The sequence below is a fragment of the Brassica napus genome, chromosome C5, assembly GCF_020379485.1.
Source record: "Brassica napus cultivar Da-Ae chromosome C5, Da-Ae, whole genome shotgun sequence".
Lineage (NCBI taxonomy): Eukaryota > Viridiplantae > Streptophyta > Magnoliopsida > Brassicales > Brassicaceae > Brassica > Brassica napus.
The window spans coordinates 35109428-35181516 of record NC_063448.1 but is presented as its reverse complement, the minus strand read 5'-3'; the positions used below and the strand labels follow the sequence as shown (position 1 = coordinate 35181516).

The 72089-nt window shown below is 39.7% G+C and overlaps 5 protein-coding genes and 1 non-coding gene across 8 annotated transcripts; 3 read left to right on the top strand and 3 right to left on the bottom strand.

Moving 5' to 3' along the window:
• Positions 1–15619: 15619 nt before the first annotated feature.
• On the bottom strand, positions 15620–16966 carry LOC106363624. The gene has a single exon (XM_013803339.1). The coding sequence runs from the start codon at positions 16964–16966 to the stop codon at positions 15620–15622; it is 1347 nt and encodes a 448-aa protein (XP_013658793.1).
• Positions 16967–28518: 11552 nt separating this feature from the next.
• LOC106363623 lies at positions 28519–29787 on the top strand. The gene has a single exon (XM_013803338.2). The coding sequence runs from the start codon at positions 28519–28521 to the stop codon at positions 29785–29787; it is 1269 nt and encodes a 422-aa protein (XP_013658792.2).
• An 8697-nt stretch (positions 29788–38484) lies between these two features.
• LOC125587223 lies at positions 38485–40325 on the bottom strand. The gene has a single exon (XM_048757428.1). It carries the CDS (start codon positions 39115–39117, stop codon positions 38485–38487), a length of 633 nt encoding a protein of 210 aa, XP_048613385.1. The 5' UTR covers positions 39118–40325.
• Positions 40326–45807: 5482 nt separating this feature from the next.
• LOC125588139 lies at positions 45808–45914 on the top strand. The gene has a single exon (XR_007324533.1). It is a non-coding gene; the product is annotated as a small nucleolar RNA R71 (small nucleolar RNA).
• Positions 45915–56981: 11067 nt separating this feature from the next.
• LOC125587752 (GDSL esterase/lipase At1g33811-like) lies at positions 56982–58824 on the top strand. The gene is made up of 6 exons (XM_048758832.1): positions 56982–57237; positions 57330–57433; positions 57535–57659; positions 57726–57974; positions 58061–58328; positions 58423–58824. Exons 1-6 carry the CDS (start codon positions 57089–57091, stop codon positions 58638–58640), a joined length of 1113 nt encoding a protein of 370 aa, XP_048614789.1. The 5' UTR covers positions 56982–57088; the 3' UTR covers positions 58641–58824.
• Positions 58825–59136: 312 nt separating this feature from the next.
• Positions 59137–61308, bottom strand: LOC106368363 (immune-associated nucleotide-binding protein 9). 3 transcript variants are annotated; one of them, XM_013808310.3, is made up of 6 exons: positions 61177–61308; positions 60689–60946; positions 60343–60614; positions 60097–60261; positions 59887–60021; positions 59137–59511 (listed from the first exon to the last, which is right to left on the bottom strand). In XM_013808310.3, the coding sequence occupies exons 2-6, from the start codon at positions 60933–60935 to the stop codon at positions 59305–59307; spliced, it is 1026 nt and encodes a 341-aa protein (XP_013663764.1). In that variant the 5' UTR covers positions 60936–60946; positions 61177–61308; the 3' UTR covers positions 59137–59304. The 3 variants fall into 3 exon arrangements, with proteins under 3 accessions (XP_013663764.1, XP_013663762.1, XP_013663763.1); XM_013808308.3 differs by having other exon boundaries at positions 61045–61268; XM_013808309.3 differs by having other exon boundaries at positions 61076–61258.
• Between the last annotated feature and the right edge of the window lie 10781 nt (positions 61309–72089).

Below are 72089 nucleotides of genomic sequence, written 5' to 3'. Positions count from 1 at the left end.
ACCGAGCACTCTCCAGAGACCGTCTGGAGTGCTGACCAAAATTTTGGATTTCTTGTATAGCGCGCTATGGTATCCTCGTCGGATGTAAGAGAACCTTTACTTTTACGAAAGGTTAAACTACGAGTTCTTTTTTTAGAACGTTTTGGGTTTGTCCGTCGGGGCCAATCGACGGGCAATTTTTCGAGTCGCGGACGGACCGTGTGTTTGGATAATATCTCTCGAAAGTATTTACGACGTCTCGCTTTTTCCGAAAGGTATATCCTCTGTAGTGAGAAAGTTACGATCTTCGTTTTTAGAAAAGATGTAGTTGGTCTTGCTTGACCATTGATACGCAGTGATTGTTGTTTAAGTTAGTTCCCATCCAAGGACTGCTTGAAAGGTATGCGTGTTTGGAGACCCTTGTCTTGGGTGTTTCTCAGGTTAATCTCCGATTGTTGTGGCTTATTGCAAGTGAATCGGGAGACCGTAATAAAATGAGTTTTATTGGAAAAGTTTCAAAAATATCGAGTACATGTGTGGATATTCCGAACTTTGTGGGAGTATACGAGTATAGGTACTCACTCCCCCCCCCCTCCTTTTTGGAGAGGGGGATAGCTGAACTTGTCAATAGGACAAGCTGCCTACGTACCTCTTTCGAGGATCAAACCATCTCGTAGTTCTGCTTTGTTGCGGGCGTTCCTACTCGTTGGATAGGGCCGTTTCTGTTACTTCGGCCGTTGAGGCCTTAGTTAAATCGGCGGCTGTTTCGTGAGTCGGGTTTTCCGCTGGTAGGGCGATGGACTCCGGGATCGCGTCGCTGCCCGGAGCCGTTGCCTGGGCGAGTGATTCCGAATCGCTCTTTGTGGAACCTTCGGGAGTACTCTGAGTTTTCTTTACTCGCTTCGGGCTAACCGCAAGGGTGTTCCGAGTTTGTCGTAGCTTATGCTCGGCCAAAAAGCAGAGCCTAGATTGTTTCTGGCATCCCCAGATTACTGCTGTTCCGTTTGGTGTTGGGAACTTGATGCTAAGGTGGTAAGTCGACGGTACCGCCTCCATTGCGTTTATCCATGGGGTTCCCATATTAACATTATAGATGGCCGGGTTATCAACTACCGTGAAGTCAACGATTTTCGTGACTTCCCTTGCCATGACCGGAAGTTTGATCGATCCGAGGTTCATTGATGTTGTGCCCGAAAAACCGGTCAGTGGTTTTGGTTCCGGGACGATTTTCCCGAGTTCGATGTTCATTCTCTGGAGAGTGTCGATGAGGATTCTTCCCACTTTGAGGTCTCGAATCACCAAGTCGATGACCAGCGGGTCGCAGTGAGGTTTATCGAGTTCGACGGTTTCCTCCTCCTCGAAAACAATCGTATCGTTCGGAGCGTTGTCGATCAGGGACCAAGTCGTCCAGTTAGAACTTATTTCCGCCTTTCTTCCGTAGGCCTTGATGGATGAAACAGAGTGGCGGTAAAATTGCGATTCTCCGATGATCATGTTTATCCTCCGGCGGGTACTCTTGTCTCCAAGGTCATCCAGTCTTCTTCCGCGTTTCTCGCCAGATTGATTTGCGCGTGCGTCCCTCTCGGGAGACTCTTTATCAGTCCTGGGAGGGCGGTCGGAATCCAGGATGAGGTCTTTTATGCTAGTGACCTTCGAGAGGTCGCCAGCGAGGAGTTTTGCAGCTAGCCTTGCGCCGAGAACTTTGCAGTTCGTAGTGGAATGACCTTTGGTCTGGTGGAACTCGCAGTAGGAGTTATCCTTATACTGGTTCCTGGACCAGTTGTTTCCGGAGGTCTTCCCTTGTTCGGAATTGATAGTGTAGTTGTGCTCGCCCTGGACGTCTTCTCCCTCGTGGTGGACATACTTGTCGTTTCTAGAGCTTTTCTTTTTTTGTGGGCGTCTTCTGCGGGTTGTACTTCTGGGAGAGGATTTTCATCTCCTCTTCCATTACGATGAAGTTCGTTGACTTATGAAGAGCATCCTGAATCGTTCTCGGTTTTTTGAGGGATACCCATTGTCGGAATTTCGACCGGTACCAGAGAGTTTTCTTCAGAGCATCGATCGCCACTTTGTCGCTGATCCCAGTGACTTCTCTTTGAGACAGGCTCCAGAGATCGACGTCTGAGGTTTCTCTGTCCATGAACATGGAATACTGCTTGAGAAACTCTGAAGCAAGTTGGCGGAAACTTCCGATGGAATTTCGTTTTAAGCGAGAAAACCATTCGAGCGCGGCTCCTTTGAGGTTTTCGACGAAGATGAGGCAGTAGCCAGCGTCTCGTTCGCGTTCCTTGAGTTTGCACCTCCCTATCACGATCTTGAAAGACTGCAGGTGCGTTTTTGGGTCGGTGGTGCCATCGTAGATGGGAATTTTGATCTTCCCCGGGTCCGAGACGTTGGTCTTAGTAATCCGGGCAGTGAACGGGGTTTTGTGTGCTTCCTCGAGAAGTCTGTGGATCTCGGGCGCAGCGCTTGTCGTGTGGTGGATTTGTGATTTCACCGCTTTCACCTCCGCTGCGGTTTTCGCGATGCACTCGCGGAGATCGTGGATCTCATCAGGATTTCTGGCAGCCTTGCGAGCTTGTCTGTGTTGGCCGCGGTGGATCCTGGCTTGCTTTTCGGCCAGCTCCTCCTGTTCTACCCAATATAGGTTTTCTTCTTCCTCGGTCATGGGTTTTTTGAAGGACGCGTCCTGCCGAGCGGACTGGCTTCGCGTTCTTCTTGGGTGGATGTCAGCACCGTTGTCCGAGTGATCGGACTGGTCGCTTATATCTAGGTCGATGCGCTCGATTTCTTCTCCTTCGTTGCTCTCGGTAGGAGGTGGAAGGTTCTCCGCAGTTGGCTGTGCACCTGGCTGGAGCGTTTCATCAGGTTTTTGGCCTGAGGAAGCCTTGTCCGCGTGTGCAGCTCGATTGCCCGGAATCTCGAAATAAAGTCTTCTACCGTTGCGGGATCTTGTGGTTCCGCGCGGGGCTTTGCTCCTGGCCTTCGCCGTTAAGGTTTCCACCTGTTTTGCGAGAAAGGCCACGAGTTTTCCTTGTTTGTCCGTCTTTTTCTGAGCGGAGGCGAACATTTCCTTCATCTGGTCTAGTATCGCGGTGTCGGCAGTGACCGTTGATACGTTTCCAGCTGGAGTTTTATCAGCGTTGGCATCGACGGGAGTCCCGTCGTGCGTTTGCTGGTCTTTGTCAGCATTGGTCGTCATATCGGACTGAGCGTGTGTGGTTGCGAGAGAGATAGATCAGTACCCCCCTCCTTCTAGCGCCAAACTGTGGGAACTGAAATTCACACCGTCGAGTTTTGTTAATCGGAGGAAAGCCAAGTTAACCTAGCCTTCCCTGAAGGTCTCGGTTATCTGCTGGGCCACGCACAACACAATCAATATGAAAGATCCAAAAGTAATAAATCGTAAAAGAGCGAAATGAGAACAAAGAGGTCTTATTTCCGAATTCACGTTTGAGCGTGAACAACAGGTAAGATCCTAGGCCACGAGAGCTGTCGGTATGTTCGCTAGTCTAGCCACCTAAGTTCTAACCTAGTCGAGTCGCAGCTCGATAGTAAAAGCGGAAAAAAGCCTAAATTTCTCTAAGTATTAAGTTTGCTTTTTGAATGCTCTCCCTTTCTCTTCGTCCTAGGTCCTCATTATATACTCCTCCTTAGGTCGGTTTACCTCTTCTCGGGCCGGATTTGTCGTGAAGCGGGCTTTTCCATATTTCCTTCTTCTTTGTGACTATCTTCGGAAATTTGACATTTATCTCTCCCCGCGGATGAGATAAACCGTCGTACCAGTCTTTGGGTTCAAGTCTTTTGGGACCAAAGATGGGCCGTTGTCCGCAATTCGGACCCTCTTTGGGCCGTATCGAGACTTAAGCATTTTTACAATTTTACTCGCGAAGTAGCCGTTGGTATAGGCATGGTTCTTCCAGTGGAACCATGTTTCTTCGCATAGCCGAGGCAGTTGGTGTTAAGTTAACCGTAACCTGCTCAACTACGAAGAATAGAAAACTGTTCGAGAGACATAACCTTCCCAACTTTCCGAATACTTTCGACGATGTTTTTTAGACGGAACATTGATGTCGTATCCACGGACCCGAAGACTGCGTTAGGGAAACTTGGGACGAAGATGCATGGTTATGGGATGGGACCGGGTTCGGAATGGTCCATGGAGAATTGGCCGTGCTCGCCGGGCGAGCTGATCCGTGGCACGATCGAGCTCGCCGGCGAGCCGACCGGCAACACGATCGTGCTCGCCGGGCGAGCTGGCCTGTGTCACGGCCGAGCCCGCCGGTGAGTCGACCGGAAATACGGCCGTGCTCGCCGGGCGAGCTGGCTCGTGTCGTGGCTGAGCTCGCCAGCGAGTCGACCGGCAACACGGCCGTGCTCGCCCGACCGAGCCCACCGGCGAGTCGACCGGCAACACGGCCGTGCTCGCCGGGCGAGCTGGCCCGTGTCACGGCCGAGCTCGCCGGCGACTCGACCGGCAACACGGCCGTGCTCGCCGGGCGAGCTGGCCCGTGTCACGGCCGAGCTCGCCGGCGACTCGACCGGCAACACAGCCGTGCTCGCCGGGCGAGCTGGCCCGTGTCACGGCCGAGCTCGCCGGCGACTCGACCGGCAACACGGCCGTGCTCGCCGGGCGAGCTGGCCTGTGTCCCGGCCGAGCTCGCCGGCGACTCGACCGGCAACACGGCCGTGCTCGCCGGGCGAGCTGGCCTGTGTCCCGGCCGAGCTCGCCGGCGACTCGACCGGCAACACGGCCGTGCTCGCCAGGCGAGCTGGCTCGTGTCGCGGCCGAGCTCGCCGGGCGATCCGTTTCGGCTGTTCGTTTTCTCGGCTTTTGAAGTTTTGACCGAGATTCGCTTTTTCTGAGGACTTTCGGACATCGATTCCGTCGTGACCAATTTTGACCCTAACATGCCTCTGATATCTATCCGAGAATCATCACCAAAACGTACTTTTCCCGTAACTGTATCGTCTAACTCAGAGAAATACCTCTTATCTCCCGTCATATGATTACTAGCACCATTATCGAGATACCATAAGTCTTCTTCGCCTGTGTTTGTCTCATATTTCTCTGGCATTATGTTCTTCTCGTTTAAAAACACAACTTCATGCATCATGAGCTCATCAGCTTCTTGTGTTGATGTATTATCAGTCTCTTGCGCTTCTTGTAGTTTCAACAAGCGGTCCGGGCAATGCAACGCGAAGTGACCTATTTTGTCGCAACGAAAGCAAGTGATGCGTGATGCATCTCTTTATCCATCGCCTCTACCTCCATTATAGTCACCTCTTCCTCCATTATAACTTCTGCGACCCCTTCCTCTGTTGAAACGACCTCCTCTGCCTCTACCTCTGTATTGGTCGGTATTATAATCATGGTTAGTTTGCTCGTGCTGATATTGGTTTGTTTGATCTTGTTGAAATAGATTTTCTTGTCCGTCCACATACATCAACTTGCTTAGATCCTCATTAACCTCTTCATCCTCGGCGATGCGCTCCTCATATGGTTTTAAACGTCCTAGAATATCTTCAAAGCTAGTTATGTTAAGATCAAGGACTTGCTCGAGAGAAGCGACAATATGTATGTATTTCTTCCGTGGAAGACTCATGATAAACTTCTTAACCAACTTAGCTTCTTCGATTGTTACACCCAATGCAGCTGACTTCGAAGCTAGCTCGGACAATTTGCCTCAAAAATCATCAATACTCTCGGAGTCTTTCATCTTTAACCGATCAAACTCGGTCATAAGCGTTTGTAGTCGAGCCTCTTTTACTCTTTCAGCCCCTACATGTCTCGTCTTGATTGCTTCCCACACCTTTTTCGCCGTCTCAAGTTCTCCAACTTGTAAGATAAGACTCTCGGGAATTGATTGAAACAACAGTCCTAGCGCCATGTCGTTCTTCTCACCATTCTTTGAATCAGCTTCAACAACTTCCCAAACTTTATGTATTCACAGCGTAATCTTCATCCTCATAGACCATACTGTATAGTTTGTTGGGGTGAGCATAGGACACTTGATTGTTGAAAGTCCTCCACCATCTTTATCGCATCCTATCGCAGCAACAATATCACCCATGGTTTTGTATGGCTCTGATACCAAATATTGAAATCAGGTCTCAAGAACACACGAACACAAACTCTTAATAAGTATTCTCTCTTATTAATCTCTTAAGAAAACTATCACAAAACCTTAAGCTCTCAATCACAAACTCTAAAACTCACAAGTTATGCAACACTCTTGCATCTCCTTATATACAACTTAATTTATCCTAAACTCATTAGGATTAACTCAACTATATATTTCCTATTCTCTTTAGATAAACACAACTCATTAGAAATAGGAAACTTGTATCTCAAGTATCTTTCAAGCTTATCCAACAGAGGTGACGAGGCGGAATTCGGGGCCGGCGTCGCAGGTTACGGCATTGTGGGGGGGGGGGGGGGGGGGTTGGAGGAGAGACGGTGGTCGCTTGGGTTTTTGACGGTGCGGAAGAGAGATTTGAGAGCTTTGGGCTGTTGTAGGTCTAATGGAAAAGAGGAGGTGCAAGGAGTGAGAGAGGTGCGTCGAACTGGAGAGATGGTGGAGAAAGAGTTGGAGAGAGGGAATATTGATTCTCACTGTCCCATGCTTGATCTCTTTTCATGGGATTCTTAATCCCTTGGTAAGTATTTTTCTTTCGATCTAAGAATCGAGTTCTTCCATAATAGCTTCTATCATGAAACCTGAGTCCTTGAGAGAATTACCTTCTCCAGAATTCTATCCAGTTCCGAGTGACAATCACTTCTATCTATACGTGCAGATTACTCCCAGTGAATCTACATACCCTACTAAAAAAAAAAATTTTATAGCTTGATAGTTCAAGCTGTTTGTAAATGTTAATGATAGTTCGTGATGTTTGTAATTGTTAATGATTTGAGTTATGGCTTCTTCAATCATTAATATATCAAAAGTATTAACTTTTATAGCTAGAGAACTGGTTTCATCAAGATGATTTTTCAATCATTAAAATAATCAGAAGATAGTACTACAGCAACATAGTTATCGAATTAACATATTGACTTGAATATTTTTTCCTCTATGGATGATTATACTATTATAGGTACTGTTACCATTGACCAGAAGAAAAAATTATCTCCAAGATATATATTAACCATGGAAAAATTGTCTAGGTAATTGGGTGTTTGATTATTTTCATATGTTCAGTGTTTGATTGGGAAACGGTACTAAACGGTGAAACGTTTGGTTTTAGATGTGGGTTAAGCAAAGACGTCTTATTGATGGTCGGGAAAACGGTATGTCGGTTACAAGGAAAGGAGATGCGTAAAAAAAAGGAAGCTGGAGCTCAAAGAGCTTGCCGGAAAGGTACAATACGGCGAGAGAATAAAGGTAAAACCCTAATCTAGCCGTCGAGTATGTGTAAGTGATTTCGGATCCTTTTTACGTCGCACCCTCCTCTCCTTATATAGCTGACCTAGTGCTCTCTTGACCTAGCTCGCGTCGTCTTCGTGGGCCTTTAACTCGTTGGGTCGAAGAGTCCACGTTGCTTCGAGGAGCCGCCGAGCCGGAAGCGTTTAGTCGATGTGCGATCGACCAAAAGCACTCTCGCATCGCGCCGAGGGATCGGCGCTTCGAGCCGTCAAGCCGAGCTGTTGCTGTGCCTTATACGGGCCGGGCCGTCTATTCTTCGGGCCTTGAGGGATGGTCGAATCCAGCCCCTACAGTAAGTCCCCCCAGTTCATCAGTGGGAGACGTTCTGTCGAGCTCGATGAATTTGGAAGGTAATGGTTTGGAAGGATAGACGGTCCATCGTGAAGACGCGAGGCTCAATTGGTATTTTGCGAGACGTTATCTCGGCTTCTTAGGTTTCAGGTTAAACCGGTCTTCTTTTGGCTAAACCGATTTTGACCTCGACCGTTGCTTCGATCTGGGTCGAACCAGATTAAAGCGGGAAGTCGAAGCGACGCGTCGGTTTCGTGGGCAACTGTGTCCTCCTTCGAGGCCCAAATAGGCCCACGTAGGCCTAATGATGACACCGCAGGGAATGCCCTGAACCTCTCCCTATAAATATCCGTTCACTTCTCGCTTCCTCTATTCTTCCTCGCGTGTTCAGGTACTTTCTCTCTCTTCCTCTCCACTTCTCTCTCTAGGTTGTTGTTGTACTATATATAGTGTTATGTCGTCTGGCGGGAGATTATCTCGTAAGCAGAAAGGGAAGGCAACCGTGACCTCGTCCAGTCCCACGAGAGATATGAACGGGGATCCACTCGAGGAGTTTGAGTCGGTTCATCGCGAGGCGATGATGGATGCCGGAAGCTTGGACGTCCCTCAGAGACTGTTGGTTTCCGAGTCGGCACGCCTTCACCGAGAAGAAGTTAGAGGAGCTCCGACTGAAGCGCAGGTTTGCGTGAGAGATGGTGGGGGCAGCGCGGGAGACGAGGTTCCTCCCATTAACTACGTTCTGACGTGCCATTATCCCTGGGGGAATCTTCGAGGAGCTTCCTGCTGTGGCACCCGAGCTTCTGCGCTCGTCGGAAGTAAGCGGTCAATCTTGGGAGAACGTTCTCAAGACGCGCTCGACTCCTGGCAGCGTAAAGAGGCTTCTGAGGGAGCGTCGAGGAATCGGGGTGACTTTCCTAATTCCTTCGGAAAGTCAGAGACCTTGGTCGCCGCCTGTCGGGTTCCAGTGCATTTATGAGTCTTATTTTCAAGACGACACAAAGCTCTGGTTCCCGATTCCTCAGTTAGTTACGTCGTATGTGAGGCGTCGAGGTGCGGCGATAAGTCAGTTTCTGAATGGCTCATGGCGTATTGCGGTCGCCTTGATGGTCATGGCTGCTGAGATTTACGTCACTCTCAGTGTTCGGGCATTCAAGGAGCTGGCGTCTATCAACCCGTTAGATGAAGGCCTTCTGTCGATTAAGATGCAGCCGAACTACAACGTGATTGGGGGACATCCTAGCAAGACGTTGGATTGGCAGAGGTCCTATATTTACGTCAAGTCTGACGACTCTGCCTTCGAAGACCCTCCAGACGAAGATTATCGAGTGTTATGGAACACTTTGCTTGGTAGAACACTTCTATTAGCTCACGTCAATTCCTCGGGTACTGATCACCTTTTTATTTTGTGCATCCGTCATCCGACTTCGCGCGAGTATCCGGAGGAATTTTTATCGAGTGCGCGTGCAGTAGCGAGACTCGATCAAGAGCGTTGGAGAAATATCTCTTGGGAAAGGATTCGTCGGTGCATCGATCGGATTTCCAGAAGTAAGTCCGTTTCTCGTTTCGGGTTTCCACGACTCTTTGTCTTCCCTTTTGATCATGAGACTTATGTTTCTAATTTTTCGCAGGAGATTGAAATTTGAGTTATCTTCCTGCAGCGAATACCGTTAAGCGACGAATCTCGTTGTTCACCAGAGAAGAGCAGAAGAAGATCGCCGAGGCAAGGAGGATGAGAGGGCTCCCAGATCTAAGTGCCATGATGGCCTCCCTGCTAGGCCTCCCGAGAGTCGGACCGTCAGACCCTCCTAAAGAGACGATGGTCGTCGAGACAAGCGATACGACTCTCCAGCGTCGGGCCCCTTCTCCCGATGCCACTGCCTCTGCTCCCAAGAAAATGAAGGGTCATAAGAGATCTCGCGATGATCCTTCTGTTCGTGAGGACTGTAGGAACCGAAATTCGCACTGTCGATTTCCATTTAAATTAGGAAAGTTAGGAAAACCCTAATTTCCCAGAGGTCCCGAATATCTGTTAAACCACATGCCAAGCAATCAGAACACGCAATTAAAGACGAAAAGAAATAAGAAATCGTAAAAGAGAGCAAAAGGAGTTTTATTCCAAATCCGCGTATGAGCGTTACAACAAGGTAGAAGCCTTGGCTATGAGAGCTGTCGGCGAGATTCCTAGTTCTAACAACCTAAGACTGCAAAACGTAGTTGAGTCACAGCTCGAAATAACAAAAATGGAAAGTTGCCTAATTGCTCTAAGTGCTAAGTTTGCTCTGAAAAAGTCTTTTTCCATGCCTCTCGCCTAGGACTCCTTATATACTGGCTCCTAGGTCGGTTTACGCTTTTCCTCTTCTGTCCTTAAGCCATCATAGCATAAAAATGGAGATATTCCATTTTTTCTGATCTTCGTAATTATCTTCAAAATTTCGTATTAATCCGCGGAGACTGGACATTTATCTTTCCTTGCGAACCAAGCGTAAACCGTCATGCGGCTTACGGGCTGTTGGTTAAGAAATCGTAAGTTGGGCCTCGAGTCATGTTTTAGGTCCCTTTGGGCCGTCTTCTGATTCGAAGCGTTTATTACGGCTTCTTTCGATAAAGAACGAAATTTTCGCGGTTTTTACCGTAAAGTTTGATGGATGACTTAGAATGGCGGGAAACATGAAATGGGTTCGCTACGGTCTTCGGGAGATAGCATCGAAGGGTAGACGAGAATGCATGGACTAATGTCGTATCGACGTTTCGAAAGAGCTCGGTCGCTACGCTTGGCTCGAGCTCGGTCGTTACGAAGCGACCGAGAGGAATGGACGCTCGGTTGCTACGTAGCGACCGAGCTTGAGCTTGGTCGCTACGTAGCTATCGAGCGGAACACGCGTTCGGTCGCTGCGTAGCGATCTTTTTCGAGCTCTTGTCCGATGTCTCGTGTTTCCTCCGCAAAGCTTTTCGTAAGGAAGAATCTTTTCCGAAGATTTATTTTTCGTAAAAACGTTCATGCCGATTTTTACGGACTTTCAGACATTGATTCCGTCGTGACCGATTTTGACCCCAACAAGGACCGTGAGATGGTTCCTGATGAGGCAGGTGCTGTCGAGTGGACAGAGACGGTTGAACCGTCAAAAAAGAAAAGGAAGAAGAAGTAGTCGGGGGATCAACAGTCTCTCGCCGGGGGAAGTGCTGAGGCTCGAGAGACCAAAACTGCTGATCCCGTGGGTCAGGAAAAATCGACTGACGAGCCGGTTCCTAACTTGGCTTTAGGGGATGATCCGGGCGATGCTTCCCCCGAAGTTCCGCTTCGGCTGAAGAAGAAATGGAAGAAGACGAGCGAGCGAGGAGCGACCCGTCATCAAGCTCCTTCTGTTGATGCTGCAAACATGGCTGGGGCTTCCTCTTCGTTGGCTCCCATTACACCGTCTGGTGGTGCTCCGGTCGTAAGGAAGACTCCGAGGGTCGAGTTTTCAGACCGCGTCTCGTTCGAGTACGACGGACCGAATCCCCTCATATATGCTCCGAATAGACGCGCAGAACTGGTCAGCCAGATCAAGTGCGGACCGAAGCCTCTCCCGCCCGTTGCAGACTTGATCTTTAAGGACGAGTATGTTGATGGCGCTCGTACTAAATTGCTGGTGAGTTTCTCCTTGCGACTCCTGCATCCTCGTCTTGTTTATTTCTCAAGCTTAAGCATTTTGTTTCTGTGTCTCGTAGGGCGATGGAAGCATGAACTTCGTTGTTGAAAAGTACGACACGGCGCTGAATGAAGCGTGCGAGAGCTTGAAGAAATCGGAGAAGGCAATGGCGGCCAAGAGCAGGCTTTACCGCCGAAAGAGGGCAGAATGGCAGGGTGAGTACGAGAAGATGGCTGAAAAGAGAGAGCGAGCAATTGCTCGGAGAAAGATTCAACGAGAGCGAGCTAATGCAGCCGAGGCTGAGCTTTCCATTGCTCGCTCCACTATCGCGGCTCTAGAACTTCGAAAGGCCAATCTCGTGGAGGAGATGGGAGTCAAGGCCGCAGAGCACAAGAGGGAGTTGGATCGACTCAGGGACTCGCGTGTCTACGAGTTCACAAAGGAGAGGGTGAGGGTTGAGACTTAGATGGTCGCGAAGTGCATCAAGCACTTTGGGAATCTGCGCGATTGGTGGGCTAGTTACGAGCCGTTCGACGCGATGCGTCTGCTGCAGAGTCAGGCATTCGGAACTAAGAAATGCCTCGAAGCTTTGAAGGCTGGTGAACATTCCTCAAGAGACCATCGATATGTTCCCTGCTCAAGAGAAGCATTTTGAGCAGGAAGCTTCGAAGCTCAACCCTGGCGAGATTCCTGAAGGTGATTTGGCCTTATTTCCGCTTAAGCTTGATTCGCAGTTCGTCGATGAGCGGGTTTTCGTTGGCCTTAACCCGTACGGAACAAACGCGGGTATGATCGACCCGAGGACCGCCTCTACTTTCCAAAGTCCGACTGATCGTCTTGAGGTTCCGGTCGTTCCCTCTCGCACTACGGGAGACGGTATCCCAGAAAGCGATGCACCGATTCTCAATATTCTAGCTGCCGACGAGGGAGTGGTCTCTACGCAAGACAAGGCTCAGACCACCGTTCTGGAGATCTCCGATTCTACTGCCGACCGGGAGGGTGAGCAGGATGGGGAATCAGGTTAGGATGACGACGGAGAGGCCTTGAAGGATTAAGACGAAGAGAATCCATCTGAAGCCCGCGAGAACGAGGCAACTCCCCGTATTGAGAACGAGGGCGTGGAGCAACCGGTGAATGCGGATCCTCCAAGATTATCTGCCGATGGCGACAATGTTCCGCGGGAGCAGGTCGAAGATACCGAGGAGTAGCTCTGTTGTCTTTTTTGAATTTGAACTCTTCTCTTTTGCTGTTTTTTTTTTTACTTGGCCCGGAGAGGTCTTTGTTGTTTGCTTTTGGACTCTATCTATCTCTTTTTCTTTTTAAGAAGCCTTTTCTTTAGTAATTCCGGTTAGTCTTTTGATTTCTTTAGATCTCGAATACTCAATAAGTCGTAGAATTGTTATCAGACTTACAGTTCTTGAAGAATCATAAGAAAGTTTAGACTTTGAATTCTTAAGAGCTTCGTAAATATTGGTCGCGACAGCGAATATTTGTTGAAGCACGCGATTCACGCTGTACCGAGACAATGATATCGTCGTTTTTGACGTTGTCTCGTGTAGGTCACAGATTCAATGGACTTGCAATCGTATGTCGCCAAGCCGTCAGTTGTTAAGTTCTTTCCCTCGTTGGTGCCGCTATCTGTGCGTCGACTGGACGTGGGCCAAAGGCGGGCAACTTAAGACCAAGAAGTTTTAAATGGCGACGGTTCCAAATCTGATTTCAAAGTAATTCCTATGCATTCGGTCGGCACCTTACTTAGTAAATTATGAAATGGATTGGAGTCGTCATTTTGGACATATCAGCTAATGTTGTGATATGACCAAGTCCCCGCGAGCACGTGTCTGATCAGGACATACTCGATGGTGGGGTGCGAGTACCGGTACGTTTGATCGAGAGGCCGAGGCGAGCTTGTGTGGGCATCGCATGAACGGTGTGACTTCTCGAGGGAGGAGCTTTTTTTGTAACAGCTGGACCCGTTAGGGATGCCTACGTACCCCTTTTTGGAGGATCAAGCCATTCGTAGTTCTTTGTTTTTTGATTAAAAGTAGCTGGGGAAGCGCATTTACTCGGTTTATTTTTTTTAGACGAGGGAACATGACTGGAAGTCATTCGCTCGCTTTGGTGTTTGTTTAGTTGTGGAAACTTCGAAGGTACTTCGAGTTCCAAGCTCGTGGCACTGCTTCATCGGTTGAGGTTTCGAGATGGTAGACTCCCGGTTTGACTATCTCGGTGATCCTGTATGGTCCTTCCCAATTGGCTCCGAGTTTACCAGCCTTCCATTCCTTAGTGTTTTCGAACACCTTCCGGAGAACGAGGTTACCTAGTTTGAGAGGACGAGACTTAACTTTCTTGTTATAGTAACTCTCGATCTGATGTTGATAGTTCTGAATGCGAAGTAGCGCTTGGTCTTGTTTCTCTTCGATGTCGTCTAGAGCGTCGAGGAGCATATCATGGTTAAGTTCGACATTCTGCAGCATCTTGGAACGGCGTAAGCTCGTTACGTTTACTTCGGCGGGTGCCATTGTTTCGATTCCATAGGGCATCGAGAAAGGGGTAGCCTCATTGCTCCACGCGGAGTTGTTCTATGGGACCACATGACGCCATCTAGTTCATCGGCCCAGCAACCCTTCTTCAAGTCGAGTCGCTTCTTAAGGCTGTCGATGATTGTTTTGATAGTAGACTCAGCTTGACCGTTACTCTGTCGGTGTTAACATGTTGAGACGGATTCTCCACCTGTCGCAGAACTCTCTGAAGTTATGCGAGATAAACTGAGATCCGTTTTCAGTGATTATCTCGTAGGGGAGTCCGTGCCTGCAGATGATGTTTTTCCAGACGAACTTCTGTACTTCCTTATTGGTGATGTTAGCGTAGGCTTCTGCTTCTACCCACTTAGTGAAGTAATCCGTCAAGACCAAAATGAATCTCTTCTGTCGAGAGCTCGGCATTGGCCCTATAATGTCCATTCCCCATCGCATGAAAGGGTATGACGCGACCAAGGTATGGAGTAATTCCGTTGGACTATGGATGGTTGAAGCGTGTCGCTGGCACTTATCACATTTCTGGACGTAGGATTTGCAGTCCGCGTTCATGGTTGGCCAATCGTTGGGCTGACTTTCCGTTGCGCGAGCTTCATCGATATGCATTGCTTCGGTGATGGATGTTGTGATGGCTAGCTGCTCAGTCGTTGGGCTGATACTTGGTTTCTCGATCTTGTGTATTGGGATCGTTCACTTTACCTGGTCGTGCAGTTTGCTTCCGAGGGCTGCGAGGGCGTCTGCGCATATGTTCTCTCCGCGGGGAACCTTCGTGAGTTCAAAGAACTCGAAATCTCGTGTGAGGTCCTTGACGAGCTTTAGGTAAGCGTCCATTCTATCATTCCTGACGTCGTAGTCGCCGAGATATTGGCTTACCACGAGTTGGGAATTGGCTTACCACGAGTTGGGAATCACAATATGCGCTGACTCGCTTGGCTTTAACTGCTTTGGCGAGACGGAGGCCCGCAATGAGAGACTCATATTCGGCTTCATTATTTGACGCGGCGAAGCCAAAGCTGAACGACTGTCAAATTAGCTCGCCTGTAGGTGACTGTAGTTGCACGCCTGCCCCTGAACCTTTGTTCGTAGATGATCCATCTACGTGCAGTATCCAATTTTGGCTTGGTAGGATTAGATCTTGTTCGAGTTCTAGCGTTAACTCGATCAGGAAATAAGCGAGGACCTGTGACTTGGCTGCAGTGCGATTCTTGTACACGATGTTGTGCTCGCTGAGTTCCATTGCCCACTTGGTTAATCTTCCTGATTGGTTGGTGTTTTGCATCACCGTCCTGAGGGGCTGGTTGGAGAGTATCTCGATCGTATGCGATTGGAAATAAGGTCTGAGTTTTCTTGCTGAGGTAACGACGGCGAGAGCCATCTTCTCCAGGGTTGGGTATCGCGTTTCCGACTCGGTCATGCGTTTGCTGATGTAGAAAATAGGCTTCTGCTCGCCTCGGTCTTCTCGGATGAGAACGCTACTGACCGTTGAGGATGTGACGGCGATATATAAGGACAGGGTGTCGCCAGGTTCGGGCTTTGACAGAACCGGAGGCGTTGTGAGATAGTGCTTAAGCTGATTGAACGCTTCTTCACATTTTTCATCCCAGAAGAACATTTTATTCACCCGCGGGAGTTCATAGAAAGGGAAGCATTTATCAGTAGATCGTGAGATGAACCTGTTGAGGGCCGCAATCCTCCCTGTTAGACGCTGGACTTCTCGATTGTTCCTCGGGCTTGGAAGGTCAAGGATCGCCGTTATTTACTTGGGGTTTGCTTCGATGCTTCGCTGGGTGACGATGTAACCCAAGAATTCTCTTGAGGTGACGCCGAAGGTGCATTTCGCCGGGTTGAGCTTCATTCCGTACTCGTTCAGCATCTTGAAGCAGTCTCGCAAGTGGTGGAGGTGGTCTTCGGCATGAAGTGACTTGACCAGCATGTCGTCGATGTAAACTTCCATGGTGTCGCTAAGTTTATAAGTGAACATTCGATTGACCAGACGCTGGTAGGTCGCTCCTGCGTTTTTCAGGCCGAAAGGCATGACTTTGTAGCAATATGTCCCCATATCCGTTATGAAGGCCGTCTTCTCGTGATTTTCCGTGTGCATCAGAATTTGATTGTACCCCGAGAAGGCGTCCATGAAGGTTAAGAGTTCATTACCGGCTGTCGACTCTACCAAGCGATTGATGTGAGGGAGAGGGTAGCTGTCTTTTGGACATGCTTTGTTTATATCGGTGAAGTCGACACAGATGCGCCACTTTCCGTTCTTTTTCTTCACTACCACAGGATTGGCAAGCCACTCAGGGTACCATACCTCAGCGATGAAACCTGCGTCGAGCAGCCTGTCGACATCCTCATTCACAGCTTTAGACCGTTCGGGTCCGAGCTTCCGTCTTTTTTGTCGGATAGGCTTGAATGTCGAATCAACGTTCAGCTCGTGAGAAGTTACTGCGGGGTCTATTCCCTTCATATCAGAAGTTGTCCATGTGAAAGTCGAAGCGTTCACTTTGAGAAAGGAGATGATATGTGATTGCATCTCGTCGGAGAGAAAAGATCCGACGCGCAAGACCTTTGACGGGTCGGCTTCATCAATGGGGACTTCACGGATTTCCTCCTTTTGAGGATAGATCTTATGGATTGGTTTGGAAACTGAGTTGACGAGAGAAATTGACGGTTGTAGCTTGACTGCGGCGATAAGCAGCTCTCTCGCGGCGCGTTGGTCTCCACGGATCGTATGTGTTGTGCCGTCCTTTCCAGGGAATTTAATACACTGGTGATAAGTCGAGGGAATGGCTTTCATGGAGTGCAACGAAGGGGTGCCGAGGATAGCATTGTAAGGCGCTTTTGCCCGAATGATAGAGAACTTAACGGTTCGGGTTACATCCCCTGCGTAAACTGGGAGACGTATTGTCCCAATCATCTGTTCCGAGGAACCGTTGAACCCAGTGAGGGTGCGTGAAGAGGGCTTCATGTCGCGTAAGTCGTTTCCCATCGTGTCGAGCGTATCCCTAAAGATAAGGTCGACTGAGCTGCCAGTGTCGATGAGAAGCTTCGTCACCTGGCATTCGCCAATCCCAATATTAATGAGGAGTGGATCATTATGCGGCATGCTGATGCCGCGAGTATCGGCCGCTGAGAAAGAAATCTGATGGTCGGCCTCAACTTGTGAGGGCCATTTCTGCGCGGTGACGGCTTATCGTCGGTAATCTTTTACGGCCCGTACTGAGTCTCCGCAGGGAGGTGAACCGCCCATTATCACGTTGAGATGCAGGGTATGCGTCGCCTTCATCAATTCCAGTTATGTTCGCAGGTCGCCGGTAATATTTCCTGCTTGAGGAACCGTGCCGGGGAGTCGTTTTGCCTCCTCGAGACATCGTCGTAAGTCACGTCTCTTGGACTGACTGAGTTTGATTCGTAGGTCTTCGGCTCTAGAATTGATTTGCTCGCGGAGGTCCGTGATTTGAGGTTGGAGGCTCGGAGCAACTACGGTCTGGGCGACCTTTCTCACTTTGGACTTATTGATGGTCGTCCTAAGATCCGTCTTGCTCGCTGATACTATTGCGGCCTTTCGCTTTAGCAAGGCGCGTAGATCCTGAGAGTTTGTTGCGGGAAGGTGAAGTTGATCCGTTTTTCTCCCCAATTTATCATGTAAATCAAGTGTTATTGGTGGGATTTCGTCATCCGATGAGTCGTCTGGACGAGAGAGAATCACTTCCACTCGACGTCGGTTCTTCGGTCGTTCCTCATCGGTTGACTCATCCTCGAGGTTAAGGTTGTTCACGAGAGCTTTCTCGGGGCTAGCTCGTTCTTCGTTTTGAGGAGCTCTGGCTTGAAACTTCTGAGTTTTCTTCTCTTTGTTTTTGCTCTAGCTTTTACTGTTCTTCGGCTTCTACGGGGGAGATTATATCTCGATTTTGCCACTTTCGACTGACACGAGGAAATGTCCATAAAGAACTTTGCAATCCTTCGTGTCGTGTGACTTGACCCTGTGATACGAGCACCACTTGTTAGGCTCGGCAGCGTTTGAGCTCATTGGTTCGGGGGAGCTGGATGTCTTCTGTGCGGAGTCTCGATCCCAGTGATTCCATCCCTTCTCTCGCACAACAACTGCGGAGCCTGAGGGTTCTTCTTCGTCCACGACATTCATGTAACCTCTTTTCTGGTTGGGTTTTCCGCCCCCAGAATGCTGGCGAGGTTCCTGACGAGTATCGTTCGTTCGGGCGGGTGTTTGTTTCCCCGCTGCCTCATTTGCCGCCTTCGCCCTGGTGTCTTCTTCCATATGGATGAAGTTGTTGGATCGGGCGATAGCGTCTGGCACGGATCTCGTAGGGTGCCGGTAGAGGTCGGCTCGAAACGGTGATTTAATATGGAGGGTGTTCATCAGCGATTCCACAGCTATATGGTCTGGTACGTCGACCTTCGAGACTACGGATTTAAACTTCTCCATGAAATCCCTGAGGCTCTGCCCATTAGCATGATTGAGATTCCATAGGTCCGTGGCGGTGGCTTCCTGACGAGTAAACATGATATAGTTCTTAAGGAAAGCCGTCGAGAGGTCGTGAAAGCTGTTGACCAGTTGAGGGCAGGTCCTTTGAGGGTTTCGACGAAAAGCTGGCAAAAGTCAGTGTCTTTCTCTTCGTTGGAGAGGTTTGCGCGTCGCATCGCAATGTTAAAGGATGTGACGTGGGCGGAGGGGTCAGAAACGCCATCGAAGGTCGGAAGATGGAGCTTTTCCATCTTTCGGAGTTGAACCACCGTTTTTTTTTCTGTGAACGGCGTCCGTAGAGATTCTGCGAGGACACGCTCAATTTGTGGGGCAGACGTCGATACATTGTGAATCTTAGAGTTGATATCTAGCAATGATTGCTTTAACGCGGCAAGGTCGTTTATGGTCTGGGCGTCAAGACTTGAACCATATCGCCGTCGTTGATATCTTGGTCTTCAGCATGCGCTGGTGTCGCGCCGGTCGCTCGATCTGTATTAAACAGATGTCTTCGGTATTGCGTCGTTGAGACTTCCACGTTCGCAGCGAGAGGGGCTTGGATTTTTGCGAGAGCCGCAATTTGGTCGGTCGCCGCCTTTTGGGCTGAGTCTTGCTGTGCGAGGCGCACCATGATAGTTTCTATGGATGCGGGTGGTAACGGTGCTGGAGTCGCAGGAAAGGGTGTAGGTGTCGTTTCAGGAGCCTCACGCTCTTCTCCAGAGAAAGAGCCGTCGTTGCTCGTCGCCATCTTGTTGACGTTACTTTGCTAAAGTCCCCACGGTGGGCGCCAACTGTTTGATCGGGAAACGGTATTAAACGGTGAAACGTTTGGTTTTAGATGTGGGTTAAGCAAAGACGTCTTATTGATGGTCGGGAAAGCGTTCTGTCGATTACAAGGAAAGGAGATGCGTAAAAGAAAGGAAGCCGGAGCTCAAAGAGCTTTCCGAAAAGATACAATACGGCAAGAGAATAAAGGTAAAACCCTAATCTAGCCGTCGAGTATTTGTAAGTGATTTCGGATCCTCTTTACCTCGCACCCTCCTCTCCATATATAGCTGACCTAGTGCTCTTTCGTGACCTAGCTCAGGTCGTCTTCGTGTGCTTTTAACTCGTTGGGCCGAGGAGTCCACGTTGCTTCGAGGAGCCGCCGAGCCGGATGCATTTAGTCGATGTGCGATCGACCAAAAGCACTCTCGCGTCGCGCAGAGGGATCTGCGCTTCGAGCCGTCAAGCCGAGCTGTTGCTGTGCCTTATACGGGCCAGACCGTCTATTCTTCGGGCCTTGAGGGATGGTCGAATCCAGCCCCTACATTCAGGTAGGTTGTTGGTACTCTCGCAATATTTATCAGATGAGATCATTTTGATGACAGTTTATTAGGTCCTGCATAGGTACCATGCAGGACCAGTACATAGTCGGTAATTAGTGTCAGATTAATTATCTTCATTTGTTGCAGAAAAGAGTGAGTCAATGGTCATATGAATTGGGCATGTGAAGCATTCACAAAAGAGTGTGCCTGGTTGGCTATTTGCGTTGTCGGTAAGTGTCAGTGTACGTATTTGTTGAAGATGCACAAGCTAAAAACTCAGTTACACAGTATATACAAGTTCTTTGGTGTAATGTAGTTGCAAAAACTACAAAAGAAATTTTTTGAGGCGTTTTCAGTGTAATGTTTAGAGCATTATTATATCTTTTTATTCATTCTAAGTTGATAAAATAAAAAAAAAACATCAAGGATCGATCAATCAGCAAGTTGACCGTGTCGAAGTATTCATGATCAACTAATTTTTGTTGCTTTCTCTATAAGTTTGCGATTGAAAATTAAACCTCCATGGCTGAACTGGAACTTTAATTCAATATGCCCTTCTTAGAAAAAAACCATTCTCAATATCCCTTCTCTATTCTCATTACCCTCATCTCTTTGTACTTCGAAAAATAGCCTTCTATTTATTTATTAGGTTTCTTCCATCTCACTAAATTAATGAATTAATTAAATAACTAATAAATCAATTACCTTATGGGCTCCATTTCTCTTTATTCTTCTCCACATGCTTCGCATCATTCTTCTTCTCCACATGCTTCGCATCATTCTTCTTCTTCCATTGATAAATTTGAAGCTTAAAAAATAGGTAATATATGTCTGTTTTTGATGAAATTTGTTTTGGAATATTATTAAAATAAAGTGTACATCATAGATGTTGTATTTAATGCAAAAATTGATGGGTATTTCAAGGGATTAAAAACGATTTATAAGACTGTGTTTACGGACTGGTGGATTTATTATGTCCGTTTTTATAGATTTTTTTCTGGAATATCACTACAACAAACTGTACATCATGAGTAAAATAAAAGATTTAAGATTTGATGAGTGTTTCAGAGGTTTAAAATGATTTTTAAAACTGTGTTTATGAGTTGATGGGTTTATTATACCGTTTCTGAAGAAAAATTTTATGTAAAATTATTAAAACAAAGTATACATCATGGATAAAGTAAAAAAATGTAAGATTTGATAAGTATTTTGAGAGATTGAAAATGATTTTTAAAACTGATTTTAAGTTAATGGGTTATTTTTTTGTAAAAAAGTTAATAGGTTCATTATGGCCGTTTTTGAAGAATTTTTTTCTGGAATATTATTAGAACATAGTATACATCATGTGTAAAGTAAAAAATGTAAGATTTGTTGGGTATTTCGAGAGACTGAAAATGATTTTTATAACTGTTTTTTTGGGGTTGGTGGGTTTATTATGTCTGATTTTGATGATATTTGTGTATATCATAGATAATATTAATAATGTAAGATTTAGTGAAAATTAAGAGAGATAAAAATAATTTTAAAACATGAATTCTATGGCCTTTGGGTTTATTTCACTCTTATGAAAAAAAAAAGATAAGTTACCTACCACATATATGTGAAATAGTCATAGAAGATAATAATAGTGGTTTAATCAAACAATATCATCCTAAAAAGTAGATAAGTTTGTAAACGAAATTTTTATTGGGTATTACTCAAATTACTAGTTTTACTGAGACAAAACGGTTTTATTAGATCCCGTTGGGTTTGGGTTGGATCCGGATGTATCAGGTAGTGTAGGTTGGGTCATTGTAGTTAAATGATTCCATTAAGGGTATTGGTTTCAAACAATTCTAAATCTATAGACTTTACCAATTTTGTATGTCAAACAATTATAAAATCTATAGACTTTTACAAATTTTATAGTAGTATTGTAATGAATTAGTATTAGTAAAAGAATGATTGATATCATCATTGCAAAAATGGCAGAGGGAGAGGTATGGGACCGTGGTTTGAAAATGGACTAGTTCAGGTTTTTGAATGTGTACGTAATTTTATTATGTTTTCATCGTGTGTAATTTTGACTATTAGAATTATTGATTTTATTGTGTGTAACTCAGAATACTAGAATTACTGGATTTATTGTGTGTAACGTGGCATACTAGGATTAATGGGTTTTGTTATGTGTAATCCAAAACCCCTGTATATTTCAAGTAGGATGTGTATTTAGCATATATAACTCATATATTATCTATTAGTATACTATCTTTATAGTAAATAAGACTACTAAAACTATTTAGATTATTATTTTCTGTAGTAGGAATATTTATCATTTTCTCAAAATGATTCGTTAACTTTCATGGTTGTTGTGTGAATGTAATGCTATAATAAGAAGAATCTATCAAAAATACTTATTTCTGGTAAATTGTTTATGTTATACTCTTCCTTAATGATATTCATTGTATAAAATCATTGGTTTTACTAAAAAATATTTCATTTGAACATGGTTTTACTAATAAAGCTTAAAATTTGCCAAAATATTACTATATGTAAGGTAGTATTACTACTACCTTGAAGATTACCAAGAATTACTAAGTGTAATTAAATTATTAAATTTAGATATATAACAGTTGCACTTTTTACATGAATATTTTTTAAAGTGCTATACATATACATTTTACATAGGTACTTTTTATATTATTATTTTAACATGAGCAAAACAAAACAAATTTTATGAAACATAAAATGTTTTTAAATTCTAAAATAAGAAGATAAATGTTTTAAAACTTTTTAAATATTTATAATGGAAGATGTAATGTGATATATTACCACAACTTAATATTTACTGACAAACAAAATGTGTTTGTAGAAGAAATACTTAATAAATTTTCCAGACATAATAAACTTAGTAAAATTAGTTATTCTAACATGTCATTTGCAACACATACAAGTTTTAACTACCTCGAAGAAAAGTTCAAAACAATAAAGATACTCAATTTCTTATATTTTTGTCAACTTGACGCAGTCAAGTGAAGTGTTAACACTAAGATGACATGGACAGTAGTCTTCCTTCAATTTTAACACCATGCTTACTCAGACTCATACAACGTATTCTAAACTATAAACTCTATACAACCATGCGCAGCTTATGTTTCTGACACCAAAACAATATAGGGATTGCCTGCCCACTTGATTGAAGGTTCAAACAGAAGCTCCTTCTCGTTGGTCTCATAGAACTTAATACCTGCACATTACTCTTTGACCATTAGCACATCTTACAGATGTGAAAATTAGGTAAAAATGGGAGTAAGACTTGCCATAAACTGTGGGTGAAAGGCTCAGTTTCTCGAACTCAATGGATTCTATACAGAAAGTGCCAATGTAATCTGCAATATGGGTTGTGCGGAGCTCCGAATAATCTTGCAAACAACCTATAAACAGGAGAATGAAAAACTAAAGCTTATATACAGAAGCATAAATTGATAAGAAGCAGGAAACAAAGAGAACCTTATCAAGGTAGGGCCACATGTAGAAAGAAGAATATCAGTGTCATCAAGTAAATCAAGAAGCTAGAATGATTCAATATGTTGAGTTAACTTACTCTTTCATAGTCAGGATTCTTCATCCATAAAGGGATATCAGGTAGAAGATCAAGAAAGAGAGTGATGCTAGTCTCAACTAGTGGCCTCGCAGGTAGATAGTGCAAAAGTCGCTGGTTAATAAACAAACACAACCACTCAATCAGTCCTAATGCAAACCGCATAACAACAACACAACATCAATTAAGTTCCATCACCAACAGGATTCATCTCCCTAAATATTTATTTTAGTCTTAACTAGGCATCTCAACAATTTAATACAGCTTACCCCACTCAAAACACACAAAAATTGTATCAGTTTTCGGTCCCAGCTTGTTTATGTGTAACATATACCTGATAATAAGATTACACAAGTTTTTACCCAATTTCAAAGCCAATATTCTTTTTCTACAGACACATTTATTAAGTTTCCCCAATAACTTATAAGTTTTCTCCAAAAAAAAATTTTCAAACCTAGTTACAAAACGACCAAATAACTATCAAAAAAAGAGAAACTAATCACTTACCACAAAGAACTAAGGATGGAGCCTTGAATTCGACGGAGAATGAAGAAAAAAACGATGTGATTCTCGACTTAGGGGTTTTGGAGGGGTTTCAATCACAATGAGAGACAGAGAGACTTGAGACACGAGAAATAAGAGAGAGGGAGATTGATGAATTCTCGATTTAGATGGAGAAGGGACAAAAAACGATGCGACTCTGCTAAGGGTTTTGGTTTTCCGTCGCAAGAGGGAGAGAGTTGAGAGGGAGAGTTTGGGGTGGAGAAGGAACGCTGTCGTTTCGCTTTAGGTTGGTCGGATTCTAGGGTTAAATTTGGGTGGGTCGGATCTTTAGGTTGGGCCCTTGTAAATAACCTATTTCATTAGGGGGTAATTTGTCTTTAGAACACTATCCACTCATTTTCCATTTAAAAGAAAATAAAAAAAGAAAATATATTTTAATAAGTGGAGAAATGATAAATTTTCAAGAGAGAGAGAGGGACATTCGGAGTTAAAGTCCGCTGAACTGTCATGTGTCTACAGTAAACCTTTTTGGCAGACTTTTACAGTTTTTAAAATTAGCTGGGATAGGTAGAGATCTTACAGATAAATGATGAGACTTTTATGATAACAAGTTCACTTAAATTAACAGAAACGCTAGCAGAGAGGCGATGACACCCATATCCAATACATTTTCCCGTTATCTTGATTCAACTCTTAATTATGGACTTTTGTATCCTTTTATTTTCTACGTACACTTATATATGCCATGTTTTCATAATTTGACTTTTTAATCTACTTGAGATATTGATTCTATCTACGCTTGAATTGCTTTTCTAAGTTTACAGTCTGATACTACAAATATTTTTAATACAAGTATTCTTAAACCTAATATATGTTCTAGATGTCTTTGGCATGCAGCAGCAATATCAGCCTAACTATGAGCTTATGTTTATACCTCCCTTTGTTTCTGTTTTAAATTATGTATTATATGTGGAAGGAACCCAAAATAAAGAGGTGCGGAGTAAAATAAGAGGATAGAAACTAGAACATATAACCTTCCCGTTGAAGTATTTCAACATTACCATGATTTGTGATATAAATGTGATGGGTTGTTAGAATGAGCCTATTGATAAGATCACGCACTGGGTAATTCGGAGAAAGAAGAAGAGATATATTTTTGCAAATTATTTTTAGGTTTAATTATAAAATACAAAAAAACTTTGATTTTATTACGTACGATTTAGTCCAAGAAACACTTTTGCAAACTATCTACGATTTAGTCATTGGAGTTAAGGGTGTTTAATCCGATAAAAACCAAGCCAACTAAAAAAAAAACAAACCAAAATAAATAAAATGGTTTTGATTTCGTAACAGCGTATAAACCAAATCAATGTTATTTTTAAAACCCATGGTATATTGATATTATTCGGTATATAAATCGATCAAACCATATAAACTGATTAATTAAAATATAGTAGTATATATGTAAATTACATAATATAATTATATGGGCTATGCTGATTTTTCATAGTAGTATAGTTATATGTAAATTACATAATGTAATTATATATACGCAGTTTACTTTATTAATTTCAATTTTTATAAATCAAAATACCAAAAAGACGAACCAAGACCAAACCACAATCCGAATTGAACAACTTTATTTGGATATATAATTTTTATATCTGTCAAACCCCACGCAAAGCTCGGATCTCAACCTAATTTATATGTATATGTAACGGAAGCTGGTCCCGAGAAAAAAAAGAAATAAACGCAATGTATGATAAGAAAATAACGAGACTCAAATAATAGTGTATAGATGAAGAAGATGCAGTAGATCGTCTCTTAATGCACGACAAGAATAGTTTCTTTTTTTTAAAAGATGAAGAAGATGCAGTAGATCGGGGAATGTCAAAGCGAATGGATTTCCTCCAGCAGATGCAACATGGCCTTGTGCTGCTGGGTTTCTATATCTATGTTAGGCAATAGGACAAACGAAATCATCTGTCACATTATCAAACAAATAACTTCTTCGTTTCTTCACTCAAGCATAGCAGAGTCATACAACTCTTTCATAAAATTAAAGATAATATTACCACATTGTGAAACATACTGTAGTTGGGATGTTGATGCTTGTTGCTTTGCACCCTTTTAATTAATTAATACAATCATTTGAGTTAATGACGTGTGTTTCTCCAGAGCATTCTTTTATACGCCTTTTTAATTTTTGAACAGTGTACCCTTTCATACATCTCTTTTAATTTCTGAAAAATGCATCCTATTAATTAATTGGTACAACTGTTTGAACAAATGATGTGTCTTTCTCTGCTGCATCCTCATACACCCCTTTTTAATTTTTGAATGATGCATCCGTTCACAAGCCGCTCTTAATTTATTAATAATGCACCCTTTTAATTTATTTATACAATTGTTTGAGCAAAGGACATGTCTTTCTCTGACACACCATTTTGCACGTTTTTTTTAATTTTTAAACGATGTACATTTTCACACGCCTCTTTTAATTTCCGAACGACACAACCTTTTAATTAACTGATTAAATTTTCGAAAAAATTACTATCCTTTCTCCGATACATTCTCTTACACATCTTTTAATTTTTGAATTATGCATCCTTTTATATATATTTTAAATTTCTAAACGATGCATTGTTTTAGAGAGGGAGAGAGTGTCGGAGAGAGAAAGAGAGGGAGAGAGACTGGCTTATTTTTTTCTTATTTTACTATTACATCTCTTAAAAATATGTTTTATCTTAAAATAAAATTTAGTCTATTTGGCATTTTATGTTCATCACATAATATGTACATGTATAATATATTTTGCAAATCTTGTGTATGATAAAAAAATTAATAAATTTCTAAATACATTAAACAAAATAAATATTGAGTCAGTAAAAACATAATTATTAGGTATATACATTTTATTAATATTGTTAAAACAATTTAAACTTTTAGCAAATAATTTATGTGTGCACATATTCACACAGATTTGATTCCTATTATATTTCTTAGCAAATAATTAACGGAAACAAAATTGAGAAAACAGTAATAACGGATACTCAAATGTGCATTATTTAGTCATGAAGATCATTATTATTATATGGTTCTAGTTTTGTAGACATTCAATGTTTGATTGGATTGATCTATTGTTTGGGGAAGGGTATGAGCTGGTTTTGGTAATCAATATGAATATTTTGATTGATAGCGTGCAACTATTTTCTCAATTTGTTAGTAGCTAGCATGTATTTTGGGGGAAGGGTCTGAGGTGGTTTTGGTAATCAATATGAATATTTTGATTGATAGGGTGCAACTATTTTCTCAAGCATGTAATTTTGGTGTTTTGTCTCGATGTTTATAATTTTCAGTTTCAACTTCAATGTTGTTGCTATTTTTTTTCTAATTCCTCCGCAGAGTAGTAACAGTTATCATCATTCTAAGTGAAGAAAACATAAATAAATAAATGGAATTTAGTTACTTATTTATTTTCTGAGTAAAATAGTATTCTCTTAAACCGCATGTATCTTTTTATTTCGGTTAGATGAAGGTTTTAGAAAAACAATTTTTCTTACAAAACTTCTATTTTTATTATTTGTTTTAAAACAGTTGAGATTATCTAATTAAAATTAATCATGATTTAAGTAATAGTAAAATTACATATTTACAATAATAAAATATTTTTCAATATACATGACAACATAAAAAAAATTATCTTCATAAAAATATTCGTTTGATACATTAAATTTCTACATCTTTGTATTGACGTAATCAATTATGATTTTGTAATTTCCAAAATTAGTAATAAAAATATGAAAATGGCTGATAACATTAGTTTTGTTGACCTCGCTCTATTATTCTATTTTTCACAAGTTGAATAGAACAAACTATTTTTATCTTTATCTGTTGTGTATATATATTACGAGCGTTAGGAACTACTCCATCTGTTCCTTATTATTGTATATTCTAGGATTTTCACAGTTTTTAAGAAAGTTGTTGAAATTTCTATTTTAACCTTTTGTCATTACTATTAAAAAAATATCGTAATAAAAAAATCTAAGTTAAAATAAAAAGTGATCGATTAACTTTGTCATTATTTTGCTTCATTGTGTTTCGTTCCCCATATTTAAGATCCTCGTATTCCATATTTATTGTAGTCAACATTCCAATGATGAAACTTTACATTTTTTGACTTACTAATTCACGTACATAATGCGAACTTCTTTAAAAAAAATTTTGGAGCCAAAATTTTTAAACAACTCAAAATTTGGTTTTAGTACCAAAAGTTAAGTGACTATATATGTTTGAAGCATACGATGGATTGTAACTATGCATATTTGAGTAGCAGCTTTTCCTCACGATATTATGAGTTGTGAGGGAGACAGAGAGTTCGTTTTTGATTTAAACAATACACCGCCGAATTCCTTTGAAGCTGATTCAGACAATCAAAATCATGACGATGTTGAAGTTTCTTCTACAATTGTAACAGGTTATTTTACTTCTATAAATTACTCTGAAAAGTTGGTACAAGTATCAGTATGTGCCATAAATTACTTTCCAAAGTTTATCCATCGTTAGTTTCTAATATTAGTTGCCTATTGTATTATTATCAATCGTAACATGTTTGAGCCTAAATACTCGTAGCGTGGAGTATTTTATGTGTCTATTATTTGTTTGACTCTCCATAGTGGCTTGCTATATTATTTGTTCTTTTTGTATACTAATGACACGTGATTAACATTGCAGAAGATCAGGAAACATCACAAAATCAACAAGAAACCATCACCAAAAGAAAAGAAATGACAGATGAAGAAAGAGTTGAAGTTTACCATGCTTTGCTGGAAAGAAGTAACAATGGAAAGCTATTGAAAAACAGCACGAGAGAGGTTTCGGGTCTATTAGATGTGCCATTACAAAGAGTGCAAAATATATGGAAGAGGGCAAAGAATACTGGTTACGGTGAGGTTGTTGATGTGTCCCACAGGAGGAAAGGAAAATGCGGTCGCAAAAAGAAGCAGATTGACTGGCTTAAAGTTGTAGATATTCCGTTACATCGTCGAACAACAATAAGATCATTAGCGGCAGCTTTGGGCATGAGTCCAACAGTCGTGTTTCGAAGTCTAAAAAAAGGCCAACTGAGACGTCATTCTAATGCCATCAAGCCACTAATAAAAGAAGATAACAAAAAAACTCGGGTAAAATTCTGCTTATCTATGCTTAATAAAAATGCATTGCCTCATCAACCAAAGTTCGTCGATATGTACAATGTTGTACATATCGACGAAAAATGGTTTTACATGACTAAAAAGACGCAGACATATTATTTACTTCCCTCCGAAGAGGATCCGTTACGCACATGCCAGAGCAAAAGTTATATTAGTAAGGTGATGTTTTTGGCTGCTATGGCTCGTCCGAGATATGACGGAGAAGGGAATGAGACATTCTCGGGGAAAATAGGAATATTTCCCTTTGTTACTTTGCAAAAAGCTCAAAGACGAAGCTGCAATAGAGAAGGAGGAACCATGGAATTAAAGCCGATGGTATCGATCAAAAGAGAGGATATAAAACGTTTCTTGATTGAAAAAGTTCTTCCGAGAATATACGAGAGGTGGCCAGCTGAAGATTTTGGAAAAACAATCTTTATTCAGCAAGATAACGCCAAGACACATGTTACTGTCAATGACGAGGAATTTCAAGTAGCTGCTTTACAACAAGGATTGGATATCCAGTTGATGTGCCAACCTCCAAACTCACCAGATTTGAATATTTTGGATCTTGGGTATTTTCGAGCCATTCAAGCGTTGCAACATCATGTTTGTCCCAGGACAGTAGAAGATCTTGTCACTGCGGTAGAAGAGGCATACGATGAATATCCTCCAAATCTAGTCAACCGGGTTTTTTTAACTCTCCAGTCATGTATGATAGAGATCATGAAGATTGGAGGTGGAAACAATTACAAAATTCCACATCTGAAGAAAGACACATTGGAAAGAGAAGGACTTCTACCTGTTCAAATGGATTGCGACCCCAATTTAGTAGAAGAGGCGATGAATTATGTGGCATGTTAGATTATTTGTACGTGTTGTTCTTTTAAACTTGTTTGTTTGATATTATTTCAATTAATTAAAATAATGTCGGTACTTTTCTTTCTACTGCACGAAATGTTGCGTGTATAATCGACTTGAAGAACACGTACAAAGAATCAGATCTTTACAAATTGGCCATCTAAGAATAATTAATAAAAATAACTTAAACAACACATGCAAAATAATCAATTCAACACACGGCTTAAACACATCAATTATTAAAATATCATAGACCATAAACATAAACAACACATACGAAAGTTCAGATCTTAAAATATTTTGGAAGTAAAATTTTAAGCATATCTTTGATCACTTGTTGGAATTCTGGAGGGAGATCTGGATCATCATTGGGAAGCTTGTTCAAGTCAACTTCATTGCAATTACCTATTCGAACTTCCTGATCAAATTCCGTTGTATCTATTTCTTTCATCGTCTGTGGAAGCTTGTTCAAGTCAAAATCATGACATACCTTGAAATGATTTACGTGACTTTGTTGAGAAATTTCCACGTTATATGCTTCTTCTTCTTCAGTCATCACAGGAATCTCGTTTAAGTCAAACTCATGCTTGACACTGGAATTACTTACGTGAAGTGGTTGATCACCTTCATTCATATTCATTTTTTCTTTCACCATTTTTTCCAAAAAAACTCATGAACTTTATAAAGGAAAAAGAGTTTTTTATGAGATAACTAGAAAGAGATAATTTTATAGAATACGATTAGAACTTTTACATAGATATAATTATCAGTAGTCTATTTGACTTCACTTTAAACGAAGCATTACAGTGTTGAATAAGATTCTTTTTCGTGTACAATTTTAGTAGTTGTGTTTATTTTATCGTAAACAAAAATAATAATAAGCGAGGACAAAACAGACATACTCAGACCAAATATGCATAGAAAACCGAGAATATATATCTTTTTAAAACAAATTTTTTTTCCAAAACATACAATAATAAGGAACGGAGGGAGTAATTTTTTTTAACACGAAAGCAAATCATTGTTTATGCTATCTTTTATCGGATATTGAGCCATAAAGTCTCGTATTTTATTAATTGTTTCTTGTCTCATTTTGAGTTATCCCAAAGGTATATATCAATATTTTTTATGTCAAATAATTTTAGGAAGATAGAGATATCAACATAATTTTCAACTTGCAGCATTATTAAAAGAAAAAAATAAAATTTGTGGTTTATTATATAAAATTCTTTTATTTGTTGATAGAAAACATTAGAAACAAAAGTTGCTTACAATAGGTGTCACATTGGAAGCTTTTTTTTTTCCTGGAAAATGCGGAAATGATGGAATACAAAGTTGCTTCAGAGATTTCGAGAAAAAGAGTAAAAAAGCCAAATTATTGATCAGTGTAGTAAATGTGACAACCATAAGCCCCTTTGACCATCATTAACCCCAGTTTCTTAATTGAGGTTCTTAGCTTCGGCTAAAAGACGGTTCTTAGCTTTTCTTAGATTTTAACTAAGAAAAGTTAAGAACCGTCTCTTAAATAAGAGATATAAGAGTTGTCTCTTAGCTGAAAAGTGTAAAAAAAAGACAAAAAAAAAATGTCAAATCATTAGTTAAGAACTCCAGCTAAAAGACCAGGGTTAATCATGTACTTAGTGGTTTAGAACAACGAGACTGCAATTGCAGTTACCATTCCTATTTTCTTTGCTTATAAATTTATGCAGGGATTGATTATGGCATCCGATATTAAAAGAATATTTAAATATTATTTTTTATTAAAATATATCAATGAATAAAATTTATAGTTTTTAGATACCAATTAAATATTTTGGGAAATTTGTAATTATGATACTTTGAAGACATTTATTTAATTTGAAAACTTTTAAAAATATAATATGCAACCAAATATGATTGGTGATGTTTTGTTTTATGGAACTAAACTTTTTACGAGAATCAATACCAGAGGAAGTTACTAAACATATTGAAGTATTTAATTTATTCGAAAATTGTTATCAAAATACATAAATTGCATACCGCAATTTTTTTTACTATTCTGATATCGATCACAACATTTGGAAAAAGTTTTATTGAAACTGATAAATAAATATTTGTAGTCTAATCTCAGTTAGATACCTAATTTTTATTTCCGCTACTTCATTTTGGTGTATATGAACATGTCCGTTCTTGCTTAACCCAAATCTTTTAACAAAAAGAGAGAAAATCCTTTGACATGAATCCATCCACTATATTTTCTTATAGTATTTAACTTTCAGCCAAACTCTCATTCGACTGTAACCTTGACTTCTTTGAATTTTTGAAATACTTCTGATTTTTCTTTCGAAAAGTATACATAAGTGTGCGAGAATCATCTACGAACAAAAACATGTTGTGAAACCCGTAATATAAGTATGTTCTTGTTGGACCCATCAAATTAATGTGGATCTTCTCCAATGGATCTTTGCATCTTGAGGTTGAAATATTTAATGGAAGTGCATGTGACCTTTCATATTGAAAACGTTCACAAACTCTTCCTCCTTGAATCTTCAACATTGGAAGCCCATGAACCAAGTTTTTATTCACCATGACTTTGAAATTAGTCATATTTATAAGAACAAATCTGGCATGCCATATATAAGCATTAACATTTGTACTCATCTTCTCCACATAAGATAAAACATATAAGTCTTTACCCCATGTGCCAATATGAACAACATCCGTCTTTAGCTCTTTAATATTGTTTAAAACTAAACTTCTTTTGGACTAAATAAAACATAGTTACCTGAATCAACCGCATTCACCACCAAAATAATATTCTTCTCTATTCCAGGGACATGGTACACTTTTTTTGCGGGTGATTAATCTTCCATCATCTCCTCCAGTGACAGCGGTCCCTTCCTTTTCAACTCAATGGATTGAATTATCGACGGTAATAATGGATTCTTTCCCGTCATGACGTTGAATATTAAAAAATAACTGCTTGTCTCCAGTGATATGATGGCTACAACTAGAACCTACTATCCAAACATTTCTCAAGTTCTTAGTTGTGGGTCTACCTGAATATGTAGCCTATACTATGCAAATTTCATCTATTCATCGTATTCGGTATGACCGTGTGAGTGCGATATATTTGTTTCCGTCAACTTGACTCGAAAATCTTTTTAAAAAATTCTCAAGTTTTCCACACCGTAGCATTTGGATTTTTTTCTTATCTCCAATGGAACATCCTTTACGTCCATCATTGTTTCTTGGACAACCATCTATTTGTTTGGACTTAAAGCTTTGTTTTCTCCGGGCTAAGAATGTTCTCCCTGAATCAGTATGGAATTTAACTCCGCCAATTTGAATGGCTAGTGATTTTTGTGAGGCTAGAATATTTTCAAATTCCTCCAAAAAAGGTTTTGTAGCCCATCCTTAACCTATGTCACAAACGATGTATACCCAACTTGTAGACTCCGGATAATAAATCATTTTAACTGTGCTTCCAAAATTGATTCCTCCGGATTAAGTGTACTAATTTCAGAGCAAAGGTTCTTCACCTTGATGAAAATCTTTGGGATTGAAGGTCCACATTTGCGAGCTTATTTTCTAGTAGTTGTAACATAGCCTCATTCTTCTTGTTCACCAATTGATAGCTTATTTTCTAGTAGTTGTAACATAGCCTCATTCTTCTTGTTCACTAATTGATCTAATTCTTGCTAAATATAAATAGCATATGCACACCTCAAGACTTGCTCAAATACACTTGAAGATATAGTACACTTCAAAGCAAACTCCGCTTTAGCATTCTTTTGTGTCCACTCCTTGGTTGCTTCCGCGGTTGTAGCGTCTTTCCTTGATGGTGTTGTGCCACTACCACCGACGACATCCCATAAGCCCTAACTCATCAAGTATGACTTCATACACGATTTCCATATACTAGTAGTTAGATTGGTTAAAGATTTTACATTCCCATTCCAACAAAACGGCCCACAGATTCCATACTTATAATATACTTGAGCTCTCTTTCAACCATGATTTTGATAATGACGTGATAGAATGCCTTTGATACCATGTAAAGAATTATAGATAAAAAAACTAACACGCGACTGTAATACCCAAGAATCCTGAAAGGAATAAAAAACTTTCAAATATTAATACGAATATGGAAGAACGTCAAGAGAAAACTTGAAAAATATTTTAGAAAAGCAAGAAAAGGTGGGAAGAAAACGTTATGAAAAAACTTCTTGTGCATATTGATATACCATGGATTTACCCGTTTTTAGCCATGGTATATATGTGTTTTAAGAGTTATTTATTATTTTTGGAGTCTTTTTAGAGTATTTACAGGTTCAGGAGTTTTTTGGAGATATGTGGTGATTTTGGAGCATTTTGGAGATAATGCTAGAAGAAACTCGTAGATGTCCATCGAAGCAGTCCAGAGTCGACATTTAGAGTCAAACATCGATCGACGGACATCTCTTGTCGTCGATCGACAGTGAAACGCGCAAGGTCCGACTTGGTTCCCAGCCGACTTATAGCCTAAGTTCCACATCAATTACAGAAATACCCCTAGCCGACTTTAACCTAATATTTATGTGCGCTGCCATTGTTTTGGGCAACACACACTTTCATATTTTCATCTTTACACAACAAAACATATTTAGGGTTTTTAGTAGTTTGGAGAGAAGATCCAAGACTCCTTCAAAGCTTTGTATTGGAACTCCAGTTTTTCTACCTTATTCTATTTATGCATTCTATTCAGATATTTGCTACGTTCTGTTTTGCTATGTCTGAGTAGTCACCTTTGTTAGATTTAGGGTTTAAAGTAAGATTATGAGGGATTAGCCCAAACTATAGATACGGTAAGGTGATAAAGAGGAATTGTTTGTAACGCTTGTGTTCTAAAGTAGATAATTAGAACCCTGAACTTAGGATAATTAGGCGCACGCGACGACATGGTTTGTTACATGAATTAGTTTTCTTGAGCTAGGATAGCTAGAAACAAGCGAAAACTGATTTAGTTAATACTAGTGAACCTATTGAACATCTCGCTAAAGCTTTCCTAGGTAAATATCGATCGATGAGATTATCGATCGAAGCGGCTTAAAGGATTGGCAATGAAGCTCTGAGATATTGGACTTAGTCAATATAATTTATTTGCACGCGGAAGCTGGAATACTTTATCATTGGAATTCGAGTTCTAGGATTGAAATATTAGCATCTATATCACTATCATCCTGATTACCTGAAACCCTAGATCTAGCTATTTTCACATAATTTTTTACAACCTCAACCAATCAATCAATAAAATGAAGAACTACTTTGTTCACCCTTGATCTTTATTAATTACTATGTTTGTGATACACTAAAATTGGATCTTTGTCTACTGTCAAGTTAACAATGTAGTTGTAATATCTTTAGATTCAATTCCAGAGAACCAATTCACACTTTATCTTTATAGGATCAGAATTAAGCTAAAACAAGGTGGGGTTGTAAAATAGTAAGGTAACGTAAAGAAAAAGTTAACAAGGTGAGATTTTTTTCGAATTGATTAAAGGCGCTAGTCTAGGTTTTCTTCTTCAGGTAAGGAAAACGCAAACCAAGCAATTATTCAAGTCCAGTTTACACAAGTCTAAACTCGGATCACTCAGGTTGAAACAACCCACTGTCGTGGTGTTGATTCCTTTGCAGATCGGTCTTGACACCTAAACTCTCGTTTGGATCAAGACACGATAGCAACCTTTAGAAATCAAGTCCGATATGTTCACAATACACCCTAATATCTACTCTTGCTGACTAGGGATGCAAAGCTCATTCAAATCATATCAGGGTATCGATCAACAGTTAGCTAGATTGATTAACCCTAATTCATGCACTAAGTGATCAGTTCAATGCAAGCAATAAAAACAGATATGAATGTAGACAATCTTAAGATGACTTATTTATGCTTCAGCTCTCGAATCCTAACCCTAGAACCCTAAACTAACTCGGTGACTACTCAGACATAACACAAGAATAGAGAAGCATGATTTCTGAATAATAACTGCATATAATAGATAATAGAAATCAGAGGGTTCATGATAATCTTCTCTAGGAGATAGATGAGACCTTCTCCCTTACAAGTAGCAATCGCAAATCACAAAGCTCTCTCAGGTCTTTCTTGCGTAAAAACTAAGGTAAGTCTAAAGTAAATAAAAGGAGACTATATATATAGGAGCCACATGCGGCTAAAAGGGAAAAATAGGAAAACCTAGGGAAAATCCCTAAATAAATGGAAACTTCCTTTTTAATCTCTGCCGCTGGAGCAGGCACTCAGGCTGCTCCAGTTGACTGTTCTGCGCGAAAGACTCTAATGCAACTCTAGACCTGTAATGACTCAAAAGGACTAAAAAGACTCGATAAAACCTTGAAAACTATTAGTAAGACATACATATAATGTACCAAAAACACAATATATCAACTCCCCCATACTTAGATCGTTGTTTGTCCTCAAGCAAAATCAAGTACCAAGAACCGAGAGAAAGGTTTGAAAGAGTGGGAACTCTCCTATTCTCAGCAACCATACACTAACCACAAATCTCTGAACCATACAAGCAGTTTAGCTAAAACAACACATCCTTACGAAGAACCCCACTGACTGCTGTTCAAAACGGCTCCATACTCTGTATCTCATACCTGCAAAAGTTAAAAAATTTCCCGACAAAACTCCTTACATTCAATTAAGAATGGCGTGAGCTTCTTATCACAGGCATTAGATAGGGTAACGGTCTAGGTATGAAACAGGCCTTTTGGTGTTTAAGTTGAGCTAATCAGTGTTTAGGGGTTACCAATTTTCGTAGAGGATGCAGGATATCACGCAAAATTACAAGAGAGGATATATCCATTGATGTCCACAGCCTCTACTCGTTTTTGCATGTTCTTCTTTAGGAACAGTCGCTCTGATCTGCATGGTTCTCATCTCTTCACTTTATACTCCTTTCTAGTTTACCAGTGGCATCTGTCTTTCTTAGGAATCTTCTCCTCCTTCATCACCTTATTCAGAAGTACATAATTTTTTTTTTCTTCACAATCTTTTCAAAGGTGATGGTGACGAAGCAGGAGGTAACAATTGTACTTTCGACATGCCACTGGAGTTCTTGACTTCACATTCATTCTTGTTTCCCTTTTTCTCTTTCCTTTTCGGCGGCGGAGCGGTTGCTCCGCGTGCTTCCGCCTATTCTTCAGCAGAAAATCCTTTTGCATCAACGAGTAAGAGACTGTGTCGATCCTTTCCTCTCTGGCCCTTTTGCACATATCTGCACATAAGATACTGAATAACAAATGCATGAGGGCGGAACAAAGGCTCTAGGGTTTAAAGGTGGGTACTAACTAAAGATGAGCTAGCCACTCATGATCAGCAAGATGGATAGAAAGAATAAGAAGTCCTGAGTGTTAATCACGTTAAACCCTAATCCAACGCCCATAACAAGAAGAATTGCAGCAAGATTAAGTTCAAGTTAGATGGAGTTAAGTCTTTCCAGAGTAACCTCGACAAGTTGAGAGCTTTTGGAGAACAAGATGATGTAATGTCAGGGTGTTCTGGATCCACATGTGCGTCTGTCGCTTCTGCTAAGGTCACTAAATAAGATGAATTAGAGCACGAGGGTGGTTAATACACATCATAGAATAAGGTCCTGATTCCCACAAATTTTGGATTGGCTCGATAAAGACATCAAAACGACACGGACTGACTCTAAACATAAAACCAAAGGGAAACAATTAGTAGCAGATAAGTGCCTCCCCCAGACTTACTTCTCACAATCCCTGGTGAGAAAATAAATCAAGGAAAGGCCAAAATAATAAACAAGTGCAGGAAACATAAATAGTTCAAACGAATATAACAATGGAGATAGAACTAGGAGACTGCCTAGTCAGTATCATCGCTCTCGGACTGCCCAGCGGAACGCCTGGTCCTTTTGCGCGGAGTGGCCCACAGAGTCTCTTCCTCTCCACGTGCAGTTCCTGTCGGTTCTTTCCCTGGTCGATGACTGCTCGGTGTAGGCTGCTCTCGACGAGGCTCAACTGTGCTTGGAGTTCCCAAGCATCCTCCAGTGATCGCCTTCAGGATCCTCTTCATGAGGCTTTTATTCTTGCGCTGATAATCTACAATCCAGTAACGGTGGGCGGCGTCATCATCATCATCATGAAGCGGGCCTAGGTCATACGCAGTGTCGCTTCCAACAGTGCCTACAAACTCTGGCTCATCCATAGTATCATCCTGGTAAGATGATTTTGGGTCGGCGCAGAGAAATTGAGGCTCGGGGACGAAACAGATGTTGACCACATCTCCAAGCAAGGTAATGTTCGGTTGAGGCAGCTTACAGTAGAGGTCGTTCCCGTCCTTACCGAGGAAGCTGTAGGTGGTCTCATCACGGAGAATCTGGCAATTGATCAGGTAAGGGATATCAATGAATGCCGGGGTCTCGTTACACTGGTAGAGCCTGAGATCAAGCTCCAAGTGGCGGAATAGAGGAGTGAGCAAACTCCCAGAATGGTCCTTTTTCAGAGAACCCTTAGCCACCCTCGCTTTCTTGTCCACAACCATCTGAACAAGCACACAACCTGGACTAGTCGTCATTTGAGCGGTCGGAATCCCAATGTTTGCGGATCTGATCTCGTCCTCTACTCCCGTAAATAACATCTGAAGCTCCCCGCGTTGCACCTTGGATGTCTGGTCCTTTGAGAAGAGCAAGTTGCTCAGGACCTTTGCAGCAATCCGCAGAACAGGGTTGCGGATGCGAGATGACTGGCTGATCGCGATTTGAAATCTCCCGAAGCGATGAACTTCCAGAACGCTTGCTCGGGAGGAAACTTCCTTGGGAAGGATGTCGCAGTGTACTCTTCAGATATTTCATAGATCTCGGTCAGCTTCTTCAAACTGATGGAATGCTTGACACCACTCGCAAAGAAAGTGAAGGAGGCTTCCTCAAAGATTGGGAAGTTGGGCCTCTTGAAGGTTAGCTCCGCGGTGGCTAGGACCTGTCTCACCAAATCTGGGTACAGCGGGTAAGTGATGTGGCAGAGATCAGCTATTCCCAACACTTGGAGAACAACATGTAAATCCTCGTGGACCCCCAAGTCGTTCAAAGCCCCAGCGTCAAAAAATCGTGTTGGAAGGATGTTGATGTTGAGCAAGGAGTTGTAGCGACGCGAGGCTTCCTTATCCCATCGTTCCTCGGATTTGGCAGGGATGTTTGGGTCAGTGAGGGAGATCTCTGTTCCCTCTTCTCGTGGCCATGGGTGGGTCGGGAAGATGGTGTCATCCTCCAGTTCTCCTCGAGCGTATGGTGGTTTAATACTGGAAGCCATCTTGGTACGTCTGGGAGCCATCTGCAAAACAAAACCAAAAGAAAGTTCTTAGTACCATTCGATTGGGTTTAGTAGAAAAAGTTGGAAGCTTCTACGATTGTAGGTGCTTTTTCCAAACTTTTCCATAACCCAATGTAGAGAGAACAAGCAATCGATAATGGTATACTAGATACAATCACGTAGAAGACTAGGTACTTAGATCAACTCGCCAATCAATAGAAATCGATTTAATAGATCCCAAAATCTATATCCAAACAATCGATGCATGTGCAATTGAAGATCAGTGGCGCAAAGGTTATAACTTTCCATCTATCCTAATCGATTTAACCTATTCTCAACTCTACTTCTCTTAAATATCGTAGCAGCAAAAGGAGAGGTCGATTTTGATTTTGAAAAACCCTAAAATCGATCTATTCAAGCGCAAAAGAGAGGTACAAGAGAAGATTTTTGGCCGAGAGTCACAATGTGATTTCGCCTCTTACCGTTCAATTGTTGATAGAAAAGTCCTGCAAAATTAGCCAAACAACTCGAAATCCAAGCAAGTATAAACCGCAATTCTCAAAACAAGTTGAAGAAGTTTAAAGAGTTAAGGGTTTTAATGGGGAATGGGGAGAATCGATGAAGGAGGCAGTTTTGGTGGAAGTGAGAGAGAGATGGGGAAAGTTTCCTTTTTATAGGCCCCCACTTCGTGCCCCACTTCCCACTTGCTAGGGTTTCCTTAATTTTACAAAATTAATTCAAATCTAATTTTTTTTTTTTTTTGGGTCCCGAGAAACTTACCTTAGCGGAGCAGCTGCTCTGAATCAGGAACAGCCTGAAAACTGTTCCGGTTGAGTAACTCGGGATTTTTCTGATTTTTATCCTGCAAATAAATTAAAAGAAAAACAAAGTAAAAATCTAAAGGAGATATTTACACTCACCAGTGGGTTGCCTCCCACCAAGCGCTTGGTTTAAGTCATTAGCTTGACTTGGTTAGCCTGTTAGGCTAAGGAAGGGTCGCTTAGGGGAATTTCTTCACCCTCTGCGATTGTTGTCTCAGCAAGATATGGCTTTAGGCATTGACCACATTGACAACAAATTCCTCACCTTTAGTTTCCAGCAACACAACAGCTCCGTAGGGGCGAACCTCTTTGATGGTGAATGGTCCTGACCATCTAGATCGCAGCTTTCCAGGGAACAATTGTAACCTTGAGTTGAAAAGGAGCACCTGATCCTTAGGCTGAAAGTTTCGGCTGGTGATCCTCTTGTCATGATAGGCTTTAGTGCGTTCCTTGTAGATCTTAGAGCTTTGATAGGCGAGATGCCTAATTTCCTCCAGCTCGTGGATTTGCATGGACCGTCTTTCTGCTGCTGGTTTGATGTCGAAGTTGAGTAGCTTCACAGCCCATGCTACCTTGTACTCCAACTCAACTGGTAGGTGACAAGCTTTACCATACACCAGATTGTAGGTAGTGGTCCCGATTGGTGTTTTGTAGGCTGTTTTGTAAGCCCAGAGAGCGTTGTCTAGCTTGAGCGACCAATCCTTGCGACTTGTATTAACTGTTTTCTGCAGGATGCTCTTGATCTCTCTGCTTGAAACTTCCACTTGTCCACTAGTTTGAGGGTGGTATGGCGTGGCTACCTTGTGTTGCACGCCGTTCTTCTTCAATAGACCTGCAAAGATCTTGTTAATGAAGTGACTACCCCCATCACTGATGACTACTCGTGGTACCCCAAATCATGGAAAGATTATGGTTTTGAACATCTTAGTCACCACCTTTGCGTCGTTTGTGAGACTGGCTATTGCTTCCACCCACTTAGAAACGTAGTCAACTGCTACCAATATGTACTCGTACTTGAAGGATGGTGGGAATGGTCCCATGAAATCAATCCCCCAACAATCGAATACTTCAACCTCCAAGATGAAGTTCTGAGGCATCTCATTCCGTTTACTGATATTCCCTTGGCGCTGGCATGAGTCTCACCTGGAGATGTAAGAGTGAGCGTCTTGGAACATCGTTGGCCACCAGAAACCGGCTTGGAGAATCTTGGACACAGTTTTAAATGTTGTAAAGTGCTCTGCATAAGAGGAACCGTAACAGTGATAAAGGATTCCTGGTATCTCAGACTCGGATACACACCGTCGGAATACTCCATCCTTGCAACTTCGGTACAAATATGGCTCATCCCAATAGTAGTGTCTTGCGCCTCTTAGAAATTTCCGTTTATCATTCATTGCCAGTGAATTTGACTGGTTCTTTCTCAGCGGACAGATAGTTGGCAATCTCAGCAAACCATGGGAGATGGGGGTATTGCTTTTGGATCGCACAAACAAAGTGTTCCAGAATGCTGGCACAATCTGGTCGGATTGATTGTTCTGTGATGCTTCCCAGACTGATCGAGTAGACGTGCTCGACTGGAAGGCTGTCATCGAGGGCTGTGTCTTCATCTATCTTCATTCTGGAGAGGTGATCTGCGACGCCGTTCTCGATGCCTTTTTTGTCCTTGATTTCTAGGTCAAATTCTTGGAGCAACAAGATCCATCGGAGCAGCCTCGATTTCGCATCCTTCTTTGTTAGCAAGTATCTCAACGCTGCATGGTCCGTATGCACTATCACCTTGGAGCCAACGAGGTAAGATCTGAATTTTTCAAAAGCAAAGACAATTACCAGTAGTTCCTTTTTTGTAGTTGCGTAGCGACATTGAGCTTCGTTCAGTGTTATGCTCGCATAATATATCATGTGAAGCTTCTTATCTTTTCGTTGGTCGAGCACTGCGCCGACTGCAAAGTCGCTAGCATCAGTCATGATCTCGAAGGGAAGGTCCCAGTCTGGTGGTTGCACAATGGGTGCACTAACTAAAGCTCCTTTGATCGTGTGGAAAGCGCCCAAGCAATCGCTATCGAACTCAAATTTTGTCTCCTTGCAGAGCAGTCTAGTGAGTGGTCTTGCGATTTTGGAGAAGTCTTTGATGAATCTTCTGTAAAAACCAGCGTCTGAGGAAACTCCTGATTCATTTGACAGAGTTTGGAGGCTGTAAACTCATCATCACCTCAATCTTTGCTTTATCCACTTCGATCCTGTTTTTGAGATTTTATGACCGAGAACAATCCCATCACGCACCATAAAGTGACACTTCTCCCAATTCAACACGAGATGCTTTTCTTCACACCGCTGAAGTACCCTGCATAAGTTTGACAAACAGACAGAAAAGGAGTTCCCATAGACGCTAAAGTCATCAATAAAAACTTCCATTATGTCCTCAATTAGGTCAGTGAAAATAGACATCATGCAACGCTGGAATGTCGCAGGAGCGTGTCGCAGGAGCGTTGCACAGCCCAAACGGCATTCTCCTGTAGGCAAAAGTGCCGTAGGGACACGTGAAAGTTGTCTTCTCCTGATCGTCTGGATGAATGGGAATCTGAAAGAAACCTGGATAACCATCTAAAAAGCAGTAATATGGGTGGTTAGCCAATCTCTCAAGCATTTGATCAATGAATGGGAGCGGGAAGAGATCCTTTCATGTTGCCGTATTTAATTTTCGAAAATCAATGCATATACGGTGACCGGTTACTGTCCTAGTAGGTATCAATTCATTCTTTTCATTAGCAACCACAGTGATCCCCCCTTTCTTAGGAACTACATGAACATGACTAACCCACTTGCTATCAGAAATCGCATAGATTACACCAGCTTCTAGAAGTTTCATTATCTCTTTCTTAACAACATCTTTTAGATTTGGGTTTAACCGCCTCTGATGTTCTACAGAAGTCATTAATTCATCTTCTAGATGTATTCTATGCATGCATAAATCAGCTGAAATACCAGGGATATCTTCTAATGAATACCCTATTGCCTTACGGTATTTTCTCAATTCACACAAGAGTTTAGCAGTTTCCACATTATTGAGTTCAGAGTTCACAATGACAGGATATGTGAAATTAGATCCAAGAAACGCATACCTAAGTCCTGCTGGGAGGGACTTTAATTCGATCTTTGGAGCATTGAGTTCGCTCCAGGAATCATCGAGCAGTCTGGCTAGTTTGTTCCCTTGTTTAGGAACAGTTGCTCCTTCGGGTGGAGGCTGATTGCTCGTCTCCCCCAGACTTAGGAAAGCGACCATCTTCTCAATGCTTTTACTTGAATCAAGCATCTTCTCATACCCATCAGCATCAATGTTGCTCGTGTTTTGCTCAGACTCTGCTCCTGTCAGAGCTACTTCCAAAGGACCATCCGCTAGTATTTCTTCGATCATCCCTTGTTGAGGGGTCAAGGCGGCGTTCTCGTCGTCAATCGTGAAGTTCTGACCATCTAGCATAGGTCGTTTGTGCAGCTCGTCCATCTCAAACTTCATGACAATATCTCCTAGTTGGAGATCGATTCTCCCATTGCGCACATCAATGATTGCACCAGCTATACATAAGAATGCTCGGCCTAGAATGAGAGGGTCTTTCGGTTTAGGCCTGGGCATTTTACCCGGACCCGAAGACCCGAACCGGAACCGACCAGAAAATACAGGTTCGGGTCCAGGTCCGGGTCCAGGTCCGGGTTCAGGTCCGGGTCCATGCTAAGTACATATTGGGTCTTTTTTTTGGACCCGCGGGTTTGGGTTCGGGTCAGGGTCCTACCCGAGACCCGTTCGGGTATCCGAAGTACCCACAAATAATTGTATATACTAGGTATATTTGGGTGATTGGGTATATTTTTGGTATTTCGGATTTTTTTTAAAGTTTCAGGTTTGGATTTTCGGGTATAATTGTAGGTTTTTGGTGAAATTTTAGATTTTTAGAAAATATAATTTGGATATTCAGGTAAAAATCGGGTATGTTTTGAGTTTCTGGGTCTGATTTTGGATAAATTTTTGGGTATTTTTGCGGTTCTTCGGGTATTTTTAGAGTTTTCGGGTCCAGTTCGGGTATTTCGGGTCTATTTCGGGTCCTAAATACCCGAACCGACCCGGATCCGAAATATACCCAAAACTTTTGGGTATTTTACGGGTATTGAAATTATAGACCCGACCAGACACGACCCGGAACCGACCCGAAAAGTTATAGGTACCTATATGGGTATAAATTTCTAGGACCCGAAGGACCCGGAACCGACAATACCCGACCCGAATCCGACCCGAAGACCCGGATGCCCATGCCTATTTCGGTTCATCTTCTAGCTCTAGAACCACGAAATCCGCCGGAACAGTGGTGTTGCCAATTTGAACTTGCAGGTCTTCGAGAACACCTACTGGCAACTTGACTGATCTGTCTGCGAACACCAATGAGATCCTGGTTGGCTTGAAATTGGTTAGTCCCATGCGTTTTGCAACTGAGTAGGGCATGAGATTCACACTGGAACCTAGATCACATAAAGAACAGGCGAACACTGTTTTTCCAATCTGAACCGAGAGGACAAATTTTCCAGGATCTTCCAATTTCTTGACTGTTCTGTTTTGAAGGACTGCGCTGCAATCTTTTGAGACCATCAAGATATCGCTGTCTGCAGAGGTTTTCCCAGAGATCAGCCCCTTCACAAGACTGCGCATTGAAGGAATCATCTGAATTGCGTCCATGAGAGATATCTTGACATTCAACTCCTCTAGCATCTTCTTTCACTTCATCTCTTCGCAATCCTTGTGTGATCTCTTAGCAGGGACCAGGTAGGGAACTTTTAGTGTGTAGACGCGAGCATGAACAGGTTGGTCCTGCGTCGTAAGAGCTACTGGTTCTATGACAGTTGGTTGTTCTGCGACTTGATCGTCGTCGAGGACATCCTCAAGTGAAGGTTGTTCTCCCTCTTTATGTTTTCCCTTCTCTTGAGCAGTGAGCTTTTTGGAGACAGGTTCTGGGAGACTTATTCCACTTCTCAACTCAACTGCGTTACAGTCCTTGGGATTCTTGTCTGTTTTCCCTGGAAGTGTTCCCTGTTGCCTTTTTATTGTTTCAGCAGTTTGAGCAATCTGAACATCCATCTGCCTTATGTGGCTTGCAACAGCATCATATTTGGAATTTAATTCCGTGAACATGTTGTCCATCCGAGTATTGATCTCGGTTATAACTTGGTTCAGTGCTTTTCCTTGAATCTGCTGACCCTGCAGAAGTTGTTGCATCATTCCCTTCAGCTCATCTGGCGGACCGCTCGCGGTTGCAGGAGCAGCTTGCGGATTGTTCTGCCTGTTTTGAAATTGATTCTGAGCTTGGCTGAGGATGAACATCTTCCCATTCTGATTATGAAGGTATGGCTTTTGATATCCAATGTTTTGAAACTGATTTCCCTGAGATCTGTCGTTGGGTTGTCTGGATTCGTCTTGTATGAGAACAGATGCGGGTTGTTTCTCACATTAGGGTTTGGATGGTAGTTCCTGAACTGCCAACCCTGACCGTTAACATAACTGACCTCTTGCTGATTTTCTTTTGATGTCTCGGGCTCTGCTGTAACATCAGTAGTACCTTGTTCCAGATTGGCTTCTTCCATGACATAGATCTGATTCTGATTGTTCTAGAGCAGTAGATCAACCTTTGCGGCGGGGTCATCGATCTTCCTAGTGTCCATGCTGTTCACCTTCTTGGAGCGGTCAGTCTCCTTGTTATTGTTGGATGAGCTAGCTGCCATGTTCTCTATTAGCGCGTGAGCTCCTTCAGTGGTTTGGATCATGAAGTCTCCATTGCTCGCTGCGTTTAGGGCATTGCGGAACTCCTAATCCACACCATCGTAGAAGATTCCTAGGACATGGTCATCGTCAAATCCGTGATGAGGACACTCTCTGAGGGTATCATTAAATCGTTCCCACGCTTCATTAAACGGTTCGTTAGCGAGCTGCTTGAACGAAGAGATCTTGTTCCTTAGGGCAGCTGTTTTTGCTTTCGTGTAGAAGTGACCCAAGAAAGCTGCTCTAACCTGCTCCCAAGTAGTTAGGGAACCTGTACGTAATGACTTAAGCCATCGTGAAGCCTTGTCCGCTAGAGAGAATGGAAACAACATGCATTTGATGAAGTCGGGTGGGACGCCGTTTGCACGAGTGAAACTGCAAATCTCCTCGAAAGCTTCGATGTGTTCCATTGGTATCTCAGCTGACAGTCCATGGAACATCTTTCTCTGCACTAGATTGATCATGCCGGGTTTGATCTCAAAATCCGCCCTTTGACATTGCGGTGGAGCAATAGCAGAGCGCGTAGCTGGGATGTTACGCAGTAAATTCCTCTCACCGATTGGGGCAAGTGGTTGATGCTGTGCAGCTTGTTGAGCAGCCAGCTGCTGTGCTGCAATAGTCTGCTGCATCTGTTGCATCTGCTGCTGCATTTTTTGCGTAGAAGCAGCGATTTTTTCAGGATTGTCGAAATTGTCCATTGTGGTGGTATTCGGTCTCTGTTGACGGTTTGTTCTTTCTAAACTTGCAAGTTCCTAATTTGCAAGCGACAGTAATTCCCCTTGTGTATTGCTCCGAGTATGTCTACTGGTCATGCACTTGGGTTATTAGCTGCAAAAAGGATTAAACAACTTAGACGTTTCAGACTAAATAAATAACCAAAAAATAAAGGTAAAAAGCTGGTCCCCGTCGCAACGGCGCCAAAACTTGATACACTAAAATTGGATCTTTGTCTACTGTCAAGTTAACAATGTAGTTGTAATATCTTTAGATTCAATTCCAGAGGACCAGTTCACACTTTATCTTTATAGGATCAGAATTAAGCTAAAACAATGTGGGGTTGTAAAATAGTAAGGTAGCGTAAAGAACAAGTTAACAAGGTGAGGTTGTTTTCGAATTGATTAAAGGCGCTAGTCTAGGGTTTCTTCTTCAGGTAAGGAAAACGCAAACCAAGCAATTATTCAAGTCCAGTTTACACAAGTCTAAACTCGGATCACTCTGGTTGAAACAACCCACTGTCGTGGTGTTGATTCCTTTGCGGATCGGTCTTGACACCTAAACTCTCGTTTGGATCAAGACACGATAGCAAGCTTTAGAGATCAAGTCCGATATGTTCACAATACACCATAATATCTACTCTCGCTGACTATGGATGCAAAGCTCATTCAAATCATATCAGGGTATCAATCAACGGTTACCTAGATTGATTAACCCTAATTCATGCACCAAGTGATCAGTTCAATGCAAGCAATAAGAACAAATATGAATGTAGACAATCTTAAGATGACTTATTTATGCTTCAGCTCGCGAATCCTAACCCTATAACCCTAAACTAACTCGGTGACTACTCAGACATAACACAAGAACAGAGAAGCATGATTTCTGAATAATACTGCATATAATAGATAATAGAAATCAGAGGGTTCAGGATAATCTTCTCTAGGAGATAGATGAGACCTTCTCCCTTACAAGTAGCAATCGGAAATCACAAAGCTCTCTCAGGTCTTTCTTGCGTAAAAACTAAGGTAGGTCTAAAGTAAATAAAAGGAGACTATATATATAGGAGCCACAGGCGGCTAAAAGAGAAAAAATAGGAAAACCTAGGGCAAATCCCTAAATAAATGGAAATTTCCTTTTTAATCTCTGCCGCTGGAGCAGGCACTCAGACTGCTCCAGTTGACTGTTCTGCGCGAAAGACTCCAAATCACACTTTTTTTTCTCTTCTTTTCCTCTAGCTAATCCATCTATCATCCAATGCAACTCTAGACCTATAATGATTTAAAGGGACTAAAAAGACTCGATAAAACCTTGAAAACTATTAGTAAGACATACATATAATGTACCAAAAACACAATATATCAGTTTGCTTAGCTTAATCATAAACTGATTAGGATCGATTGTGTGCCTTAGCTACTTGTGGATTCAATCCCTAAGTACTACGACTGAACCTCTTATTTGAGAGACTAAAAGTCACTCATTGGGGTAATTTGAGTGATATCACATATTACAAATTATGAGTTGAAGAAGTATTTAAACCATGTACAATGAGGTAGTTAAAAATTTTATTCTACCATTGAACGCTTGCAATGATGGTGTTAAAAATAAAAGACGTGGATTAATTCCAGTTGAAACTATTCAACTAGTTGAAAAATATAGAAGTAGGGTCCACATAGAAGACTTAAACCAATCAGAGTTAATATGTTTCTTCCACACTCTTGATGGAAATTTTACATGTTCAAAAACAAATAAAAATAATAATATAACTATTATATTTTAATTGGTTGTTTAAATGATTTAGATTTTTTATTCGCTCTCTTGTTTCAAGTGAATTATTTTGTATGAAATATTTTTTTCTAAAAAGTTTTTTTTTATATCAAAATTCTTCATTTTTATGCTTAATAAATAGAGACTTAATTCATTTAGTTTGGATATATTATTTTTATTATAATATTTATATTATTTACTAATAAATTATTATTTATAGAAATACATAAAATTATTAAAATAAAATTTATCACTAAAATTTATAAATCGAAAAATTGAAAATATTTATTTTTGTCAGTAAAAAGGTAGAATGTTAATTTAAAAAAAAAACATTGTATAACATAAAAGTGGAATAAAGAAAATATAATATAATAATGTAGACTGTAAAAAGGTAAAAAAGTGACTGTTGAATAATAGTACCATTGTGCATGGTCTTATACCCCTCAAACATCTTACAAAATATCTAAATTATTCAACCAATCCTTATTTCTTAAATATTTTTCTTGTTTTTTACTACAATATCTAGATATTGGTATAGTAAAATAGTACATACTTTTCCAATAGAATTCTCTGCAACATTTGAGGAGATGATGATGTTTCTAGAAAAATTGGGGTAAACTTGATTATATCCAATAATATATTATTTGATTATGAACCCATAATTAAGAATAACCCAAAATCAGGTTTAGCTTCAATAATAGACAAGATTAGAATAGCTTTGAGACCATGTCACAAATCGCTTTATATATAACTTATCATTTTGTTTTCTAGAGATTTAGCAAGTGTAAAATCAAGATAAGTGGAAACGGTATATATACAAATAACTCGAAAGTTGGTAGTAATTAACTTCAATGTCCACTACAAGAAAACACATGCTTAACTACGAAAATTAACGAGGAAAAACAATCCTCGTAAATTTGCGTCGAGTTTACGACGAATTTACGTGAAAAACTAAAGTCATCGTTATTTTCTCGTAACGTAACGACAAAACTGTTTCGTCGTAAAGTGGATGTAATTTTACGAGGAAAAACTATTTCCTCGTAAATACGACGTAAACTTTGCGTGGTATTTACGAGGTAATAGTTTACGTGTATTTAGCGAGGAAATTTTTGAATCCACCAACTTTATAGGTGTTACACGTTTTTTTTGCCCACCTAATTAATTTTCGTCGTAAATTCATAGCAAAATTACAACTACCAGATTCGAATTTTCCTATAAATATGGATGTTTGAACATCATTTTAAACACACCAACAACAAAAAACGTGAAAGAAAAAAAATGGCTGGCTCCGGGACTATTTACGAGTTGCGGAAGTGGATGTATATGCATAGAGATGCTAACGGGAGAGTGACGAAAGAATACCTTGCGGGTCTGGAGACATTTATGCATCAAGCAGATCAACACCGCTCGCCCAAGAAAGTGGTAAGATGTTCTGTCCTTGTCGGAAATGCAACAATTCGAAACTGGCAAATCGTGAAAATGTTTGGAAGCATTTAATAAATAGAGGTTTCACGGCAAATTACTATATCTGGTTTCAACATGGAGAAGGTTTTAATTATGATCAGAATGAAGCAAGTAGTAGTAATAGCAATTTTCAGGAAAAAGAACCGGTTGATCATCATTTGCATAATGAACATAGTTACCATCAGGTAGATTATGATAAGGTTCATGATATGGTAGCTGATGCATTCGTAGCTCATGATGAAGATGAAGAACCTAATATAGATGCAAAAAAGTTTTACGAAATGTTAAACGCAGCGAATCAACCACTTTACAGTGGTTGTAGAGAAGGTCTCTCTAAATTGTCGTTAGCTGCTAGAATGATGAATATTAAAACTGATCACAATCTACCTGAAAGTTGCATGAACGAATGGGCGGACTTGTTTAAAGAGTACTTGCCGGAAGACAATGTGTCTGCTGATTCTTATTATGAGATTCAGAAACTGGTTTATAGTCTTGGGTTGCCTTCGGAGATGATAGATGTTTGCATCGACAACTGCATGATCTATTGGGGAGATGATGAGAAGCTAGAAGAATGTCGATTCTGCAAGAAGCCACGATTCAAGCCGCAAGGACGGGGACGTAATCGGGTACCGTACCAAAGGATGTGGTACCTACCAATTACATATAGATTGAAAAGATTGTATCAATCAGAGCAGACTGCTGGAAAGATGAGATGGCATGCCGAGCATACTCAGACGAATGGTGAGATGACTCATCCATCAGATGCAAGAGCCTGGAAACATTTCAACAAAGTACATCCAGATTTCGCTAGCAATATCCGGAATGTGTATCTCGGATTATGCACAGATGGATTTAGTCCGTTCGGAATGTCAGGGAGACAATATTCATTGTGGCCAGTCTTTCTTACTCCATACAACCTGCCACCGGAGATGTGCATGCAACGGGAGTTACTATTCTTGACCATATTAATACCTGGTCCGAACCATCGAAAAAGGTCCCTGGATGTTTTCCTACAACCACTGATAAAAGAGTTGAAGGATTTGTGGTCAACAGGGGTGAGGACGTATGACTGTTCAACGAAGACGAATTTTACGATGCGAGCGATGCTTTTGTGGACCATAAGTGATTTTCCTGCCTATGGGATGTTGTCTGGATGGACTGATAAAAATATGTCGATGTATCCAATTGATGTATTTGTTTTATGAATAAGATGAGGGAGTTTGTTTTATGAATAAGATAATGTGGGGTTTGTTTTATGAATAAGGTAATGTGGGAGTTTGTTTTATGAATAAGCAAATGTGGGAATTGTGGTTTGGAATGGAAATAAAGATGGGGTTTGAAATATATGAAGTAGAAAATAAGGAATATGGGGTTTGGGGTTTCGGGTTTCGGGTTTTGGATTCTAGGGATTTAAACATAACACTCGTTAATTCCACGTAAGCTTAAATCGTCGTAAAGTCCTCGTATTCCAACGAGTAAATAACGACGAAGGACTCGTTAATTCCACGTAGGACTAAATCGTCGTAAATACCACGTAGGATGAATTCGTCGTAAAAACCACGTAGGATGAAATCGTCGTAAATATAACGTAATACAGCGAGGAAATAACGACGAAACCTAAAAATAAATATGGGTTTTGGAATATATGAAGTAGAAAATAAGGAATATGGGGTTTGGGGTTTGGGGTTTCGGGTTTCGGGTTTCGGGTTTGGGGTTTGGGGTTTCGGGTTTTGGGGTTCCGGGTTTTGGATTTCGGGTTTCGGGTTTCGGGATTTTGGTTTCGGGTTTGGGGTTTCGGGTTTAGGTGTTCGGGGTTTCGGGTTTCGGGTTTTGGATTTCGGGTTTCGGGTTTGGGGTTTCGGGTTTCGGGTTTCGGGTTTCGGGTTCTAGGGATTTAACCATAACACTCGTTAAAAATAACGACGAAACTTAAAATTAAATATGGGGTTTGGAATATATGAAGTAGAAAATTAAAGATGGGGGTTTGGGTTTCGGGTTTCGGGTTTGGGGGTTGAGGTTTGGGGTTTCGGGTATGGGGTTTCGGGTTTCGGGCTTGGGTTTCGGGTTTCGGGTTTCGGATTCTAGGGATTTAAACATAACACTCGTTAATTCCACGTAAGCACAAATCGTCGTAAAGTCCTCGTAGGATGAAATCGTCGTAACTACCACGTAAAATGATTTAAACAAAACACTCATTAATTCCACGTAAGCAGAAATCGTCGTAAAGACCACGTAAACGGATTTATACATAAACCCGTTAATTCCACGTAAGTACAAATCGTCGTAAATATCTCGTAGTGTACAAACTTGAAAAAAAAGGAAAAGGAGAGAAATACCAGATTAACATGTGGCAAGACTTCCAGCAATTATAATACGTAAGTCTCGCCCACATGAATTCTAATATCTTCTCCTTTTCCTATTTTTTTCAAATATTTATAATTTGAATATGATTTTTTTGAGGATTGTGATTTGAGATAAGGTGTGATTTGGGAGTTTGTGTGTGGTTTGAGAGTGAGAGTTGTGGGTATATTTATAGGAAAGCAAGCCTCGTTAATTCCTCGTAAGGTAAATCGTCGTTAATACCTCGTATAAAAAAACACGGGCCTTTGTGATTCCTCGCAATTTCCTCGTAAAAAAAAAGACGGGCCTTTGTAACTGCTCGCTATTTCGTCGTAAACTTACGAGGAATTTGCAACGATATGTAATCTTATATATACACCCGAGCGCTCATTCTTTCTTTCCTCTCTACTTCCTCTCTACTTCCTCTCCATTTCGTAGCAATGGTTAGCCTCTCTGATTCCTCTCTAGTTTGGTTAGTTTATGATAGATTAGGTGGTTAGTATAGGGAATTTAGATAGGTTTGCGGATTTTATATTGTTTAGTGTTGATTATGTGGATAATGTTGGGAAATATATTGTTGATGTTAATTTTAAAAATTTCATTTTTTTTCCAGGTTCGAAAAGGAAGACTTACTGCCCATTACAGAGAGATCTTCGGTGAGCCGGGTAGTCGTTTAGACCCGGCCTCTTCTTCCGCTCCCAGTTCTTCGGGCCAGGAGACTGTCCCCGAGACTCAGTACACTCAGAGAGTCTTTGGGTCTACTTCTTCTACTGCACCATCGGCTCCTCATGTGCCTCCTCCGATGCCTCCTCCTGTGCCTCCTCCGATGGCACCTCCGATGGCCGCCGATATTCATCCTGATTTGATGGTGCCTCCGAGTGCTCCTTACTCGCAGTACACTGTAGAGGACATTCTCAGTCTGCCAGGCAGAGAAGGTTTACCAGTCATCGACCCAGACCGACCGGACGGAACTTTGTGGTATGTTGCATTAATTTTTTTTAATTCGTTTAAATTTCTTTTATAACATTAAAAAATAATTTATATTTTAAATTTGTATTTTCCAGGTGGGGGGTTGACGGATGTCTTGCATCGGACGTAACCGACACGATCAAGGGTTACTTCTCCATGCCACATCCAAACTGGAGTAAGACGCCTCACTACGTCAGAAAGAAGTGGTTCAAAATTTACGCTGTAAGTTTCTATTAATTAATTATATATACTTTAATTTTTTCATGATTTATATATATACTTTCTATAAAACTAATTGTTAATTTATTTTTCCAACAGCAAAAATATACTTGGGCCTTGGGGATCATTGAGAGGGTGAGGAAGAAGTTTAACGCGAAGGCGAAAGTTCGCTTGTTAGACACGGTCTCCAACTGGAAGGGTGACTGGATCGTGAAGGGGTATGAGCGTGGCAAACCCGCTGAGCTCACCACGGATGTGTGGGATGGCCTCATCCGTTATTGGCGCCTTCCTGATTCCATTAGAATCGCCCAGGCTTGCTCTAACTCCCGTAACACGGTCGATGAGCACGGGAACGGGCCGATGCTTCACACTACGGGCCAAAAACCCCACGCCGGTGTCCGTTTGGAAATGGTAATTAAATATTTTATTAAATAATTTTTTTAATATATATATTAATTTATTCTAACTTTCTTAACTGTTTTTTAGGCCAAAGAGACGGGACATCTCCCTTCTCTTATGGAACTTTACGAGAGGACCCACAAGAACAAGGCGGGCGTATTTGTAGATGGCAAGTCCGAGCAAATCTACAACGACGTAGTTGCTCGGGTTGAAGACCGCCAGACTCAGCTGACCCAGCAGTCTACCGACGGATTACCCGTCACCTTATCCACACTTGACGTGGATAAGATTTACGAGGAGGTAAATTTTCAAAAAAATTAATTTTTTATTATTCATTTAATTTAACTTTAAATTTTTATTTACAATATTTATTTTTTGTTTTTATGGTTGTCCCTAAAAAAAAGGGACGGACGTTGGGTATTGGTTCCGTCAACGATGTTCCGAGAGCGACATCGTCTTATGGTCAGCGACGGGATGATGAAGTCACTGAGCTGCGTAGAGAGTCCGCTCAGCTGCGTAACTAGTTGACCGCGACAAAATCTCGTATGGGTGGAGTCGAGGGTTTCTTGGACGTTATTGCGGCCACAAATCCGGAATGTGAGTCCATGTTGAGGAACATGCGACAACAACATCCCATTCAAGGCGAGTCATCCGACGTACATAAAGAGGCGGATGTTACGAGGAGGAGTGATGAATTCTACCGGGCGATGATTGACCCTTAGTTTTTTTTTTGGTTGTTGTATTATATAAATTCAAAACTTATTTATATATAAAATATTTTCATTTTGATTTATTTTTATTTTAAATTTTAATTTATTATTAAATTAAATAATTTTAATTATTTTTTAATTATATTTTTAAATTCTGTAAAAATAATAAAAACGAAGTAAATTCGTAGCTAATGTACGACCTCTTTACGTGGAAACCTTACGAGGAAATGACGAGAAACAATTAACGACTATTTTACGAGGAAACATTTGCGAGGAAATAACGAGGAAAAGTTTACGAGTATTTTACGAGGAAATCGTTTCGTGGTTGTTACGTGTATTTTGCGAGGAAACTCTTTCAAGGTATTTACGTGTAGGTTACGAGGAACTCATTTCGAGGTATTTACGAGGAATTGTAGCGACGTCTTTGCGTGGAATATTGACGTGGTCTTTACGACGAATCGCCCTACTTCGTCTTTACGACGAAATATATTCCTCGCTAAGTTACGACGAATTAGCGAGGAAATATGTGTTACGACGGACGAGTAACGAGCAAACGCGCTTCCTCGCTATTTCGTCGTAAAGCCTCTTTTACGACGAAATAACGAGGAAAACCGCCCTCGTTAAGGTGATGTTTTCTTGTAGTGGTCTATTTAAATTTACACTAGTATATCATCTATTTTATTAAAATAAAAGTCACAACTTCATTTCAAGTTTAATATTTTAAGTTGGACGATTTGGAAAGTTTATCAAATGTACATAACTTCATTATAATATATTTTAATATCTTTATTTTTATTTAAAATAAAATAAATATTAATTTAAGATAATTGTAAAAGCAATCTTTTAAAATCTTTTCAGAATCATTTTAATATTTAATTCTGAAAATTGATTCATTTAAACAAGTTTAAATTTATTTTTTTTTATTTATAAACAAATATTAAAGATTATATAAAATATTTTAATGATAATAACAACTTAAAATTATTACTTTTCAAAAATACATTTTACACAGATTTTAAAAATATTTTGTTGGAAAGCAATATACATTTCTATTAAAATTTAAAAATAAAAATATCTTATTTATTAAACACATCTTATTTATTAAACACATAAATCATGACATTACATGGTGACTTTTTTATTTAAATTATCTCTTAGAGGTCAAAACTTTAAATGCTTCTATCATGTAACATTACAATTTATGTCAATAATTTTTAATTCAAATCTAATATTCTTATTCATGGTTAAATTTTAATTTAGACCTCTCTTCGTAGATGAAACATTTAACCTCTTTACATATTGTATATATAAAGCTTTAGTCAACTATTATTAATGTTTATAAATTTCATTGAGTTAAAAGCTATTTCATTTTAATATGTAAAAACTATACCAAATTAGTTTATTAATCACTATATATAAAGTTTTACATCTCCTACTCCAACCACAAATGAACGAACAATATATATACGAAATGAATATATACATGAACGAATACATTAAACGTGAATACACTTTTATAATCTATATTAAACGTGAACACACCTATATATGTCAAAAAGATTAATATTCCAGCAATATTCTATATGAATACAACACACATTTATCAAATCGGTTTAATGTTACAGTATAAAAAATTATTCTAACAAAATTTAGTTTTACTTCATATTTGATACTATTTTCAAATTTACCTTTAAATTATTATCATTTTTCATAAATATCTTATATTTATTATTAAAAGACAAAATTAACCATCCCAAAACATTTATAAATATATAAGAATTGTTTACAAAAGTTTATAAACTCAACTTCACCACATAAATAATAAATCCTAAACAATAATCGTTAAACTGTAAGCTCAAATGTCAGAATATTTTTAATTGAGTTTTTTTTTAAATGCTATCCAAGTTGGTGTATTTCAAACAATTTCTCAAATAGGATCTTTACTACAAAATTATTTTACAAGTACAAAATATTATAGTTTTTTTTTTTTTAAATAAGTTTTAGTTTTTAATAGTATTTCAAAAAAATTCTTCTCTATTATATAAGTTCAGTTTAATTTAATTTTCATATATTCCAAATGTTAGAAATGAAACATAAAATTATGTAAAATAGTATTTCTACATAATAATGTTTACAAAATATAAAAATATGTAAAATAGTATTGTTACATAATAATGTTATATAAATTAGAATATTTTAGTATAGAAAAAATAAAATCCGCACAGTTGTGGGGGTCAAGATCTAGCAGTGTCTTCTAAAGCTGCAGATATTGTGCTTCTTGCTCAAACTATGTTTCTATTTTCCGATGTTGGAAAGCTTTGGATCTTTTGTCTGGGTTTTGAATTTTTTTTTACTATTATATTTATATATCTTCGTATTGTTTAATTTAGAACTTTTCTAGTAAAAAATTGTATAACGACTATATATATAGATTTCCCCCTTTAGGAAATAACTAAATGATTTCCCCCCCCTTAAGAACTAACTAAATGGTTAACCGTTAGTACTTTCCCAATTGTCACAACTAGCAAGTATGGACTTGTGACACAAACAACTGGAAAGTGAGACATTAGTCTCTGAGACTTCACGGGATTGCATGAGATGCTTGTGAGTATGTTACGAGAGTGAGAGAAGAACTAAAAAAACAACTGTCACAACTCGTTCAGCACATGAAACCAATTATGAAATGGCGAACCAAACCAACTAACCACCCATATCCTCAGTATTTAACTGTGAACTCCACTCAAACCTTTTTCAAACACATTCTTCTTGAAACCTGTCAACAATTTAACTTAATGGCAATTCACCGTTTTGTATTATTAGCTAGTTTGAGTCTGGTGTTGTTTGGTCTAGAAACGGCCGTGTCACAGCAACAACAACAATCACAAGTCCCATGTTTATACATCTTTGGTGACTCCTTGGTCGATAACGGAAACAATAACAGGTTTGGTTTTGCGTTTTATATTCTGTTATTGTATAATTTTATCCATATATGCATGTGTTAGACAAATTCATTGCAAGTTTGAATATATGTAGGCTGCTTTCTCTTGCGAGGGCTAATTACCGGCCTTATGGCATCGACTTTCCCCAAGGTGCAACCGGAAGATTCACCAATGGTCGCACTTACGTTGATGCTCTTGGTACTTTTGTGTGCATCTATATTTTTCCCCCTACTGATTCTTTAAAAAAAACATATCTATTGTTAGTAAAACTTTTATTACATTTCTCTTGTTTTTTGTAGCTCAAATTCTTGGATTTCGGACTTACATTCCACCATACTCCAGGATTCGTGGCCAGGCTTTGCTAAGAGGTGCGAATTTTGCATCTGGTGCGGCCGGCATTAGAGATGAGACCGGAGACAACTTGGTACACAAAACTATAAGTTTTTAATCCTAGCATGTGAAATTTTGAACCAACATGGAAACTTTGCAGGGTGCGCATACTTCTATGAACCAGCAGGTCAATTCTTACACGAGCGCGGTTCAACAAATGCTTCAATACTTCAGAGGAGACACAAATGAGCTCCAAAGATACTTAAGCAGTTGTATCTTTTATTCGGGAATGGGAAGTAACGATTACCTCAACAACTACTTCATGCCTGACTTTTACTCAACCAGTACGGATTACAACGACAAAACCTATGCAGAGTCCCTCATTAAAAACTACACACAACAGCTCACTGTAAGGCTTCATCAATAGTGTATACTATAATCATGAAACTAATGGTTTACTTGCATATCTCATATGGTTATTTTGTTTGTGCTCAGAGACTGTACCAATTTGGAGCCCGGAAAGTGATTGTTACCGCAGTGGGACAAATCGGGTGCATTCCTTATGAGCTAGCTCGCTATAATAACCGCAACAACAGTACAGGCAGGTGCAATGACAAGATTAACAATGCAATTGCGCTGTTCAACTCTCAGCTCAAGAAACTAGTTGATCGTTTCAACAATGGTCAATTGCAAGGAGCCAAGTTTGTTTACCTTGATACCTACAAGAGTACTTCAGATCTTGCTGCCAATGGAGCTGCTTACGGTGAGTTCTACATAAAATTCATACACAATCCAATACATTGAAGGTAAGTCTACAAATTCTAATAATGGCATTTCCTTAACATTTATACCAACAGGATTTGAGGTAGTGGACAAAGGTTGTTGTGGGGTGGGGAGGAACAATGGTCAGATAACGTGTTTACCCCTGCAGCAGCCGTGTAGTGACCGGACCAAGTATCTCTTTTGGGATGCGTTTCACCCGACAGAGACGGCTAACATATTGCTGGCCAAGTCTAATTTCAACTCTCGAGCTTACGCTTACCCCATTAACATTCAAGAACTAGCCAATCATTAAATAAAGGAGATCTTGATATGAATGCATATGTGACATGTAACCAAGCTAGCTGTATGCTGTGTTTCTTCACTTATATATTTCTTTGAAATAACTATAAATTTTCTTTGTTTTCTGTTGTTCCTCTTATTTCAGCTATGACTATGTATGACTCAAATATTATAAGCTCGTTGCAAATTGTTAGCCACATGATTTATTAAAGTTGTCATAATATGTACAACTACAATTCTTTCTTTTGTTTTTATTAGTATATTTATTATTTACAAGTCACTTTTTTATACTCCAATTCGAATGTCGTTACATTTGTAACTACTCATGTTAGTAGTTACAAAATAAAATGTAATGCTCTATTTTGTACAACTTCCATGATTGGTTAAATGATCAACGGTTGCAATAAGTACCATTAGCTTTATTTGACAAGTAGCCGTATTACTCGACACTCAACAGGTCTGTAAAAGGTCGGTTTTCTAGTTTTGTCCAACCAAGCAGAGCAATCAACTAAACACACAAAATATTCATCAAATTCAGAAGAGAGAAAAATAATATTCACGTGCATCCGTCATTATTTAGACTTATAAAACACCTTTTTGTCTTTTGATGATAAATAAAACCACAATATATTGAATAAATGAAGCCCTTATCAGAGACTTGAAAGAAGCTTTCTCAATCAAAGATTGATGCACTTTCCAAGTTTTTTCTGGAGCTCCTTTGTCTCTTTCTCCGCCCTCTCCAGATTCTCTCTCAGCTTCTTAATCTCATCGCTCGACCGTTTCTGAACTTCATTTGCCCTCTCTTCAGCTTCAAGTCTTGCCGCTTGCTCTTCACCTAGCTGTTTCTCCAGCCTCTTTGCCGTTTCTTTCAGCTTTGTCTCCACCTGCACAACAACAACAACAAACAAAACATAAAGCTGATTAGGAAGTAACAAACTAGCTTTTAGCTCAAGGACAGACGCAAAGAGTAGTGATGATGCGATCAACTGATTCTTTATATATTGAGCTTATCTCTACGTTTCTACAAGGAGATTCTCAGTTGACTGAACCAAACCACTAACAGATAACGCAACTACAGTTTATACTTGCAGTTTCGTACAATGTACACAATAGTTTAAGCCTTTGTGCTTTGTAGCGTGGTTGAAACTCTAATAAACAGAGTATATTGATAGGTACACATTCTGAATTTTCTTTAACTCCCTAGCATAAAAGCCTTTTAGGAAGACCAGAAGTTAGTTAACAATATAGTAAAGATATACCATCTCTGTGATGCGGCTAAGCTGCCTGTCATAGGATATCTCTATCTGCTTCTTGAACTCAGATATCTCACTCTTTGAATAACCCTTGAGCGATTCAACCTCCTTTTTCTGATCACGTAGCTTGATAGCCTCCTCCTGAGAGAACACAATCATATTAAGCATTCTGTCCTCAGAAGACAGATTAAAGAAATAAACTGAAGCAAAATTCACCTGTAGCTCATGGAACAACTCATCAGTAAACGGTTTTCCATTGTTCTTTCTAGCAACTGAATCAACAAGTGAGAGAAGCTTCTGAGCTTGCTCTGCCTTCTTGCGCTTATTGGTAGTCTTGTTATCAAACAGTACCATTCTATTGTCACATAGCTCAAGAATCTCCTACACAATTAAAAAAAAAACATGCATAAGCAAAGCTGGAACAAAAAAAAAAAACTAACTTGTGTATAAGATATTACTGACTTTCAGAAACTCAGGGCACTCCTGACCCAAGTAGTCCTCCAAGGTCTCATCATTGTCATCCAAATCATCCCCACCGGTAAAGACAATGATCATATAGTCAGAGATCTTACTCCCGAAGAGTGTCTGCAAGTGATAGAGAACAGACTGCTCCTCATCAGTAGGTCGACCCCTCACGGTGAACACCAACAGAACAGCATGGATTCCACCTTCAGCAAGAGTTATGCATCTCACAATCTCTTCAAACTCAGCTGCCGTTGACAAATCAAACAGACCTGCAAAAAAAGGTATTGACTAAGTGAGAACCCTTTCATAACTTTTCAATGAAAAAAAAAGAGAGAGGTTTTACCAGGAGTATCAATGACGTTGACGATCTGTCCATCTTCTTGAACAACTCTCTGCGACTCTGATGTGCTAGTCACTCCTCTAGAGCTTGCTTTTGACTTGAACGCTTTCTTGCCAAGGATGCTGTTACCTGTTGCGCTCTTTCCGTTTCCAGTACGGCCGACAAGAACTAGGGTTCGGTTAGGGTTTGAGGATGAAGCAAACTCCCAATCATCTTCCATCATGTCTCCACCCATCTTGTACAAACTCATATACGTTATTTCTGTATAAAACAATGAAAACAATGAAGCAAAGTTCTGACCTTTGACAGAGTAATTAGAAAATTAAAGTAACAATGACGATCGCAAGAACTTTACAAACCCAAACTCTCAAGTTTCCAATAGAATATTACTTGCTTGCAAAGAGGAATTAAACACCAAGGCAGAACAGAACTACAGAATCGACAGATCAGACGACAATAGATGGAGTAAGAAAGAGAAGATAGAAGGTTACTTGGTTAGAAATAGGAGAGATGAAGCGACTAGAGATATTTTAGATCACACAAAAGCCACAAAAGCAGATATCTTTATATGGACTCAGTAACCCTTACTAAATCTATTGGAACGTTACGTATCTAGCAAATAAACATAAAAAAAAATCTTATTTTATCAGATAAATATCGTTTTTTTAAAACCTATCTGATAAATATCCTTTTTTTTTTGTCATGGACTTTTACAGACTCATGCTGACTCTGTAAACCAAATTGGCTGATCTGCATCCATGTGAACGACGAAAGACGGTTGCTTCCTAACACTGCGTGCTAGTCTATCCGCCTTTGTATTTTGCGTTCGTGGTACATAGATAATCTCTGATCGGATAAAACTCTTTTTCAAGGTCTTGACATCTTCCAAATAATTTGCAAAAGCAGGTCATTCCTCTGGTATGGAAACCATCTTCAGCAATTGAGAACAATCCGTTGCAAACGTAACCTGAAATTGACGTAAATTCCTCATGCATACCATTGCCCAGAGTAGCGCTTCCATCTCCGCATGAAGGGGAGAGATACTAGCCCTAACATTCCTTGCCTCCAACAATCCATCAAATCCTTCTAAAGTACTATACCAACCTTGTCTTGAAAAGGTATCACCCTCTTTCCATGAGCCATCCGCAAAACACCATCTTCCTGGAATTGACGGCAGGATCGTAGCTACTATTGGTGGTATAGCCCTCTGCTCATTCAATATATGTGCCTCAGCCCACAATGTTGATTATGTTTCTGCCAGTTTAAGCTTATCCAAAGGATCAATATCCAGATCACTGAAAACTTTATTATTCCTAGCTTTCCAGATATACCATAGTATCCATGCAAACTGATGATCTTCCATCTGCGGAACCACTCTCCAGAACAGATGATCTATGTTTGTGAAGAGAGCACTTGTCGGAAAAATAGCTGGATTTGATGGTATCTTCGAAAGAGCCTAAACCTGAATTGATGGAGGACTCTGAAAGAACACATGGTTAATAGATTCCCCCTAGGCTCCACATCTTCCACAACAAATATCCCCTTGTATTCCATGTGCATGTAAATTCTTCTTTACTGCTATACATCTTGTGACTAATTGCCATAGGAAATGTTTTAACTTTGGTGGGCAACGTATTTTCCAGCAGTAAGACTTCTGGGCATCTACTGTGGGACCAATTAATAATGGTGGTCTTTCTCTATCTGGATAGATCCGTTCTACCTGATATCCTGATTTGACCATATATTTTCCAGACTTTGTGAAATGTCATCCATCCCTATCTATCCTCTGAGTCCTGCTTAGTGGTATACTTTCTATAAGTTTCGCATCATGTGGGTCTACCAAAGCCCGAATTGCCTGTGAATTCCAAATGTGTGAGTTAGAGTCAATGAGAGATTCCACTGTAAGGTCCGGATATAAATTGTGTTGATTTTTATTTGCTGGTCTCGGGCGAGTGGTTGGGAGCCATGGATCATTCCATACTGAAATAGAAGAACTTGATCCCACCCGTTTGATTAGCCATTTGCTTACCAGAGATCTAGCAGAAACAATACTCCGCCAGCCATATGACGAAGAATATGAACGGATCGGTTCCAAAGGTGAAGCATTTCTGAAATACCGACCTTTGAAGACGCGAGAGAATAGAGTGTTTGGCCTCTCTATCAGACGCCATAACTGTTTACCAAGCATCGCTGTGTTGAAATCAGTGATGTCTTTAAACCCAAAACCTCCTTCATCCTTAGCCACACATACTTTGTCCTACGATTTCCAGTGCATGCCTCGTATACTTCTCCCTGGACTCCACCAGAATTGTGATACCGCACTCGTCAATTTTTTCACAGTTGCCTTAGGTAAACGATAGCAAGACATAGTATGATTTGGTAATGCCGTGATTTAATAATCACTTCCTTTCCGCCTTTTGTCAAAAACTTGAAAGTCCACCCATAAACTCTTTTATTTAAACGATCTTGGACAAAGCTAAAAACTTGGATCTTTAATCCCCCAAAATTTTCTGGTAGACCCAGGTAGGATCCCATTCCTCCATGATTCTGAATGGCCAAAATGTCCCTTAATTCCTGTCTAACGGGTTCCTCAATCTTATGTCCAAATTGAATTGAAGACTTCTCAAAATTTATTAGCTGCCCATAAACTGCCTTATATTCTTTCAAAATCCTAAGAATAGTTTGACACTCTTCCTTTTGAGCTTTACAAAAGAAGAGACTATCATCCGCAAAAAGAAAATGAGATATCGATGGGCAAGCTCTAGCCACCTTCATTCCCGTTAGTTGTTTCCCCCTCTCTGCCTTTTTTATATTTGCAATCAAAACCTCAGTGCAGAGAATAAATAAATATGGTGATAAAGGATCTCCTTGACGTAAGCCTCTATGTGGAACAATGAGACCACCTGGTTGACCATTTATATGAACCCGATATTGGACCGAGGAAATACATTCCATAATCAATTTGATCCAATGTAGATCAAATCCCATTTTCACTAATAAGGCCTTAACAAAGTCTCATTCCACTCTATCGTATGCTTTGCTCATATCCGTTTTAATTGCCATATACTTTCCTTGACATACTTTATTAGTCCGCAGTCCATGGAACATTTCCTGAGCAATGAGAATATTATCCGATATTAACCTTCATGCCACAAATGCCGATTGAGTTTCAGATATAAGTAAGGGAAGATAAATTTTCAATCGCTGACACAAAACCTTCGAAATAATTTTATATTCCACATTACATAGGCTGATTGGTCTCAATTCCGTCTTTGGAATCATACAAATATTAGTAATATTTAATCTTGCATCCATTTCTCCCGAAACCAGAAAATTGTTGACCATTTCCACCAAATCATTCTTAATTATATACCATGAGTGTTGGAAGAAGAGGGCGGTCATGCCGTTCGGTCCTGGTGCCTTCTCTGGATGCATCATGAACAACACCTCTCTGACCTCCTCCTCCGTCGCGAGCCTCAACAAACGTTGATTCATCTGAGGAGTAATTCCCGGTGTAACCTCTGCCAAAAAAATTATCAAACTCCGATGGAGAGGTCGAACTAAAAAGGTCTTCAAAATAATCTATTGCCACCTTTTCCGCACCATTATCCTCTGTAATCCAAGTCCCATCAATATCATGTAATACAACAATTCTATTTTGAACCCGTCTTTGCTGAGTTAAAGCGTGATAAAATTTTGTGTTAAGGTCCCCAGATGAGTACCACATGTTCCTGCTTTTCTGGTGCCAATAATCTTCTTCATCCTTATATGCATCCTGTAATTTCCGGGACACCTCCATAATATCCTCTTCTGACCTGGTATTATCTGTTTGTACTTCTTCCAGCTCTTGTTGCAACTCATTTATTTTTTCTTTTCCATAAGGTGGATTATTTTTCCGCCATTTAGCAATTTCATGGCGACAATTACTAATTTTTTCCACAATACCCACTGTATTCCCGTCTATTCTTCCATCGTTGGATTCTGCCCAACCCGTTGTAATCGAATCCAGTAGACCCGCTTGTCCAATCCATCTCTTATCAAACCGAAATTGTCTTTTCCTCCGGGGGACTTTATCCTCTAGATAAGCCACCACTTGCCGATGATCATAAGCCACCATCCCCAGATACTCTGTAAAAGAGCAGGGAAATAGCGTATGCCACTCTTCATTTGCTAGGGCACGATCCAAACGACATTGAACCATCACCGCCCCTTTCTCTTTTCCTCTTTTCCCCTGCCATGACATTTTATTTCTCCGAGCCGGAAATTCTAATAAACCACTATTTCGTATCATGTTATTAAAAGGGATAAATGAGTCCGCACTCCTTAAAGATCCTCCATCTTTTTCATGATTTCCAGTAATCTCATTTAGATCGCCAATAATGAACCATGGTTCGGACCGCACCAGACCATATCTAGTTAAACGCTCCCACACTTGTTCCCTCATGTCTTGAACTGGATCCCCATATACAAAAGTAAGATAAACCTTTTTGCTTAGAGCCTTCGCTTCCACATCAATCATTCGGTTACTAGAATATAATACTTTAACTTGATACTCATTATTGTAAAAAAGCGCTAATCCCCCACTTCTTCCCACTGGGTCCAGTGTGACCAAATTATCATAACCAAAGTGCCCTTGAAATTTTTGGACAAACTCTGATCCCTGCTTTGTTTCTGCTAAAAATAAAAAATCCAGTTTATGTTTATGTCTAATCTCACTCAAATAGCTTATAGTCCACTTAATACCCGTTCCTCGGCAAATATCTTAAAGCTTAAAAAATATGCATTTTGAAATATTTTTTGGATAATATTTTCAATCTTGAAATATGATTTAATAAAATAATAATTTTTTGTTTGTGCGTTTGGGATGATATAAATAAAAACTTTTTAGGACAATTCTCTCAAATAGCATTTTTTAAGTTTTTGTCACAAAAATATCTCTCAAAAAATAAAATGACCAAAATAGTCCTTTTTGTTTTGAAATTTTTAAACTTTTTTTTTTTGAAATTTGAAACTCATCCCCAAAAGGTATAATTGCATATTTTACCCTTTATAAAAATTCTTTTGATCAATTTTCTCCTTGAGTGATTATTTTTGTGAAAATAAACTAAAAATAGTTATCCAAGGGAATTTCTCAACTTTTTAATGTACTTTTTCATCATAAGAAAATAAAGATTATATTAGGCTGTCTCTTTAGAGTGTTGGCGGTAGAAATTTTGGCTTTTAGCACTGTTAATATTATATTAATAAAAATAAAATTAATAATAAAAATTATAAGAAACAGTAAATAAAAATTTTAGTTTTTCATAATAAAATATAGTTATGAAGAGTAATAAAGAAAAACGTATATGAAAACGAAAGTATAATATGGATCTCAAAATAACAAGAAAAATAACAATGATTAACTAATCAGACAGAATTTATGATAAATTTAATATAAAATAGAATAAATATTTTAGTAATTGTGGGGAAGAAAAAAATATTTTCTAATAATAAATGAAAAAAATCTATTTTTGTTTCTAAAGCATGTAAGTGAGGTTGTAGGCATATCACTGAAAAAAATAGAGAGAAATAGAAAATATCTTTAAGAACTTTAGAACTATTAAATTTAGAAAAAGGGTGATTGGTAAAAAAATAGAATTTATAGGCTATTTAATCCCACAAAGTCTTGACATCCCTAACCCTAAACAGATCCTAAATAAAACTAGACAATCAAACTTCTTCTGATACACAAATAGGTGGTTTAACACATGACATGTGAATTATCTAGTTGAGTAATCTCTTATATATTAATTAAGAAACATTACAACATTGTTTTGTAGACACATGTCACCATGAGAATGAAATTCATATTTATTAGAGAAATCGGTTGGTCCTTCTTAACTTATATTATATTTTTTTATTAAACTAACTATTAAATTTATAAATAGTGTACAAAAGAATATTTTCGCACTTTTCTTAAATAAAAACTACGGAATTACCTAATATGATTAATGTATATATGACAATTAATGATTATGAATGATAAATATTTGATAATGATTTTTGTATCATAGCTATTTTTTGTTTAATTTTATATTATTAAAAGATATTAAACAACCACCTTAACCATATAATAATTTTTTTTTCTTATATGTTATATTTAAAATTTTAAAAACGACTATAAATTATTAAAATCGTTAAATGTCTCACACTAAAATTTTGTGATCAAAGGTTTATTTATTTTTTGGTAATAACAAGATACAAATGATTATAAATCATACGAATATGAAGTCTCATTTACTAGACATTCATATTATATATTATTATAGTTTAAAATTAAACTATATAACATAGAAAAATACTTAAATATGATAATTTCTAAATTTGTATTGAAAAAGTATTGAAACCTTAATATTTTAATTTTGAAATTTGCTTAAAAAAATCGTACATTAGAAATTGTGTGTTTATCATATGAGTATGAATTCTCAATAATAAATATTTATATTAAAATATGCTTTATATCTATGTCCATGTCATTGAAATTTAGTTATATACCATATAAAATAAATAAAATAATTGTTTTGATTTATTTACCTAAAAATTATCGTAAATAAATAAGATGTAGTGTTTTGATTTATGTCATTACTCTAATTTAATTATATACATAATACGTAAATGAATACAAATAGATAATAATAGATTAACATTTGTTTTATATATAACATTCATCCCGCACAATTGCGCGGGTCTTAAGCTAGTTACATACTGTACGATGTGATTATCTTCATCCTATGTCTAATACGAGATCGTCTTATATTTTGTTTGTAGTGACGATTCATTTTCCCTAATAACTATCGTATAAAACCATTTCTACACAAACTTTACCTATCATCCTGAATCCCCATGAAATAAATTTTGATAAAATTAATCTTAAGCAACTCTCTCAAATAAAAGGTTCATCATGGTACCAAATAATCGTATCCACATGGACGAGGATCACACAATAAACTATTAATTTCAGTTATGATAAGTCAGAAATATTAAAACATTAAACAAAGCGATAAATATAAACGGTTGTAAGTTATTAGGAGAAAAACGCTAGATCCAAGAATTATCGGACAATGAATTCAAAACCAAAATGAATAGGTGACATGTTTAATTAGGTTTGTTTCCAGAAATCGAATGCAACTAGTAAGTTTTCCAGCTCTCGCTACAAAAGACTATCAGGTGTTTAAGTCTAATCAAATACCAACTCTCATTGTGAATTCAATGAATCAAGCAAACGTTAGGTCCAATTTGATATTGTTCAACTAAATACCTAGACTAACTCTAGTTGCGAATAAGTACTTAGTCTAACATGATTAGGTTCAGTCAATCGATTATACTCTTGTGTCTCTCAATTGTCGTATGATTCTAGGTTCTAGTTAGCTACTTTAGATCCGTTAGCTACCTTAGATCATGCTATAATAAACAATCCTGGTGTAGAATATGATAATATTACCCTAGTATATCTATCAATAAACAGTTTGTCACAAACCTTAGAAAATTCCTAAACTAACATGTTGTTTACTCAAACATAATCATGGAAGACAACCAATCAATGAATAAACTGAATATATATATAATAGATAGAAATACTTGACAAAAAGTCTCTCTGTTGAGTTCTACTCTTCTCTCCAATCTCAAAACATAGCTTAGCCTAAACAGTGGCTGGAAAATAGTAAATATAGGTTAAAACACGTTCAGAGACTCTTGTGCAAATACATGAAACTTTGAGCCAACTTGCAATTCTTAAAACTTCATTAAATCATGAGACGGTTTCCGAACAGGTTGGGTGTCACTCGACACCACATCAGAATCTCGGCAGTTTCCTCTCGCGCGTCAGATAAACTACTCTTCAGTAAAATACGTGTAACTTTTGATCTAAACGATTGATTGACATCAAACTGGCGGGACTGGAAAGCTAACTCAATTTCCTATCTTGTGCCAACTTTATCCATTGGTGCGAAGACCTTCAACCGCTGGTAAACTTCTGACGCATCTACGCATTTCTACAGAGTTGGGTATAGAGCAACACCTACCGTGGTGTCGATCGACAGCATGGTAGTGTCGAACAGCACCCTGTCCAGAAGTGCAGTTTCAAGATAATATTTTCAGTTTCAGTTCTCTTGATGCTCCAAATAGTTCCAAAACCTCCAATATGTTCCAAAACGCACCTTAACATGTAAAGACTCTAAAACAAACTCCAAACACATAATACAGACTTCAAAACCGGACTTATACCATGGTAAAAATCCATAAAAAAACCCAAGGTATATCAACTCCCACATACTTATTCTTTGCTTGCCTTCAAACTAAACATAGAATGAACATGTGAAAGAGGTTTGAAAACGTAGGGACTCACTTACTCTTTAAAACCACCACTGTCACCTCTAAAATGTTGCAAACACATCAATAATACCAACCTTATAAGGTACTTCTATGTACTCAACCGTAGCTTACCAACTATGTATCTAACAACAGTAACAGAGGAAATATCGGAGAAAATATTTAACAAGACCACACCAACAATCTAATGCAAAACACATGTGAATGCTCTAATTTAACCATGTTGGCACCTTATCAATCCCAAGACAGAAAAATACGAGAGGCCTTACGAGACATTTCCAGGATAACAAAGTAGATTCTCTCCACCAATGGTCCCGGTTTGTGTATTTGTCAACAGAAACTTCATATTCTCCTAATTTGCAGTTTGGCAAAACAAAAACGACTTGTTATTCTTTCTATAAGATATACATAGCACAAGGAAGGAAGGAATGTCTCTCCTCCACCTGTCCTTGATGTGACTTATGTTGGCAAAGTAAATGGGAGAATCAATTCGGACTATAATAATTCCGTTGTATGTGAGGGCGGTGTAGAATATGAAGGTCTCATATGGAAAAAGCTCATATGTGGTGAAAGTCGAAATAGAATCCAAAAACAATCTCTCTGCTTCTTAAAATCTCTAGTGGACAAACAATACGAACCCTCACAGACCTTTAACAAGTTCCTCCTTTCCAGTCACCTCCTTCTTCAAACAACCTAGAAATAATAGAAAACCGATGCGTTAGACCAAAATATCTTCGGTTTATGCCAACTTAATCATAAAACAGAAATGTCACTAACTTCTTTGCTTTATCAATGCTCTTTGAAATCAGATCGGAACTGATGTGTTCTAAGTTTTCACCCAACTACTGCAAGTGCACTGTGAACTATTGTAGTATTTTGGTTATCGTCCAACAAGAATTAGGTTTGATTTTCGGATAGATTCAGGTTCATTAAGGTAAACTAAAAAGTATCTAACAAAACAATGTAAAATTAAAGTAACTAAAGCAGTGGTTGCATCAATATTAAGAATCAATCAAATTTTTATCCAAATCCAGAACCGTAGATGCCGTTAGGGTTTCGTACAAAGGAACCATACCTACAATAGGAGAACAACCCAAACATAAGGAATCATGAACATCAAAGAAAAATGGGTAAATTAAATTTCGCAGAATTACAGTAACGAAGATACTTCAACGCTAGCAGAATGCGAAAGGTACCTGAGAGAGAAAGGGAGGGTTCGCTTAATTTCTTTTCTGGTGACAGAGGAAACTGAAGTGGATAGGAGAGTCACGTTTTCCCGCTGCCGGATCTCGGCTTCGTTGGGAAGAAATATCAGCCATTTCTTATCTGAATCCTTGACTGTGAGAACCCTAGACTTGGTTTCGCTGAGAAACATGAATGCCTAGCGATAGAGAAAGATAGAGGGTGATGAGAGTTCGATGGAAGCAAACAATGGAGAAGAAGATCGAGAGATAGGAGACCTGAGAAGTAATCGGAGAAGAAGATAGAGAGAGACAAGAGGAAGGTGTTGGAGAAAAAAAATTGAAGAGAGGAAAGTTCTCTTGTGTGTCGGTGATGAATGAAGAGGATCTAAATTTTTGAAAATAATTTTAGCCAGTAAAATGTAGTTTCGCCAAAATCAGAAATTTGGCTAAGTGTTTTGGCTCCAAAATAAATATCCAGCTACATGATGCATTTTTGGGTTTCCGCTTAATAAAAATATTTCCTAGCACAAATTTAATGCTATGATATAATTAGGATCCAATTTTGGCACTTTTAGTAGCATCTAGTAAATTAGTGCTACAATGAACTGCTAACAATGTCTATATTTCTTGTAGTGCCAGTTTATTTTAGATGCATACACAGCTACTGAGAAAGAAAGATTGCGAATTATTAATTTGAACCAAAAATTGCAAATTATTAATTTGAACCAAAAGAAACTGTGCGCGGAGCTAGATAACAATGTATGTGACGCTGTGGATAGCAGTGATGCAGATGCCACACAAATTGGGAAGACGAGCATTCTGCCTTCTTGCTTCAGTGCTGTCCCAAGGTATATGACTGAAAAATATCTAGACGCAATGGCTATATGCTGTTGGTATGGAAAACCTCATCTGTGCATCACCGTCGCAGCAAATCTAAATTGGGTGGAGCTCAAACACCATCTCAACGCTTATGGTGGTGAATCTACTAATAGCAGACCTCATCTTGAATGAAAAATTTTCAAACTAAAACTCGACAAAATGATGTCAGATTTTTAAAAAGGAGTGTACTTCCCAACTAGCATTAAAACTTCTTACATTGCGAAAGATAAAATAATATATTCAAACTCAATATTTACACAACTAACATTTTTCATAATTTATTTGAACCTTTTCGCTGTATATACTATTGAGTTCTAAAAGCGAGGATTACGGCATTCTCATATTCTGTATGAAAGGTGTAAGGAAGAAGCAGCGGAAGCAATGTTGAGTATATTTCTGCATAGTTCCCAGACAAAGAAGTGGATCAAGAGGGGGTTGAACTGGTTGAGCACCATATGATTCATGGCCCATGTGGTAAAATATGTCCAAAATCACCTTGCATGGAAACATGGGAGTGCACAAAGAATTATCCTAAAGCTTTATTAGAGGGTAGAAAAATTGACAAGTCTAGATTTGTCCTCTACAGAAGAAGACATGATCCTAAATATTTTGTTATCAAAGGTGACATCAAACTGGATAACCAATATGTCGTCCCTCATAACCTCAGTCTTCTAAAAAAAACCATGCTCGTATCAACGTTGAATGGTGTTGCAGAAAAAGCGCAATTAAATATCTCTTTAAGTAAGGTAGTTGAGCGGGAAAAAAAACCAAGCAGATATGGTTAATGGGATAAATCGATTTCCGGAATGTTGCTACATTTCTGCGTATGAGGCCTCATGAGGTTATTTTCCTTTCCCATTAAGCACAACCAGCCTAATGTTATTAAGCTGCCACTACAACTACCAGGACAATACCGAATGGTCTTTGAGCAATCTGATAACATAGCAGAAGTTGTCTTAAGGGAGGACATTGAA

Bases quoted from the DNA above. Each gene is read 5' to 3' on its own strand.
- LOC106363624 (XM_013803339.1), bottom strand. From the start codon at position 16,966: ATGCCGCATAATGATCCACTCCTCATTAATATTGGGATTGGCGAATGC.
- LOC106363623 (XM_013803338.2), top strand. From the start codon at position 28,519: ATGACAGATGAAGAAAGAGTTGAAGTTTACCATGCTTTGCTGGAAAGA.
- LOC125587223 (XM_048757428.1), bottom strand. From the start codon at position 39,117: ATGGCTCCCAGACGTACCAAGATGGCTTCCAGTATTAAACCACCATAC.
- LOC125587752 (XM_048758832.1), top strand. From the start codon at position 57,089: ATGGCAATTCACCGTTTTGTATTATTAGCTAGTTTGAGTCTGGTGTTG. The intron at 57,434-57,534 runs GTACTTTTGTGT...TGTTTTTTGTAG, and splicing joins CACTTACGTTGATGCTCTTG to CTCAAATTCTTGGATTTCGG. The intron at 57,975-58,060 runs GTAAGGCTTCAT...GTTTGTGCTCAG, and splicing joins ACTACACACAACAGCTCACT to AGACTGTACCAATTTGGAGC.
- LOC106368363 (XM_013808310.3), bottom strand. From the start codon at position 60,935: ATGAGTTTGTACAAGATGGGTGGAGACATGATGGAAGATGATTGGGAG. The intron at 60,022-60,096 runs GTGAATTTTGCT...GTGTTCTCTCAG, and splicing joins AGTTGTTCCATGAGCTACAG to GAGGAGGCTATCAAGCTACG. The intron at 59,512-59,886 runs GTATATCTTTAC...GTTGTTGTGCAG, and splicing joins TTAGCCGCATCACAGAGATG to GTGGAGACAAAGCTGAAAGA.